The 72,089-nt window shown below is 33.9% G+C and overlaps 5 protein-coding genes and 1 long non-coding RNA gene across 6 annotated transcripts in view; 3 read left to right on the top strand and 3 right to left on the bottom strand.

Moving 5' to 3' along the window:
- LOC132638111 (sugar carrier protein C-like) overlaps window positions 1–1,534 on the top strand; it is a 3,673-nt gene extending 2,139 nt beyond the window's left edge. The window contains exons 3-4 of the mRNA XM_060355092.1: window positions 1–44; window positions 598–1,534. The exon at window positions 1–44 is cut by the window's left edge and continues 586 nt beyond it. Coding sequence (XP_060211075.1) covers window positions 1–44; window positions 598–1,119 — 566 coding nt within the window. The 3' untranslated portion in view covers window positions 1,120–1,534. The remainder of the gene's footprint in view (window positions 45–597) is intronic.
- Window positions 1,535–17,755: 16,221 nt separating this feature from the next.
- LOC132638110 (protein DETOXIFICATION 49-like) lies at window positions 17,756–20,194 on the top strand. Its single transcript, XM_060355091.1, has one exon. It carries the CDS (start codon window positions 18,206–18,208, stop codon window positions 19,736–19,738), a length of 1,533 nt encoding a protein of 510 aa, XP_060211074.1. The 5' UTR covers window positions 17,756–18,205; the 3' UTR covers window positions 19,739–20,194.
- Window positions 20,195–34,638: 14,444 nt separating this feature from the next.
- Window positions 34,639–37,169, bottom strand: LOC132634972 (BAG family molecular chaperone regulator 3-like). The gene is made up of 4 exons (XM_060351166.1): window positions 36,559–37,169; window positions 35,899–36,155; window positions 35,657–35,803; window positions 34,639–35,172 (listed from the first exon to the last, which is right to left on the bottom strand). Exons 1-4 carry the CDS (start codon window positions 36,770–36,772, stop codon window positions 34,945–34,947), a joined length of 846 nt encoding a protein of 281 aa, XP_060207149.1. The 5' UTR covers window positions 36,773–37,169; the 3' UTR covers window positions 34,639–34,944.
- A 10,080-nt stretch (window positions 37,170–47,249) lies between these two features.
- LOC132634971 (lysophospholipid acyltransferase 1-like) lies at window positions 47,250–54,412 on the bottom strand. The gene is made up of 8 exons (XM_060351165.1): window positions 53,967–54,412; window positions 52,595–52,650; window positions 51,227–51,447; window positions 50,711–51,116; window positions 50,264–50,349; window positions 47,901–47,964; window positions 47,709–47,821; window positions 47,250–47,619 (listed from the first exon to the last, which is right to left on the bottom strand). The coding sequence occupies exons 1-8, from the start codon at window positions 54,269–54,271 to the stop codon at window positions 47,479–47,481; spliced, it is 1,392 nt and encodes a 463-aa protein (XP_060207148.1). The 5' UTR covers window positions 54,272–54,412; the 3' UTR covers window positions 47,250–47,478.
- Window positions 54,413–62,701: 8,289 nt separating this feature from the next.
- On the top strand, window positions 62,702–65,486 carry LOC132638109 (uncharacterized). Its single transcript, XR_009581607.1, has 3 exons — window positions 62,702–63,162; window positions 64,106–64,156; window positions 65,233–65,486. It is a non-coding gene; the product is annotated as an uncharacterized LOC132638109 (long non-coding RNA).
- A 2,989-nt stretch (window positions 65,487–68,475) lies between these two features.
- On the bottom strand, window positions 68,476–71,632 carry LOC132634969 (F-box protein PP2-A12-like). The gene is made up of 3 exons (XM_060351164.1): window positions 71,167–71,632; window positions 70,148–70,266; window positions 68,476–69,158 (listed from the first exon to the last, which is right to left on the bottom strand). Exons 1-3 carry the CDS (start codon window positions 71,476–71,478, stop codon window positions 68,735–68,737), a joined length of 855 nt encoding a protein of 284 aa, XP_060207147.1. The 5' UTR covers window positions 71,479–71,632; the 3' UTR covers window positions 68,476–68,734.
- Window positions 71,633–72,089: the final 457 nt, after the last annotated feature.

Here is a 72,089-nt window from a genome sequence, read left to right as displayed (position 1 = left end):
GATTTCTATTTCTTTTGGGCGGCATTCAAATGTTGGCTTGTCAGGTACTTTTACTATGACTAATTTCTTCCAATTAATTTCGTGTCGGAAAAATTGTTTTCATTTAACTATGGAAAACCCCCTTTCCGCATACTTATATATCATAAGGAACTGGAATGACCTAATTTTTCACACCAGTCATTTAACCCTTTTTGTTACATGTTAAGCAAGAACCCGTTTCACTTGCATATCAGAAGGAACTCGAAAGACCTAATTTTTCACACTAGTCTTTCCTAGTTGACTCTATAATGTGATGGATTTTTGTAATGCTTTATCACATGATCATGAATTTTTGTAATTAAGTATGTTTTGAGACATTTTCTTGACAAAGAACTTTTATTTACCTTTATGTCGGAAGGTTGTTGACTTTGACATATATTATTCAAAATTCTGCATGGATTTTGATTCACTTTTGAGTGATGGAGTCATTTTAATTGCAAGACTACAACAATTGTAATTCCCCTGTTACTAGTGATTTCAATCCTATATATATTGTTTATGTTAGCTCTTATTATCTTTGTTCTTTTATAATTATTTTTATTTTTATTTTTTGTACAGATTATTATAGCGATTGCAGTTGCACTAAAGTTTGGAATAAGTGGCGATCCAGGGACATTGCCAAAATGGTACGCGGCAACTGTTGTGTTGTTCATCTGCATATACGTTGCTGGTTTTGCGTGGTCGTGGGGACCTCTAGGATGGTTAGTCCCTAGTGAAATCTTCCCTCTCGAGGTCCGACCTGCTGGTCAAGCTGTGAACGTATCGTTCAACATGATTTTCACCTTCTTCATTGCCGAAATCTTCACAGAAATGCTATGTGTTTTCAAGTTTGGACTCTTCATATTCTTCGCTTTTTTCGTCTTCGTCATGACACTATTCATCTACTCCTTCCTTCCCGAGACAAAAGGGATTCCAATTGATGACATGGGCAAAATTTGGAGTGAACATAGGTTTTGGAAAAGATATGTTAATGAAGAAGATGATGATTCTCCTCAAACGCTACCCGAAAAATTGCAATCACCTGTGAGAGAGTATATCCAGGCTAAAGAGCAGATTCAGATGGTTGATAAACAAGTTTAAAGCAAGTGAAGTAGATTAGTTAGATTATTTAATTTATTAGTTAGAGGCTATTAGTTTACAATGAAAATTAGAGATATTTTTAAGTTTTTATTTATGTCTATGTTTTTGTTTCTAGTTTTGTGGTTATTAAATGTGAATTTCAGAGTCTTGGTTATTGTTACCATTATAATTCTCCCTTGTGTTATTTTTTCTTCCATTTACTTTTTTTTTTTTTTTAATATTTTATCAAATCATTTAAAAATTTCTTTACTTAGCTTATCGCAATCTTCTTACAACTATTTTCAGCTATCTCTTATCCCTGCCACATTTTTTAAAGTAGGATTTAAGTTATATAACCTAATAATGTACGATAATTTATACATCATCAATACATAAAATTTAAACTCGAAGAATAAAAAGTTTTACACTCAACTGCAGTGGAATATTGTAAGATATAAAAAGACTATATATGCTAAGTCTGTTTATCTGTGATAAGTCTCTTATCTCTGCTAGGTTTAAATTTAGAAAATTCGTTTTCTAAATAGCTATTTGGCGTGGAAAAAAATCCTTTGGAAATTTAACGACTATTTAAAGAAGACTGTAGTAGACTAGTAGTGCCTAAAGCCGTCTATAACCTATAAACTTGTTTGTCCAAGGTACATGCGGCAAGTCAAAAAGTTCTATGTTAAGGGGAATGTATTCATCAAAAAAATCTAGTTTGTGAACTTAATCAAATCTTGGACTTGACTTTTCACATAGGTATCACATTTCTTGGGCAATCTTACTCGTTTATTGCCAGTAAAACACAGTTGTTCACATGTCCTTTCAACTATACTCACCAAATATATTTGTATTCATCTAGAAAAAACATCAAATTATCAGAATCTAGTTTTCTTACCTAGTTACCTTGTAATGATTTATTAAGGGGACTAATCTAGTTGTATATCCTAGTAAAATTCCGGAAAGGAATCTTTTTCAGTATAATTAATTTTTCCTTATCACATAATGAATTAGCTGCCGAAAGGAGGAGAAATATTGCTTTAGTACTTTAAAATGAATATCGCAGCCTTATTTGTCAGTAAAAATTTCATGGCCCCGCTTATTTGGACGCTGCCGTTTAAGCACTAGTCAATGTCTTGTATGTAAACTTTAGACTAAACTGCTTCTCCTCCTCGTTCTTCTTTAAAAGCTCTTGATGTTGGTTAATAAATATTTCATGTCGATGTTTGGGTTATTTGTTTTGTAAATGTCAGGTACCAGGAGTGAAATCAAATAGATGAAATATAGTGAAATGAAAGTACCACAGGTGATATGAATGAATGAGTTAACAAAGTTCATATTACGAGTTTAACTGTGTAAACTCTTTCTTTTGAAACTCTACCTAACCATGGCCTACCCGCTCGAGTAACACTATTTTTGTTGTTGTATTAAAGTGTTTGTCTATTTTGCTGTCTTTTCTTTAACCTATAATCCTAAGACAAGACTGTAAGAAAAGAATGGGGGGGGGGGGGGGGGGGGAGAACAACGAATTGTGTAGCTTAAAGCAGCGGAAGATTAGTCGCTGAACTTGCCACCAAAATTGTCCCAAATCGAACTTTGATTCTCTTGGAAACAAAGTTATAATCCAGAAACTAAATGTCTTTTTATGTGTTAATATGGAAGAAGGAATGAAGAGAACTTGCTTCTCTATTTTTCTGTCACTGTACGTTGTTGAAGACCAGAATCCCTTTATTAAAGGGAAGTGAACAACAGTTAACCAAAAAACTGCTCCCACTACACTTCAACGTACAACTTCTTCAGACAAGTTATTTCTTTTTCTTTTTAATCTGATCTCTTTTATAACGGGTCGGGTTTACCCACATGGAGCGACCCATGACCCATACCTAACTTCCAATATCTCTCACTTCGCTCATGGTGGGCTAGACCCAAGCTACTATCATGTTAATAACACACATAATTCATACAGACAAACCTGCGAGCATCATGAACTATATAAGAGCTCCACGTACATAGGAATTCAATCACATGCGAAAAGAATCCACTATCAAATAGAAGGATCATATTACTTGCAATACCCCAGACACCATTCGCTACTCCAATAGCTAGTTATTCGATCCCTCATCCTCGAAAGAGGCAAACTCGAGTTTAAGTTTAACTTTATATCCACAATTACACTTGACACCCTTATGGTAAGTGTAATGGTCGGCCTGTGAATACAAGTCAAATTACTAAATTTTTTTGTCTTTCCTTTCTACTCGAATCTATCTGTTCCAGATCAACTGTTTTCCTAGACATGTACTGCATCGCCGAATCACTCATGGCTATTAGTAACATGCTAAAGTAGCAACACTGATTGAAACTTCAAGAAACAGTCAAAGTTCAAAGGGTATTCCATAGAAAAGTTAATGTAACTTTTCGGGGTCTTACACAATAAAGAAGCAGGGATCCATTCTTCCATTAACCCATTGGTCGCTTAGCACACGTGGTATGAAACACATGCGACGGTGTTCTCACCTTATAGTGGCGCATATGTCTCATTCATTTACTCATTCAACCCCGTACAGATCTTGATCTAGACACCTCCAGATGTCTAACCTGAGCTTCTCTCTTCAAAAATCTTCAAATTCATCTTCTTAGAGAAACACATATCTGGCTTACAAAATAAGTCATAACATGGTGGTGGAACTCATCTCTTCATGTTACTCCATGTAAGAGGCGATTGCTCGTGTGAGAGATCCAATCTCGTGACCTATTCGACAAATTTTATCAATAAAATTACATCATCACATGCATATAAGATATGAACACAAATTCAAGAGTTAAATATTGATGAAATTATTATAACAACCAAATCATTTTACAATATAGAAATATAATCATATCCTATGCAAACCTAGAGCCATAACATGTTTCTCAAACAGGTCTCGAGATATTGCCTTTGTAAAAGGATCATCTATCCTTTCTCGCATAGGTATGTATTGTAAAGTTACTTCTCCACTTGCTACTGTGTCTCTTACAAAGTTATACTTGATGTCAATGTGTTTGATTTTGATGTGATACTTATGATCCTTTTTGTATGCAATAGCCGCTTGACTATCACAATATAAAATCATTGATCCATGAGAATTCTTTGCTACACCCAAATGCTCAAAGAATCTTTTTAACCAAAACCTTCTTGTACTGCAGATGCACAAGCCACGAACTCAGCTTCCATAGTTGAAAGAGACATGCAGGTTTGTTTCTTAATTTTCCATGAAATAGCACCACCATTAAGCAAGAAAGTATAGCTGGATGTCAATTTTCTATCGTTCCGGTCACCACCCCAATCAACATATGTATATCCATGGGTTTGCAACTATTCATTCGGAAGCGTTCCAAAATTTTCATTATATAAGTTTCTTGAGATAGACTCAAAACCTTCTTGGAATGATCTCTTTGGATCTTAACACCTAATATAGTCTGGTTCACCCATGTCTTGCATGTCAAATGACTTTGAAAGCCATGACTTGATAGTTTTGACATACTCCAAATTATTTTCGATTAATAAATATCATCCAGGTAAAGAGAGAATTACAAACATTCCATTGGACGTTTTCACATAGATGCAATGGTCTTTATCGATCATGGTGAAATCATATGAAATCACCTCCTTGTGAAATCTCAAATACCACTGCCTTGAAGACTGCTTCAGGCCATAGATAGATCTATTTAATTTGCAAACCTTCTTTTCTTGGCCTTTAACAACGAAACCTACAGGTTGTTCCATGTAAATTTCCTCGTTTAGTTCTCTATTGAGAAAAGCTATCTTCACGTCCATTTGGTGTAACTCCAGATCCAAACGTGCGACAATAGCCAAAAGTAAGCGAATTGAGGTAAACTTCACAACTAGTGAAAATATTTCCTCATAATCTATTCCAGCTTGTTGGGTAAAACCTTTAGCAACTAATCGTCCCCTTGTATCTTTCTATTGACTCGTATGCTTTGCGTTTAACTTTCAAAGCCCATATGTTCCCAATAGCTCTAGGCCCAGAAGGAAGGTCAACCAGGTCCCAGACTTTGTTGGTTCTCATGGACTCCAATCTTCTTTCGTTGCTTTCATCCATTCATCTTTTTTAGGGCTTGATAAAGCCTCAGTAATAGAATTAGGCTCATCCAATTATGTGGGAGATACCAAGAAAATTTAATCTTCAATCTTATAAGATCGTTTAGGTATACCTTTTTTAGTACTCTTACGTAATTGAACTTCAGATTCCTCAATAGGATTTTGAGATTCAAAACTCCCACTTGGATCAGGAATCAATCCTTGATCTATTTGACTATCAAGCATGTCTGAAGACATTGTCTGATTATATGAATTCAACATTCGTAAAGAGGCTCTCCTTGCTTAATTTCGCTCTTTCTTGGAAAATCATTTTCTAGAAATGTGACATCGCATGATTCAATTTCAGTAATACTTCCATCTTCTAATTCACTGATGAACACATACCATTTGGAGTGTTCTGAGTATCTTATAAGATACATTTCTTCCCTTTTGGACTCAAATTTTCAGACTTACCAAAACGATCTTTTACATATGCAGCACAACCCCAAAGTCGTAGATCATTCAGGTTTGGTTTATGACCAGTCTGTAGCTCATAAGGAGAGGAAGTAACTGACTTAGAAGGCACTTTATTCAATATGTATGCCGCAGTCAATAACGCATCTCCCAGAAGGAGACAGATAAATTTGCCTGTGCCATCATGGATCTTGTCATGTCTAATAATGTTCTATTCCTCCTTTCTGCTACTCCATTCTGTTGAGGTGTGTAAGGAGTAATTAACTATCTTGTAATGCATTTTTTATTACATAATTCTTCAAACTGTTTTGATGAATATTTACGGCCTCTATCGATTCTTAAAATCTTTATACTTTTATCTAATTGATTCTTAACTTCATTCATATACCTTTTAAAGCATTCAAATGGTTCAGATTTGTGAGAAATCAAATAGACAACCGAGGCGCATGAAATCCTTTATAAATGTAATAAAATACAAAGCACTAGACCTTGCCCTCACATTCATTGGACCACAGATATCATAATGGATTAATTGCAATTGGGAATCTGCTCTCTTAGCCTTCCCAATTGGTTTACATGTAATCTTTCCGGCAAGACAATTTTCACTAGTTGGCATTAGGGTTGTTCAAAACCGACCGCTACCGATAACCCAACCGCAAAACTGGCTTATTGGCTTATTAGTATTGGGTTATCGGATTAGCGGGTGGGGAATGGATTTAAATTTTATAATTAATGGCTTATCGGTGCGGGGGACGGATTACTCAATTTTTTTATTGGGTAAACCGTTAACCCGTTAAGAATCTATTATATTTTATTATATTTTTATCCCTAAACATATAAAATATGTATGGTAATTATAATTTCTAAACATATAAAATATGCATGATAATTATAATTTGTAAACTTAAAATAAGCCTCAGCAGGCCAAGCCCATTTAGTAAATAAGGTTGCAATAGTTGCAACAACCCATTTAGAAAATAACTCTCATTTTACTAAAGAGTAGGAATTGTTGTAGTACTGTCATTTTTCACTCAACTCATTTTCCACTCAGACGCTTAGTGCTGTCATTTTCCACTCAACTCATTTTCCACTCAGTTGAACTAATGGATTCCTAGGTTTTGTTTTTGCTTTTTACACGGCGTCAAGACTGAAGAGAAGATCGCAAAAGTGGGCTGCATTTGTTATTAAACCACAAGTCCACAACAACTCAGCAACTGCTAGTCTGCTACCACACATAAGGTAAATTTTGAGTTTTTTTTTTTCCACTTATGATCGTAAATTCATAATGGGTTTTCCCCTTCTGATCCATGGGGTTTCCTCTATTTTGCAACTTTTAGAATTCTCCCTAGTCAATACTCCATAAAGACACATATTTCCTAGTATTAGCAAGTAGCAACTTCAAGTTCACACCACTGTTCGATAAAATCAAAAACTACAAATCAATTTATTTGGCTCAATACATGAACTGCAAGGTCTTGTGTGATCAATTTATTTTTGCAAGAGTTTCATTTGGCTTGACTATCTGTTCATCTATTTCCAGCCCTGTGATGTAAAGTTGTTGCATTTTTTGTTCTGTTTCTATTTTCAATTTTGCTTCCACTACCATAATGTGTCTATGTTGTATTTGGATTAACAAATTCTCTATTTTTCTGCGCTATGTGTATTTTCCGTTACTATTTGTTGTGCCGATCATATTTTGCATGTTCTAATTTTGGTTGTTTATTGAATTGTTTTTTCTTATTACAGGGACTCAAAGTCTTAAACTTGTAGCATGGCTGAACAAAGTGATAAGGTGATAGGTGAAAGTGAGGCTTCAAATGCAGTAAGTCATGCTGAGATAACTCTGTCAACTAGTGCTAAAAAAAGGAGAAAAAGGTCTGTTGCTTGGGATCATTTTGCAGAAGTTGAAACTCCCGAAGGTACGAAAGCAAAATGTAGCCATTGCTATAAGTTGTACTATTTTAAGTCAAGAGATGGTACGTCGACTCTTCTTGGTCATTTGCTGACATGTCCTAAACTTCCTACTCCTCTTGTTGATAAAAAACAATCAACCATAGGCTTTAAATCTATTCCGGGGGGTAGTCAAGGTGATGTAGCTGTTGTCTCTTGGAAATTTGACCAAGAAGAGTGTAGGAAGGATTTATGTCGTATGGTAATAGTTGATGAGCTTCCTTTTAGCTTTGTCGAAAAAGAAGGTTTTAAAGAATTTATGAAAATGGCTCAACCTCATTTTTGGATCCCTTCCCGTAGTACTGTAACTAGGGACTGTTTTAATCTGTTTAATGAAGAAAAGCAAAAGTTGAGGAGGTATTTTATAGAAACAAAACAGAGAATTTGTATTACCACTGACACATGGACTTCTATACAAAGAATCAATTACATGTGTATCACTGCCCATTGGATCGATAGTGATTGGAACATGCGCAAGAAAATACTTAATTTTTGTCCTATTATTAGCCATAAAGGTGAAGATATGGCAAATGGTATTAGTAGGTGCTTACGTGAGTGGGGGATAAATAAGATCTTTATTGTCATAGTTGATAATGCAAGCTCAAATGATGTGACAGTAAAAGAATTGTCTAAGCAATTAACAAAAATGGGAACTAATTTGATGAACGGTAATCACCTTCACGTGAGGTGTATGGCTCATATCATGAATCTTGTTGTCCAGGATGGTTTAAAAGAATGCTCTTTGTCTATTAAATGTGTTAGACATGCAGTTAGATATGTTAGGCAGTCTCCTGCGAGGTTGAAAAGATTTCAAGAAAGTTGTGACGATGAACAACTCAGTTGCAAAAAATCTTTATGTTTAGACGTTCCAACTAGGTGGAATTCCACCTATCTGATGTTGAGTAGGGCTGTTGAATTTGAGAATGCATTTTCAAATTATGCTTCCTGTGAAATTGGCCTAAGACATTATCTTGAAAATTCTTATGTTGAAATTGGAATCACTGCCGGTGAACTTTTGAGTAGTGATTGGGTCCATGTGAAAAGAATTACGAGATTTCTTGAGATATTTTATCTTCTTACTTTGAAAATATTTGGATCACGTTATGTTACGTCAAATATTCATTTTCTTGAAATTTGTGCGGTTGCTGTTTATTTGAATCAATTGATGGCAAGCGAAGACACTGGTTTAAGCGATATGGCAAAAAAGATGCAAGAAAAATTTAATAAGTATTGGGGAGATCCAACAAAAATGAACAAGATAATTTTCATTTCGTGTATTTTAGATCCTCGTTACAAGCTTGAATCAGTTAGCTATGCACTTGTAAAGATGTTTGGGGAAAAAGGGTCATCTATACAAGCAGAAGTAAAGAAGTACATGACTTCATTATTTAGCGAGTATGTAAAATCCAACTCAAAAGGCAGCGTGCTTGCTGAATCTTCACCTTGCTCTTCACTGGACACTTCTACTTCCGGGCTTTCTAGCAGTCAAGTAAGTACCCAAAGTACAGAACTTTTAGAATCACTCATGGAAGATCTAAAGAACTATAAAACAGCGAGTGGAGGTGTGGATGCTATAACGGAGATAGATAAATATTTTGGTGAAGAAACTGAGGATGATAGTAAAGAATTTAACATCCTAGACTGGTGGAAAATGAACTCAGCTAGATTTTCTATTCTTGCTGAGATGGCTCGTGATGTATTAGCTGTACCAGTTTCAAGTGTGGCATCTGAATCTGCATTTAGTACGGGAGGACGTCTTCTTGATTCATTTAGGAGTTCATTGACTCCTAAATTAGTGCAAGCTCTAGTGTGTCTTCAAGATTGGCTTCGAAGTGAAAAATTAAAACAACCTGTTAGCGTTGAGGAAGATCTTGATAATCTCGAGCAGCTTGAACAAGGTAATAATACTTTTTATTATATTTGTTGTATATTATTGTTGTAAATGGTTTATACTTATTACATGACTCATTATGATAATTTTCTCTTCAAATTTAGCCAGCGCTGGGAAAGACCCTACTGTAGTTGACATATAGTACAAGGTGACTTTCATAATGTTCTGTTATCTTCTCGTTGTTTGTTCGAATGCACTTAAAATTTTACATATTAACAATTCTGCTTTTTATTGTAGGATACTTGCTGGTTGCTGCAATAGAAAAAGCACCAGCAGTTGTGCGAAAGAAGTTGTGCAAGGAAAAGCTCTTATGTACTGAAAGAAGTTGTGCAAGGAAAAGCTCTTATGTACTGAAAGAAGTTGTGCAAGGAAAAGCTCTTATGTACTGAAAGAAGTTGTGCAATTGTGTTTTGGTTCTTGTTAGTTATTCCGACAATGTGATGCTCTACTGAGTCTGGGGGGGCTCCTTTGCTTTTGTGATATTTTGTATTATGTACTAAGAAAAAGCACATGCAACTGCAAGGGACAAATTAACACGTGTTGGTAACTGGTAAGTGTATAAAATTTTGAAAGTGATGATTACTTTTGCCTTTTCATTAGTATTAGAACTGCAGATTGGACATAAATTTTGCCTGATGACTTGTGCTAGACTTATAAGAGCATTTTGGATGATAATCATTGGTGTATGGTAAAAGGACAAGGAGAACTGCTTAGGACAAGGAGAACTGCTTAGGTGAAGGAGAACTGCACTTAAGGAATATTTACCAAGTATTAGTCATTACCAAGTAAATCGGTGCCTAAGCAAGACTTTTTCACTGAAATAAGAAGGAAAACTAACGGATAAAATACAAGTCCTTTTGTCAGCAAAAAGGGACAAAATGTTCCTTGTTGCATGAAAAAATGCAGAAGCATTTCACAAGATCCAAGTTCATACAAAGCTAGCAGATTGGCATATTCAGTAGTCCAGTAGGAATATTTACATTGGCATATCCAGAAGAGTACTTGTACTAGTCCAGTAGTGGACTAATGGTAACCAAAATAAAAGATTGAATGTGGTAACCCATACTTAACCGATACACCGCCCGATAACCGTCCGATAATTGCTAATCCGATACCGAACCAACCGTTATCTTATAGGTTGGCTAGCGGATTAGTACTTTTAAAAGCCGATAACCGTTAAACCGAACCGTTAACATAATAATCCGTCTGATCCGCCCGATAAGCAGCCCTAGTTGGCATTTCAATTTTAGAGAAAAGACCTAAATGCCCTTTCTTTGCTAATCTATTCATACGGTCTTGCCCTGTGACCTAATCTTGCATGCCATGTAATAACATCAATATCACTGTTACTAGAATAACAAGTCATTACACAATGGTCAACATAATAGTCATAAGTTGAAGGATTACAATCTAAAACGATAAAACCATAATAACGAAGTCCAAAATCATAAAAAAAACATTGTCTTGAGTAATTCTAAAACCATTGCTACTAAACTTTAAATCGAAACCAAGATCTAGAAGAACAGACACAGATACTAAGTTAAGTCAGATCTCTGGAGCATATAGGACGTCATGCAACATCAAAGATCGGCCACCACACAAGTGCATGTCCCTTTGACTTCAAGCTTTGCATTATTTCCTACTATATCCACCTAGATCCAAGTAAGACTCGACGACATTTCATAAAGGCTTCTTGATTACGACAAACATGGTCGGTGGCCACTAAGTCTACAATCCACACAGAATAAGATTCAGTTAGTAAAACAGTGCTAGAAACATATGTAGCACTTAGAGATGCGTTTTGAAATGCTACCTTTTTTGACTCGGGACACTCGTGAGCAAAATGCCCCGGAACATGGCAGTTGTGGCATTTCATCTTACTCTTGTCTTTCTTCTTAAAAAACCATTTTCCTTTCTTGGGATTTGGCTTGTTCCTTTTCTTGGAGGGTCTTTCTCCGATCTCCTTACCCTTTCCGTCATTTTTTAATTCTTCCTACGCTTAAAGCCTGAAGATTTTGTGCCACTTGATTCTGTCACATAGGCATTAGATACAGTTTTAGCAGCACCAAGCCGCTCATCTTCAAGATCGACATGACGGACAACATCAAAAAAAGTTTTAATGTTATCATAATGGGTTAAGTTAACCTTCAAGTGTTCCCAACTATTGGGAAGAGAACGAATCCCTGCCTGAACCTGCTGCTCATCAGAGAGAACATGACCAGAACTTTTATGTTGAGAAATCATGCTAGACATCACCCTAAGGTGTTGTTTGACATTGTGATCATGACGCTTCTTGTAAGTGGAAAATTTGATAGTCAGCTATCTAAGGTCGGACATAGTAGTACCCCTATAAGTCTCTCGTAAGTGTGCCCACATAGCATGAACAACAGGGTATTCTTCACATTCATAATGAGATCATCAACAACTGAACTCACAATAATTCCACGAGCAGTAAAATATTTCTTTTTCCACGCATTGTAAGCTTCGAGATCTCCTCTGTGTTGAGCAGTGTTACCCTCTTCTGGGTGAACCAAAACATGGTTAATACCTCCAGAGCATCTTGCTCTTCCAGTACATACGACATCTTACGACTCCAGATGTCGTAATTCTCACCATTCAGTTTCTCACCCTTGTTTAGATCAGCAATGATACTCTTAGATGCCATATCTGTTAAATTTAGACATTTAAGCAAGTTTTTTTATTCATCAATACTTACCTTAACAAATTTATGCATGTGATATTCACACTCAAGCAAATTAATTCCCATAAATGACTTCACATTTAGTGTAAAATCAAAAGGTCACAAAGTTTCCAATCATCATCTACAGTCTAAATGTTAATAAAAAATGAAAAATAATAATCTTAGTGTGAATATTATTTTAATGACTTTCAATTAACTCTCAACCCATTTAAAATAAATAAATAAACGGGATTAATAGAAAGTTAAACAACATAATTCCATATATTGGAAAAAAAATCACAATACAAATTACAAGTCATAAGGACATGTCTCTCCCACTTGGCTTCAAGTATTCGAACATACAACTCAAAAGGTTGATTTGGCCAAACCTCGTGATAAATATCAATTAAAAAACTATCCCAAGGTTCTTGGAGGGAATCTACTAAAATTGGAAAAGCATCCCAATCCGTGATTTCAATAAAATTAGCAAGTTCATCTCGTTTCAACCGAAAAAGTTCAATATGTTCAAGCACTAAAGCATGAGGAGACATCTTAAAAGCCTTAAACTCTTCGAGTTTCTTCTCTCCCTCTCTTCGGGTAGCCCTTTGATCCCTTAGTATATTTTGCGTCACCCTCGGGATATATTTCCTTATGACTTCACGTCCTCGGGAAATATGTCCTACGACGACGTACTCTTCTACATCGTTCCTTGCTCGATTTTGGGAACTCCCGCTTGGAGTATTTTGAGCTTGTCCCTGTCTAGCCATGTCTGAAATAGGAACAATAAGAATGGACATACCATTCAATATGACAACATATGCCACATTACTCGTAGAATACAAAATTACGTTTAAGGATCATATACCAATGTAATGGTGTAGCTATTAGGAGGTTATATTTTTATTTTTTTTTACTTAACAGAACTTCAACACTTCATAACTCACTCCTTTTTTATCCGTTTTCAATGGGTAATATATCAACGGAAAGCTTGTAACGAGTGGATTCTGAAAATATAAGATTCATGCCAAAATTCCATATATGTGACACACTGAAATCAATTTTCAGTCCGTAAAAATAAAAAATATAGTTGAGATACAATAAGCTTATTATCAGTTGAATTAAAAGTGATAGATATGGATGAATCACTTCTCTATTTATAGAGAAGATAAGTAGTTGAAATAGACACATGTTGGTAATATTTCACTAATGGTACCTTTTCGAATATTTCACAAGTGGTACCCATTTCAGTGGTGGTACCCAAAATAAGTTTTCAAGGTACCTATTTCATCTATGGTACCCAAACTAGTTATTTCAACTGTAGTACCCAAGTAGTTTAAAAATTTATTATTCCAATATTACAAACTATATAACAACTCTCACAGTAAGACATCTAAATCTTAATTTTAATAAACTAAGATAAAACAAGAAGCGTGGCACAGTTGAAACAAAGGGCAATCAAGATTCCAGTTTCTTTTCAATGTGTTAGACTAGGAAGCAAATTAACCTAAGGCTTTGATGCCATTGTTAGAAAAGAGTAACGGGGAAGAGCGGAAGATTAGTCGTTGAACTTGCCACCAAAAATTGCCCCAAATTGAAGTTTGATTCTCTTGGAAACGACGTTATAATCCACAAACTAAATGTCTTTTTATATGTTAATATGGAAGAAGGAATGAAGAGAACTTGCTCTCTATTTTTCCGTCACTGTACGTTGTTCAAGACCAGAATCCCTTTATTAAAGGGAAGTGAACCAAAAAACTCTCCCACTATATTTCAACGTGTAGTAACTTCTTTATTTTTAATCTGATCTCTTTTATGACGGGTCGGATCTGCCCACATATAGAGCCCGTTTGGGTTGGCTTATAAGTTGCTTATAAACTGTTTTCAGCTTTTTTGAGTGTTTGGCTGGCCAGCTTAAAGTCATTTTGTGCTTAAAATAAGCTCAAAAAAATAATTTGGCCCATTTGACTTAGCTTATCTAACGCAGCTTATAAACTGAAAACAGCTTATAAGTCAAAAAAAAATAAGTTAGATTACCCCAACTTATTTTTTTTAGCTTATAAGCTGCTTGCAGCTTATAGGCATAAGCCCATCCAAACAAGCTCATATATTATTTTTCTGTTCAAAATTTTGCTACTAGTGGTTGAAGTATTAGACGTAGAAGTGGACAAGTGTATACTACTAACTAGACAAAAGAGCGGACAAAGATTGGCAGCTTAAATTTATTTAAATGGGTAAGTAATTGAATTCTAAGTTCATGTTAAATTGAAGGACTTCCAAATTAATAATTTAGAGCTACCTTTGTCTGATGAAATTAATTTTTCTTAATTTGGAACTAAACCTAAAGTCGAATAGTTATTTTTTAGGACAAGTGATTTTAAAGGTGGCACCAAGTGATTTTAAAGGTACCACCAAAGTAAACAGTAAAATTGATGGGATTTTTCTATACTTTATCAAAAGTCTCACATTCGAGCCCTCATAATTGAGAAGTTCTTTAATGCCTCTATGCGCAAATCTAAATTAGCTGGATAGTGGGTGTCAAATATCTGGTTAAAAAATAAATTATACATTATACAACAGCCCAACAAAGCCCGCAACAAAAAATAACATTACTCTTTATTTTTTCAGTTTTAGCACCGTGTAATCAATGTATAATTACGTTATAATTAATTTGTACATTGATTATACATTTGTTATACATTGATTATACACCTACCACGACTACACACTATTACAACCAGTGGCGGATGTACATGGTGGTAAGGGTGTTCACCTGAACACCCTCGGCAAAAAATTACAGTGTATATATAGGGTAAATTTTTCGTGTTTATGAACATATATTAAGTTTTGAACACCCTGAATAAATGCAAAAGGTTGTTCAAAATTATCTCTAATGTCCTAGGTTCGATCCCTAGGGACAACATAATTTTTATATTTAGCTTTTGTTATTTTTTTGGAACCCCCTGAGTGAAAAAATCCTGGATCTGCCACTGATTACAACTAGATGGATGAATTTTTTTAGCCAACTAACTGCAAGCTTCAAGATCCCCAAAAGAGTGTTTTTATAGATTTTTAAACTCTTCCAAGTCATATTTACTTTTCACCTTTCTACACCGAAAATAATATAAGTTTCTTTGCTTCCCCCCCCCCCCCCCCCCCCCTCCCTCTCGTAAGAGTCCTTTACTCAAATAGATTGGTTATATTCATCATTAAAAAAACGAAAAAGGGCACAAAATACCCTTAAACTATTGAAAATGGTGCCAAAATACCCTCCATCCACCTTTCAGCCCCCAAATATCCTTACCATCCACCTATTGGGTCTAAAATACCCTTATTGGTAACAGAATATTCTCATTAAACACGTGACATTTTTTTATTAGTTGGCTTATAACATTAATTAAACTAATTGACCAGATAACCCAAGTGCCCCCACCCCCCGACCCCCCCCCCCCCCCCCCCCCCCGTGAAAAAAATTATTTTTTTTGAAAAAAAGTTAACTTTTTTTTGCACCCTACCCCTCCCCCCGCACCCCTACCCCCCCCCCCCCCGACGCAAAAAAAAATTAATATTTTTGAAAAAAAAAGTTGACGTTTTTTTTTGGGTTTTTTTAGCTGGGAGGGGTGGTGGGCGTAGGGTGCGGGGTTTGGGGGGTGGGGGGAGGGGGAGGGTGCGGGGTGGAAAAAAAGTCAACTTTTTTTTTCAGCTGGGAGGGGAGGGGGGAGTAGGGTGCGGGGTTTGAAGGGGGGGGGGGGGGGGGGGGCGTGCAAAAAACCCAAAAAAAAACGTCAAAACTTTTTTTTCAAAAATATTAATTTTTTTTGTGTCGGGGGGAGGGGTGCGGGGGAGGTGTAGAGTGCGGGGTGGGGTGCAAAAAAAATATTGTTACGCTTCTCAACTTCCTAATAAAAAGGACAAGTACTGTGAAATGTCTTGATAAATTAAAATGTCTAATGTAATTGAGTTACCAAAAAAAAATATATATCTCAACCTAAAAAACATGGTATATTTTCAACCAAAAATCTAAAAGGCACAAGTGTAGACTACAATATGTTTTTTGCACCCCGCACCCTACACCTACCCCGCACCCCCCCCCCACCCCCCAAAAATCTAAAAGGCACAAGTTGACTTTTTTTCCACCCCGCACCCTCCCCCTACGCTCCCCTCCCCTCCCAGCTAAAAAAACCCAAAAAAAACGTCAAAACTTTTTTTTTTCAAAAATATTAATTTTTTTTTGCGTCGGTGGGGGGGGGGGGGGTAGGGGTGCAGGGTGGGGTGCAAAAAAAAAAGTCAACTTTTTTTTCAAAAAAAATAATTCTTTTCACGGGGGGGGGGGGGGGTGTCGGGGGGTGGGGGCACTTGGGTTATCTGGTCAATTAGTTTAATTAATTTTATAAGCCAACCAATAAAAAAATGTCACGTGTTTAATGAGAATATTCTGTTAGCAATAAGGGTATTTTAGACCCAATAGGTGGATGGTAAGGGTATTTGGGGGCTGAAAGGTGGATGGAGGGTATTTTGGCACCATTTTCAATAGTTCAAGGGTATTTTGTGCCCTTTTCCGTTAAAAAAAATACTGATAAAACTGATTTATTAACTATAGAGAGTTACTATTTGCAATATTCAAGGGATGTATTAATTCGTACACTGAAACGGCAGGCATGAATTGCCCCTACCTCTCTTCGTAGTCAAATCTATTTTTTTTATTAATTGCCCCTAGTAAATTAATGACCGTCCCACATTTTTAAATTTTTTTGTAAGTGAACTCAAAACATGATATTAATTAGGGGTGTACAAAGTAAACCGACAAACCGCATCAAACCGATAAATCGAGTCAAACAAAAAAAAAAAACCCGACTAGTGGTTTGGTGTTGAAAAAAAAAAACTCGATCATAATTAGTTTGATTTGGTTTTAGCTAAAAAAAGTCAAAGCGAACCAAACCAACCCGACATTACATGTATTCAATTTTAAAAATATTTATTTGTAATGTAATTTATAAATATTTCTTAAATTTTTTCGTAGTTTTTTTTATCTATTATCATATTATTCAAGCTTGAACTTAGAATTTTGAATGTGAATAAGTTTTATATCCTATGGATGTTAGTAACTCATATAAAGTCCAAACAAAAACCAACTCAACACTAATACTAACAAAAGAAATTCAATTTACCACTAGGAATGACAATAATGTTGGATATCTATTCTTTAGTTTTGCATAATTGGTTTAGAGAGCGAAAATACATAACTTAAGTTTTTTTTTTCTTGTCATGTAATTAATACTTATTAGCCGTACTTATTTTAGCATGACTTAGTATTTTTAGATTATGGTCATTTTCTTTATGGCTTATTAATTAGCAATATTTATTTTAACCGATTTTATTATCTTTTGTTGAATATTTTAATACAATGTCATCACTCTTCTCACATTTTGTGTTATTTTCTTATGAAACACCTTAATTACATAGTTATATCTTACTAGAACCAAAGAAATATTTGAAGTAAAAACTATATGTTTTGTATCAAGACTATTCCCAAAAAAAACCCGAATAACCCGAGAAAACCGAATAATCCGAGAAAATCCAAGGTTGAAAAACTCGAATTTTATTGGTTTGGTTTGGTGTATAAATTTATAAACCCGACACAGTTAATTTGGTTTGGTGTTTAAAAAATCCGAACCAACCCGGTCCATGTACACCCCTAATATTAACCATCATCATTTTTCGTTTTTTTTTTTTTTTTTGAAATTATTTGCTGTTAATTGCATGCAGGCCAAATAGTGACATAATTATAAATGGTCGGTTCTAAATACGACACTTCCTAGTAGAAACATTCAAAATCCTTAAATGTTTTGGTGGTATTTTTTGCAAACTTAGTCAACCAAAATATATTTTTTTCTTCAAAGCCGATCGTATTAGAAAGAGATAAAACAAAGAAAATTTCTAATTCTCCCCCCTATAAAAGCCAACACCAACACAAATTAACTCCTTAAACCCCTTCAATTTCTTCCTCAAAAACCCTTCAAATTCATACATAAAAATGTTGACTCCATTCATTTCTGAAAATCCAAAAATAGAAAACCAAAAGGAACAGAGCAATATTCAAAAAAATCATCTTACTCTTGCAATTTCAGAGGCTAAATGCATAGCCAATATTGCACTTCCAATGATATTTACAGGGCTAATTCTTTACTCACGTTCAATTATTTCCATGATTTTTCTTGGTCATCTAGGGGAACTTTCTTTAGCTGGTGGTTCACTTGCAATTGGATTTGCAAATATAACCGGTTATTCAATTCTTTCAGGCCTAGCCATGGGAATGGAACCAATTTGTGGACAAGCTTTTGGTGCAAAAAGATTCAAGATTTTAGGCCTTACATTACAGAGGACTATTCTTTTGCTACTTTTAACCTCAATTCCCATTTCATTCTTGTGGCTATACATGAAAAGACTCTTGGAATTTTGTGGCCAGGATCATGAAATTGCATCAGAAGCACAATATTACATTCTTTTTTCACTCCCTGATCTTCTTGCTCAGTCTTTTTTACACCCCCTGAGGATTTATCTTCGTTCACAATCCATCACATTGCCTCTAACTTATTGTGCTATTTTTGCAATTCTTCTTCATATCCCAATTAATTATTTCTTAATCAAAGTTCTTAATCTGGGGATTAAAGGTGTTGCCATAAGTGGGGTTTGGACAAATTTCAATCTTGTTGGCTCATTAATTCTTTACATTATTTTTTCTAAGATTTACAAGAAAACTTGGAGTGGAATTTCTTCGGAGTGTTTTAGGGGATGGAAATCACTTCTTAATTTAGCAATTCCAAGTTGTATTAGTGTTTGTTTAGAGTGGTGGTGGTATGAAATTATGATTTTATTATGTGGCCTTTTAATTAATCCTCAAGCAACAGTTGCATCTATGGGAATTTTAATTCAAACAACAGCTTTGATATACATTTTCCCATCATCCTTAAGCTTTGGTGTATCAACAAGAGTTGGAAATGAATTAGGGGCTAATCGTCCAAATCGCGCGAAATTAGCAGCTATAATTGGACTATGTACAAGTTTCATTTTGGGAATTTCAGCATTGTTTTTTGCTACTATGGTAAGGAATGCTTGGGCAAAAATGTTCACTCAAGACCAAGAAATTGTCAAATTAACTGCCATGGTTTTGCCAATTATAGGACTATGTGAACTTGGAAACTGTCCACAAACAACAGGTTGTGGTGTATTAAGAGGAACAGCGAGGCCTAAATTAGGTGCTAATGTTAATTTAGGATGTTTTTATCTTGTTGGAATGCCAGTTGCTGTTTGGTTAGGATTTTTTATGGGGTTTGATTTTAAAGGATTATGGCTTGGATTATTAGCTGCACAGGGTTCATGTGCTGTGACTATGATGCTGATTATATTGGTTAAGACTAATTGGGAAGATCAAGCAAGAAGAGCAAAAGAACTTACTGGAATTATCAATGGTGATTATGATAATCAAGATGAGAGGTTCATTGATGAAAAGACAGAAGATTATTTGGAATCATCGGATTATCAGAAGTTAGAGAATTCAGCTGTTTGATTTATTTATTTTCTTTTAATTCTTTGGGGATTATTGATTCTTTCCTCTCTCACTTTTTTTTTTTGCATTCTATTTTTTCTTGTTGTACACTAGTATAACTAGCTTCGACGTGCCTAAAATTAAATTAGTTTCTTTTTCTTTCTTCAAATGTAATTAAGCACGTAGAAAGTCCTTTTTATTTTTTTCATTGTTTTTTCCCTTAAATAGAGATTTTTGTACTTTTTGTGACATAATTAATTAGTGAAAGTCGGCATTGTTTATGACATTAATCTAGCAGTCTATAGATTCTACAAATTTTATCAGCATGCTTTGCGTTCTCTCCTTTCAAACAAAAATATTAGACTTCTAAAGTCAACTATTTTTTTATGGTAATAGTGTTCGGATCGACTTATACTTTTTCCCTTCTTTAAGCTCAGTCAAATTAATTAATGAAATCCGGCATTGTTTAATGTTTATGCCATTGTAGCTGTCTTTAGATTTTGCAAAATTTATCAGCATGCTTTGTGTTCTTCTCTCCCTTTCAGACACAAATATTTGACTTCTAAAGTCAACTTATTTTTAAAACTATTTCAAATTAGGTCTGTTGAGTTGTATGGTATCGTTTCAGGAAAAATTGTATTCCATATATATCGGTTTGAGTTATTTTATAACGCTTGATTAAGTCTAAATCCTCACCATCTGACCACAAGATTAAGATTTCTGCTTAAAGAAATTGTAGTAGTAATAATACGATGTTTTTGTTTTGGTGTTGACTTCTTCGCTGTTTTATTTGATAACAAAATTAAAAAAATAAAATCTCATATTATTTGACTTTTAAAAGTCAATCATCCTGTTTATGTTGGGACAAATAGTAGTAGACCAACTTGATTGCATAATTTAAGTTGATGACACCTTAAGCTCACAAGTTTCCTAAGTACGTACGAATAGGTTAATAAATATGAGACATGTGTCTTTTATATAAACCCTAATTATTTAATTGTAATTATATGACGTACATCTTTAATTATCCCGCAATTCTTAAGGTTAAATTGTTAAATTTTGTTAAAAATCCAGTGTGAATAAATATTTTTTTCTTATGTATATATCAACCCACCATGTAGGATGGGTTGTGAGAAGACCGTTCAATCTTTTCAACCGCCGGCTATATGTAACCAAGCAAACGTCCATAGTATGTGTTCATTGAATCTTTGAATATTTTACGCATGGCTTAGCAAATATCTAGAATAAATAAATTATCTATATTTGGAATTTGTTAGGGAGGCTTTATTTGAAAGAAAAAAAACAAAAGAAGAAGATATTCATCTCTGAACTCTGTGCATGCACTAAATCAATACGTGTATAATATGTTTTTTATATGGCGTTATTACTTGGTATCACAAACTTTTTTTCCCGGTATCGGAATTCATCGCTAATTTTTTGCGGGAAACATGACGGTTCATTCTAGTTATAGCACGACTCGTGCTTCTTGGAGAACGACATACTCAGGAACAAAAGTAAAGTGTAGATGTAGGTTTATTTGAACCCGTAATTTTTAACTAAACCTGAATCTATATATATGTGTGAAGCTCATTGAAATTATTGAAAATATCGAAGTATGCAATCCAGAACTCAAACACGATTACAGGTTCAGTGATTGAAATCTCAATCTTGAAATTATAGAATTAAAATTCTGAATTCCCCTCTAAATATAATGTAAAAAACTTTTAAAGCATTAGACTCCCGACGTAAATTTAGAATAGTACTAAAATTAGCTCATAGGAAATTTTTTAGGGAAAAGGGTCAAATATACCTCTCTACTTTAGTTTATTGGCTAACTTTATCCTCCGTTAGTCAAAGTAGTCAAATATACCCCTCCGTTAGCCAAAGTACACAGATATACCCTTGAATGAATGGAAAATCCCAAGTCAACCAAAACTACCCATGCCTCATCACTTAACCCCCCCCCCCCCCCCCCCCCCCCCCCCTCCTCCCCAATATACCTCTCTACGCGAATTGGAAATGCTAAATTGTGCAATAAAATGAAGCAACATCTTCTACTAAGCTGAATTGGAAATGCCTGAAGAAAGAGTACTCGAAATGGATGTGACTGGAGAATACAACTCGAACGAATGAGGTAAAGAAAAGAGCTTATCATTTTAGAAAAAATCTTTCTGGAATCATAAGGTTTGAGCAAATGTATTACGGACATTTGCTTGAACGAATGAGGTAAAATCTTTTTCTTCTTGTTATTATAACCACTAAAATAATCTTGTCATCGTCTGTGGACAGAATAAATTGTTGAACTTTTGATTAAACAAAACACGAATTACACACGTCTAATTTGACAGCAATGAGTTTTACTTTGTACAATGTTGCCGGCATCGAATTGGCAAAATGATGTGCAAGTGTCAAAATTAATAAGTATTGTAAGAACAAGAAAAACCTGCAGATGTCAAAATTATATTTGTCATTTTCTTGAACATTTAAGTATATATCCTATGTTCAAGAAAATTATATTTGGAAAACGTGCAGATGTCAAAATCATAAGAATTCACAAAGAATTTTGTGGTGGGGGGAAATAAATTTGTGGGTTGGGTCGGGTCTAAGCGATGGGGCATGAGTAATTTTAGGTAAATCGGTAATTTTAGCTGATTTGGGATTTTCCATCCATTCAAGGGTATATCTATGTACTTTGGCTAACGGAGAGGTATATTTGACTACTTTGACTAACGGATGATAAAGTTAACCAATAAACTAAAGTAGAGAGACATATTTGATCCTTTTCCCAATCTTTTATGAACGTTATGGTCCCTCACCAAACACACATGGTATTCATCTTTTCTTTCATTTGGTCATTCGTTCTTCAACACCTGTTGCTCCACTATTGAACCTTTTAGTCCATTTTTTCGTCCAAACATTTCACTTGTCCACTTTGTGTTCTTGTTCTATGCTTTTAATGTTTTGGGCATGACTAATAGTTTTCCCTGCACAAATTTAAATTTAATTGGAGTTCAATGCAGATATGAAATATAAAATATTGAGTGAGAAGAAAAAAAAAAAGACTAGTAGTTTCGATTTCCATTTACTAGAGGAAGTGTACTAATTATTTCTCTTCTTGAAAAAGATGTCATGTACAATAATCAATTTATACTATATTAAAAGCATGAAGGGTCTTAGAAATATTGATTGATTTTTTTGTCATTCATTAAATGGTATTAGAGTAGACAAAACCGTAATTTAATAATTGTCCTAATATTTATTTAGGAATAGACATCTAATTATTGTCTTAATTTTTAGTACTTCAAAAGCAACTGCAATTTAGCTATTAAATCCTAAAGTCATTAGCAAGTACAAATCTTATAGGATTCCTTTTTTCCTTTCAGAATTGGTGTCAAAACTTTCCATGTGACTTAATAAATTTCCTAAGATTTAGCCTTTCTTTTAGGCACATGCGACTTTAACATATTAATCACACCAAAATCCCTGTATGCAAATTCTTACAGCATCTTTTCCTAGGAAAGCATCAATTTACATTCTTTCGTTCCCTTTTTTTCCTTCCTTCATACACTTTTTTTTGGGTTTATAATCCTTCATAATATTTAGAATTTAAAAAAAAATTAATATTATTTATATAAAAAAAATTCCTACTTGAACTATATAAGAAGTTCTAAGATTTAGGACTTTAAATCAAGTAAGATTTATTTTCTATAAATCCTATATCTGTTATATTAATTTTGCACAGAATTCTGAAATTGAGTTTATTTCTTTTATTTTTGTTAGAGTTAACATATATAAATTAAATTCTTTAATTATTATAAGTGTTAACCGACCTTAAACCCAGTAGTTGGCCTATTAATAGCCTTGACCCCAATAGTTGGCTATGATATCTCATGATGCTCTCAGCCTTCCAATTTCTTTGGCTTTTATCTCTTAATCATGTTTGATGAGAAATATTTGCTAATCTATGCTTGCAAATAGTCTAACTTGTGATTTACAATTTTCACTTTATCTTTAAATTTTCGTTCTTATTTCTTATTTTGATTTGTTCCTTCTTTTTTTTTTTTTTGGGGGGGGGGGGGGGGGGAGGGGGGGGGGGTATTTTGCAGAGGAAATCTGGCATAGTTTGTCTTTCAATGGATATAGATATTGTTAATGTTAAATCGATTAATCAAGGCTAATTTATTGGGATTTTATCATCATGTTGCATGATTGACTCAACTGTAATATCTTTCAACTAGTTGTTGTATTTCATTGTTTATAGGTTTTTTTAATCAACCTTTGTTACATGCACGGAATATCAATCCCGTTTAAGATAATTTTCGTCTTAATCACATAGAACATCTCTTAAATCCAAAGATTACAATTTCTATCGTTGCTTATTGTGCTTTTTTATTTTAGTAAAGTCATGTCAAGGGTAGCCCTTGAGAAACTTTACTATTCACTTGACAAAATTTTAAATTAATAATTTTCTAATATTTAGAATTTAAGATTAACTAAATTTGAGTTGTTAAATATTTCCTTATTAGAAGTATGTAATATACCGTAATTGTAAAAGAAAAGTAAAATCACGTTAGTAAACCTTCTAGCACTTTGAACTGTTTTAGGTTTAGGATTCCTTTTTATTATTCTTATTAAGTTTTAACCAATTAATTGTTTATAGTAAGTATTTTAAGTAAAAATTCTTTTTATCACTTTTCAACTCTAAATTGCTACTTTAGGTTTGTTTATGCTTCAGCAACTAATCTACATTTTAGTTGGAGAAAAATAAAAATCACTGCACTTGACTCCTCGAGCCTATTGCTATTTGCTGAATAATTTTAATAGTTGCACCAGCAATCTCTGAAGTATGTTCGGATACCACTTCACGTTACGATAGGATTAGAATTTGCACCATTTGAATTTTCAGTCCTATAGGAGATGAACTACCTTGGTAGCTTCCCGTACTTCACATGAATATTAGTGGACTTGTATCTTTTTCCGATGAAAACTCTGCTCATGTTATGTCTATGAAGCTAAGCCAAGACTCATAATATTTTGCAGACAATAAAAACGAAATCAACCAGCTTACCCCATGTAACTCTTGGATCATATTCTCTTTGTGCATATATGAATTTCACTTACGAAGTTTTTTCTTTTTCCTTTTTTTCTTGACACCCACGTTTAATATCTACTGTAAGCTAAACGAATCATGGCAAAAGAGTTGTACCCAGACGAAGGCCTAAAGATGTATTGCTTGGAACAAAGTTCATCCACTACTCCAAAAACATACGGAAAATAATAAAAAACAATAAGAGAGAGAGAGAGAGAGCGCACGAGAGAGAGAAGTCAAAAGCACAAATAATTCTACAAACAAAAATACCCAAAAGTGAAATGTATTTTAAATGTATTTTGTTACTCTTTAAAAATTAAATATTTATGGGATAAAATTATAATTACAATTTAATATTTAAAATATGGGATGAGCTATAAAAGAGAGAGTTAGAGAGAGAAGTGGCTAACAAGTATGCAAAACGCTAAACACAAATATCAAAAAGTGAAATGTTAGATTGATCAACATACACTAATCTCATTAAATTAGAGTATTAAAAAAAACACGAAACCTCAAAACAAATTGCTAGGAGGTAGAAAAAACGTAAAAGTATTTAAAAGGGGACAAAATCAAAATCAAATTAAGAAAGTTTGTATAGAATTCTTATGGAATAAATTAAATACTTTAAAATTTGAGATGAATTAATATCAACAATTCGAGTTAATAAAAAATATATTATTTGCTTTGATGTTGCGAACAAATAATTAAACTTTGAATTAACTAATTAGCAATAGAATCCAATTTATTCTTTTTCCATTCCTCACACTAGTAAAAAACAAAATCAAATTGGTAAAACTCTTAGTATATAAATTTGTTAAATAAGAAAAATAGTAGCGGTGAAAGAAATTGGAAATAAATCAAAATTGAATATAGTGTAATGTTAAATGTCAAATTGGGAAAATGAAAATTTAAAGTCACAAGGATAAAATGGTAGAGAAAAAAATATTTTAAATGATGAATTGTCATAATTTTTTATTTTTTTTTGTTAAACTTATACTAACAAGTGAAAACCCTCATTATTCTTTTATATATTAATTTATTTTACTATTAAACAAACATGAGCTATCGACGGAAAGTTAAACAGTACCATTCATCGACCATCCTATTTAACGACGAATTAGTAACGAATTATCAAAAAGATTTCTTAGCTACTGGTAATTTAGTTGCTAAGTCTATTTTTTCCGTAGTGTTTGTTGTTAAATGAGATACGTCCTTTGATCAAGCACAAAGCGCGTACACTATGACTAGTAACTGTCAAAAATTACTAAGCTTAAATACTCTTATATCTTTTCCTTAATTTTTTTTTAAAAAACAAAAAGATAAAGGGAAAAAATGAAACAAGAGAAAACTTAATTACCATTTAATTGTTCGCTAATCCCCAATTAAGTGATATGCACAGCATTAGACTGGATAAGGGATCACAAATTTTTTGGGGGGAAATACAGTTTGACAAAAAGCAAGTTGTTTGTAAAATACAAACATGAAAGAATAAAAGTACAAAGGAATAAAGAGAGTTGTATTAATCAGCCATGACTATTGTCCATTCTGTAACTTAATTGACATTTACAAACTTAATTAATAAATTGACTAGCATTAAGTTTGTTTTATCTGTTTCTTATTGGGATTTCAAAGTGTTTAATAATGCCTGATCTATAGTACTCATTAATATATTTATTGATTTAATTACCAAATTTAAAAAATCCTTGATTTGTTTCAGTTACTAGTTTATATTAATTGTTAATACAAAGTTATCCTTAATGGGACAATCACACGATATATGACATGCAATATGGATTGTAATGTCAACCGTGTTGCAAGATGCATGTTTTATTAAAATCTTTTTGCTTGAAAATATGCCAATTTGCTTATTTTTATTTTGAAGATAATGCTGCTGCCGTAGCCAAATTTTCTTTAAGCAATATTCATGTACTGTTTTCGTACAAATAATTGCATTGATCAATTTCTTCAACCATAATATATCATTCACCACCTCTAGACATTTTTTTGTTTTTGTTTTTTTAGCTCTAGACCTACGGATAACCTCTATTGTTTGTTTTGTACGTGTACCAAGGAGCATTTTTATCCTAATCATGACATTATTGTTAATGACTTTTTATACAGTACTCCCTCCGTCCCAATTTATGTGATATAGTTTGATTGGGCACGGAGTTTAAGAAATAAAGGAAGACTTTTGAATCTTGTGGTCTAAAATAAGCCAAAGATATTTGTGTGGTTATAGATCATCTCGTTAAGCGTGAAAGGTAAAGTTTAAAGTTAAATTGTTGCCAAATAAAGAAATGTATCATTTTTTTGGGGACAGACTAAAAAGAAAAGTGTATCACATAAATTGAGACAGAGGAGTACTAACTATGTAAATAATTTTTCAATATCAGCTTATATTTTACCAATTAGGTTACCAACTTAATATTATAATGAATTGTTACATGTGTTTCCTAAGTTATTTTAACTAAATAGTATATAACAACAGTATACTTGCATTACACAAAAATTGAACTTTTTCCTTATTAAGAAGCTAACTTGGATTTTTTTTCCCTCCAACCTATATATTTGGTTTCTAGACCGTCAATCGACCCCTTCATATGTTCAAGTTGATAGAAGGTAGAAATGGAAATCTACATGAAAATAGTTTATTTGGTAGCTGAATTTTGAAGGTAACAGTTCAACGGTCAAGATGTCACAATTCGAATCATAATGTCACAAATTCCAAGTTTGATGGTTTTATAACCTCAATGGTCCATTTAAAGTATTTCATCTTCCTTGTTAACTATGTGGAAACACATTTTACATTAATAATCTTGGCAGTGTGTGCGGATTTGATTCTGAATAATTTAAAAAAAAAAAAATTAACCTGAAGATGAAACTTCCCCTAGAATTGGGGATCATTTAGGGCATGGAGTGATGGAGATCAAATGAAACCAACTAGTAAAATGGCTTAAGAACTTGTCAATTTGCTGTCAGCACAGAAGCTTCTACTTGGATAAAATTAGAATGAAAAAGAAATTACATGTATTGCAGAAATAGAAATTAGAGGCCATAAAACAAATAATTATGTGGCTGCCTCAGTAATGACTAATGAGCCCAGATATCTCGCAAGACTAGCCCATTTATGGGGAGGTCAAATAGCAAACCAGCCCATTTCACAGAGTTTAAGCAGTTATTGGGCCTTACTGGGGATTTCAGATCTACTACATTTCACTCATTTGACACTTTGACTTGCGTTTAGAAGTTGATCTTCCAAATTTGCGTATCTAAAAATAGGGCCGAAGGATTTCTTCTGAATCCTCTCCGTCAAAAAATTACAGTATATATAAAATGTTAATTTTTTTTTTTATGTATAAATATGCGGTAGTGTTAAACTTCTTTAGTGAAAAACTGGAAATTTTGTATCCGCCATTGTCTGCAAATTTACTTTTTTTTCTTTTCTAAACATTAAGGAAAATAAACAAGATCCACTTGGTAATAGTGATTCAAACTCTTAATAGTAGTATACTTCGAAATTGATTTATTAGCCACTAGATTGTCCCCTAAGTGGTCATTATCTACATAACTATTCCTGAAAGATTATGTACCAAAGAGCAAAGGAGATCAAAGCCATGTAATTCGGAGATCACAAAATACTTTCAGATTATAGAAGAAAAATATTCCACCTATATATAAGTCATTTTGTTATTTAACTCCACTATATTAGTAAACCCGAATTTTTGGAGGATTGGAAGCCAAAGATAGAAAAATCGAAAGGAAAGGATCTAGTGAGAATCGAACTTGACGCCATTATAACATGTAAGATAAGATTTAATTTCTATCACTAAATTAAAAGTTCAATTCTTCACAATAGAAGTCTAAATATGTTAATTAAATAAATTTGATTGAGGACACTATGACTCTGCTCCCATCGACAAATCCAAGTATATTGTCAGTAAAAGGGCACTTATTAATGTTGAGCTGCCTTTTTAAACTAAAGGACAAATGAAATAGTAAAAAGAGAAAAGAAAAGCATCTCTTTGGATTGATTATTGATTTAATACGAGAAAAATAGTAATTTATTTTATTAGTAGAAAGTCAGAGTCAGGCAAAACTGGTCGTGCAATAAAGATTAGGCAAATCTTACTTTATATATCAGAAAATGTTAAGGTAGAGGCGTGTTTCACTACAGTTTCCTTTTTTGTTTGATCAAATAAAAACAAATCTTATCATTAGTTGCACCAGTCAAATATAACCCCACTTACCTAAAACAAATTATACTTAAATTACTAACAGAGATTTTAAAAAGATTGTGTAGCATGGTTGGAGACGTTTAACTTTTTGAAACCAACATATTATATAGAAAACTGTATGGAGATTTAGATAGCTAATTAATCTCATTAAATAAATATTGATTGTCTATGATTATAGAAGCATGCATGAATCTTGGGGCTGACAATGGAGACCATTAAAAAGGCCTAACTTGCACAACGTATCATGAATTTTTATACACTGGTCCATTGTGAAACTACGAGGAACACCAATTTAGATTTCTTTTTTGTTTTGGTGAACTAATGTTGTTTATCTTTTGTCATATTGATTTTGTTTTTGGTGTAAGGGAAGGGGTCCAATTAATAACCAAACATTGCTTCTTCTTTTTTCCCTCCATATACAGTGGCGGGTTCAGGATTTTCATTCAGGGTGTTCGGAAAAAAGAAGAAGCTAAATATACACTGTAATTTTTGCTGAGGGTGTTCAAAATTTAATAAATGCACATAAATACAGAAAATTTACCCTATATATACACTGTAATTTTTTACCGAGGGTGTTCGGCTGAACACCCTCGGCTACACGTGCATCCGCCCCTGTCCATATACGAACCCAAGATTTTGCATAACAAATTCAACCTCTGCTGCTAGGCTCGGAAACTTCGCAATGGGAAAGTCTAGTTATGCCCCTTAATGAATCGAATTAATCGAATTGTCCTTCAATCTTCGTTTGATTCAGTTGGCCGTCATAGATTTTATGCGAGTCCGGAGCCAAAATGACATATTTTTGCAGCCATTAGCCCAAAATAGGCAGTCTTTTTTTTTTTATACCACAATGGGTATTTCGTTGGATAACCAACGAAATACCCACACAGCACTGTTCCGGTCAGTTGCATTTCGCTACAAGTGTAGCGAAATGCAATAAATATTTTATTTTTTTTGCATTGCGTGTTATAATTCACGAAATATAACTGATTTTTTTTTTTTTTTGTATTTCGTGAATTATTCATGAATATAACTGATTTTTTTTTTTTTTTGCATTTCGTGAATAAAAAAACGAAATATGGAAAATATAATTTTTTTTATTTCATCTAAAAACGAAATTGGAAAATATATATGAATTTTTTTTTTATTTCGTTCATCTAAAAACGAAATTGGAAAATATATATATATATATATATATATATATATATATATATATATATATATATATATGCATTTCGTTGGTAGATCAACGAAATAGGATAAAATATTTTTTTTATTTCGTTGATATACCAACGAAATAGGAAATTATAATTTATTTATTTTTGCATTTCGTGTATTAGAAAACGAAATAGGATAAAAAATATTTTTTGTATTTTTGTATTTCGTTTATATAAAAAAATAGGAAAATAATTTTATTTTCATTTCGTTTATATAAAAACGAAATAGGAATACATACATATATATATATACATACATATATATATATGTATGTATTCCTATTTCATTTTTATATAAACGAAACGAAATGAAAATAAAATTATTTTCCTATTTTTTTATATAAACGAAATACAAAAATACAAAAAAAAAATTATCCTATTTCGTTTTCTAATACACGAAATGCAAAAAATAATAATTATAATTTCCTATTTCGTTGGTATATCAACGAAATAAAAAAAAAATATCCTATTTCGTTGATCTACCAACGAAATGCAAAATATATATATATATATATATATATATATATATATATATATATATATATATATATTCCAATTTCGTTTTTAGATGAACGAAATAAAAAAAAATTCATATATATTTTCCAATTTCGTTTTTAGATGAAATAAAAAAAAATATATTTTCCACATTTCGTTTTTTTATTCACGAAATGCAAAAAAAAAAATCAGTTATATTTCGTGAATTATAACACGAAATGCAAAAAAAAAAAAAAAAATTGTTGCATTTCGCTACACTTGTAGCGAAATGCAACTGACCGGAACAGTGCTATGTGGGTATTTAGTTGGTTATCCAACGAAATACCCATTGTGGTATAAAAAAAAAAAACAGCCTATTTTGGGCTAATGGCTGCAAAAATATGTCATTTTGGCTCCGGACTCGATTTTATGCACACATGTGAATAGTTTGATTGAGTCTTGCGGCCCCAAGTAATGCATATTTTAGTGTAAAATCATGTAAGTTATTTGCTTTTTGCGAGTGGGAGCTAGGTTGTGGGAAGGGGATGTTTAAATTGAATCACCTTCTTCGTAAAATTATACTAAACAAACAAGATAAGTATAATGTTGTTACTACATATAACTCATTGGATCCCCTTGACATAAGCGATATTTTAATATAGTGACAAAAGAGGTTCAAAAATTACTTGTAGGTTCAAATTTTAGTTAGGTGCAACAGTTTAGTATTCATTCTAATCCTCTTATATAAATTCATGGCTCGACTTTGTTCTGAGTCTCTGATTTGTTACCTTTAGACAGGTGGATCAGATATTCGGGGATAACTTGATTGAAGCTGAGCATAGTAGGCAATCATCTAAAAATGACCTTTTATCCCACTTTGAATAGAAGAAAAAAACCTAACAAATATCTATTCTATTTTATTTACTGAGTTCATGCGAAAACGGCTATATAATTAAAGTGACATTTTGCAATGGATTTTAAAACCAAATCTCTTGCTGTAAAAACGACCATGGATATGACGAGAATACTCTACCCGCTCTTATTAAAAAAAAATAATAAAAAATAATAACAACGCCGGTCAACGTTCACCAACAAAATAATGCCCTGTGCCATTGAAAAAATTGTGTACCAGAAAAAACAATTGAAAAATTGTAGTTTCACCTTGGTCACATAGAAAAAATAACAAATAGGATCAGTACATGTTCTTGCCAATGATAAAGTTTTGGTATGGCAATAATTCCACACATCTGCATTTGCTGTTATAATAATTGTAAGATGTACAAAAGAATGTTCTCTTTATTCGATGTGCGTCAGGTCCCATCTAGTGTAAGATGTCTCTTCTTCTACTACTAATTATAAGCAGCATATATTCTCCCCTTTTTTTCTTTCTTTTATTTTTGAAGAGAATATAATGCCTATAGCTTTGTGGGGAATGCTATGAGCCTCCACTCAACTTGTATGGCCTCCATTGTGTTGGTTTTCTAAAAAAAAATTTCCACCCGATATCCGGTATTTATATGGGACCGGCTCCATTATATTCTAATTCGCATCGAGAAGTCCCACATTGGGGTAAAAAGCTCCCCAACGACTCCATATCAAGGCTCGAACCTGAGACCACTGGTTAAGCAAGAAGGAATACTTACGACTTCACCACAACCCTTGTTGGTTGTTGATTTTCTAAAACAAAATGATAGTTGATTTTTTGTTAAATGGCTATTGGCAAAGCTTTCATGCCGAAGTGGATCCAAAATTTGAAGTTTATGAGTTTTTATATCAATCTCAAGTTAATATAGAATAATAATTCGGTTCATGATGAAATATGTATAGATATTTAATTAATTTTTAAAACAAATATATAGGTCTGAGCAAAAATTAATGAGTTCACGTTATTCCATAACCTTTAAGCTAAAGGTCCGACCTTGTTTCCATGCCGCCAAAAAATCTTCGATTTCTTTGTATATTATTCTTCTTTTTTAGGCAGCGAAAAATTCATGAAAGCTTTCTTCTTTGACCTCTTATGTTCAGGACCAACTTTCGCTTCACTTATTTCATGTCAAATTTTCACTTCACTTTCATACCAAGAATGTAGACTTGCAATTGTAATATCAAATTTGTCTCTATTTTCTTGAGATTCAAAAATATCTTAGGAGGTTTGGGGGGATGACTTGTGTCACTTCTCCTTTTGTTAGTTGGAAGCTAATTTAGAAGAATCATTTTTGGATATGCCAAAGATATGAGTTTTCCTCAACTTTATAATGATAAATAAGAATCCTTTATTAATTCTAAATGCTAAATAAAACCAAGAATTAATACCATTGTAGTTCATCATCCATGGTTCCCCGTTTGTTGGGCCAAAGCATTTCAATAATTATATGAATGCAAAATATTATTTCTGCTTATTATATATGCAATGATTCTTGTCTGCATTCACGTTGGCATTCTTCCTGATTATTAGCACATTGTTTTTCCTTGATTTTCATAATTAGTAATATTACCCAACTATTAGATGCCATTTTTTCGGAATTTTAGAAGTTTGATTCCTTTAAACAAAGAACTCATTTGTTATTTTATGATTATAAGTATCAATAATCATATAACCTTATACCTTACATGATCAAGATTAATTATCACCAGGTATTAATAAATTGATCCCTCTAGGTTTAATTAACTTTATGATAAAGTGTTCAAAGGAAACTTTCGCTTGAAAACAATTATCAATGATGACGGAGTTGAAATTCACCTAAATAATAGTACTATGATAATACTGCTTATGATAAAGGAAAAAAATCATATTGACATGGGCCGGCTAACTTAGCTCTTTTATTTTATTTTCTTAGTTTATTTACTAGTATTTCTGTTTTGTTTGTTCAAGCTCGGAGACTAATAAACAAAAAATATAGTTGAAAAAAATAAAATAATTAACAGGTGGAATCCAACCTATTAATCGATATATGATGATCATTACCATGTCCTCTAAAGTCAACCCTATACTTTTTATCATTTTGGAGTGATTAGTTTGCTATAATAATTGAATATTACCAAAAGGTTATTCTTTCGGCCCAACGTTAATTTTAATTCATCACCTTTTGCAACCTCACAACCAACATTTTAGATCTTTATGCCTCCAACTAACTTATAATCATATCTTATAATCATATCTTCATTAAGTGACATCTAATTACAAAAAAGGTTCCACATACACCAAAAAGCAAAGTTGTTTGTTGGCAAAATGGTCCCAAATCACATTGAATATGCAAGGCAAAAAAGAAAAGGAATGGAAACGAAAGTAGCAGGAAATAGTCAATAATTGCACCAGTTAGACCCTTTAATCCATTTTAATATTTTGTATATGAAATTTACTGATTTGACTTGCTTAAATTTGTATGGAATAAATTTGCCAAAATGGTAATACACACGTGTTAGCTGATAATTAGTTTGATCAAACTTCCAAAATCAACTTATCTTAAGAATACTTATGAAAAGTGGTATATTTTGTATATGAAATGCTTTAGTTAGTGGTTTGTTTTGACCAATATATTCAAAAAGAGCTTTTATGTGTTAAATTATTACAAAAGGAAGTTACTATTAATTTTAATTTGATAAATATGAATTGTTGATATAAGCTACTTTTTCAGCGTATGCCTAAAAGTTGAAAAATAGTTTATGCTACTACTAGGAAACATTTATTCTTCATCAAAAACATAACCAAACACCTAAAGAAGTATATATTTTTTTTTAAATAAGCCCTCTTAATATTTCATAAACTGACCATACTGGCTACAATAAGAAATGAATTTCTCATAGCTTTTTCACTTGAATACCACATGCACATAGAATTTACAGAACATAAAAAGAAAAAATTATTTTATAAGTGCTAAATTGGTACTCCATTTATGAAACAAGAAATTCAAGTAGAACCATAATTTTATCTATTCACCAGGTGCTGGCATTATATATACATTTATACAACTTGGAATTCAAAGGCCACATAATACATCACCACATTATCTTTTAACCCAAGAACAACTGGGGTCAAAATCTAAATAGAGAAAAAATGAAGGCAAATGAATTCACAAACCAAAATTTATTTCTGTACCCCCTAACATTATACCCTTCCCACCAAAGCCACTCTGAAAATATGCAATCTGAATATATTTTTTTTCAAAGCACACACTAATATTCCTTTGGCCTTTTTTTTTTTTTAATCCATTCTTAGAAAGTTTCCCATTTTGTTGTCACCACAACTGGCCCTGGGTTTCTCTGATCAGCAAAATTTCCCATCTTCCTTTGTTCTTGTTGATAGTAAACTGATTTTGGCATCTGCCCTGTGAATATTCTATTTTTGTGGTGCATTGGCACTTTGGCATTGTGATTTCCAAGTGCTGAATTTCTTATTTTCAACATGTCTAGAGTCTCAATGTATTTTTGCACCCTTTTCACCTGTAATTTATTTAAAAAAACAATTAGCAATTCCCAAGACAGTAAGAATTCATATAAATCAGTGGCGGAGCCAGAATTTTCACTAATAAAAGTCAAATATAAATAAATAAACACATGAAAAAACGAAAGGAGTTCAACTATTAAATTTGTCTTCACCCAATAATATACAATATATATGTGTATATATATATACTACATAAAAAGTCACCCCTTGAACAAAGGTGGCCCCTCCCTGCTTACAGGTGATCCCAAATTGTTTACAATAAAGGTGTTGTTGTTGTTGTAGAGAAAGATTAAGGAAGAACTAACAACAACTAGCTAATTCTGCATACCTCACAAATACATAGCTAACTAAAGACACTTCTTTGTAAACTACACAATAAATCTCAAATACTAAACTTTGGGAAAATTCATCCAACAGAGAAATCTTTAATTACATTTAAAAGTAAGAGAGAGACACAAAAGAAGTTGAATGGATGTATACCTGCATTCTTCTCTGCGATTTGAGATCACCATCAGCAGTAATTCCATCCAATTTAATCAATTGTGTCATCAACAATTCAATCAAACTTAATAGCAAACTCTCTGTTACTTTCTTGCCACCATAAATGTCCATTTCAACATTAGCAACCTACACCATAAACATAAAAACCAATGATCAAATCCCTTTAGATGAAAAACTAAGGAAAAAAATTGTAATTTAGAAGATAGTAGAATTATTGTTACCTGTTTAGCTAGCTTATCAATTTCAAATCTAATAGCTGTGATTTCCTTTGATGCATTTTCCATTTTTGCATTTCTTCTTGATTCAAGATACCTTTTTTCTCTGCTTATCTCATCCTCAATTAGTACAAGTTTTGATCCATCTTTTAAACCAGCTACATCAAGAAACCCTCTTGAATCTCTTTCTTTCTCCTTGTAAAATATTTTTTGATCTTCAGAATGTAATCCAGTTGGTCCTGCCAACATTTTCTTCAATTCCCCTGTAAAATTCAAGACTCCTCATTTTATGACAACCCTTTTGAGAGATCAATGGAATAAAATGCAAACAAAAGTATGTATGTGCAATTCCATTCCAAGTGTCCTCATTTTTTGACAACCCTTTTAAGAGATGAATGAAAAAAATGCAACAAAAAAAAAATAGTATGAATATGCAATTTCTTTTTAAGATTCCTCATTTTATCACAACCCTTTTGAGAGATGATGAATGGTAAAAAATGCAACAACAAAGAAGTATGATTCCTCATTATTTGACAACCCTTTGATAGATAAATGGAATGCATATCAAAGTATGAATGCAATTCCATTTCAAAATTACTCATTTAAAGACAACCGTTTGAGATATGAATGGAAAAATGCATAACAAAACTATGAAATTATAATTACCAAAAGTTGCTTGTGAACTCATTTTGACTTCATGATAAGATGAACCATATTTGACTTTGAGTCTAATTGTGGGAACTGTAACTGAACTTTGATTGGAATCAGAATTTCTCTTTTGTACTAACATTCCTCCTGGCCTCATCTCCCATGCTGAAGATGAAAGTCCATTCCCATTTGGCTTCTTATTAGTCTTCATTCTCAACAAGTCTTTGCTCATATTGACAAGTTTTTGTTGTGATAATTGAAGGGAATTTATGAAATGTCAAAAGTTGATGAAAATGGTTTTTTTTTTTCCTTCAAGTGCTTGTCTGCTAAGCTAAGAACAACCCCATGAATGAAGAAAAGAAAGAACCACAAAGATTCTGACCCACAATGTCAGAAGCACAACAATAACAATGTTATGTTCTTATGAAATACCAAAGTGGTTTTTGTTGCTTGTGACTTTACTAGGCTATTTATCTTTGTGCTTGAGTCTAAAGGTAAAAAAAAAAAAAAACTTCAGGGACGTTTCTAGTGAAGTTTCAGAAATAATATCATAAATTATACTCTAATGATTTTTTGCAAACTTAAAATGTGGAGTGATAAGAAGGGATAGAAAGAAGAATGAATGGCTATTGGGGTGGGTGAGGAGAAGGGAATATATGGATGTTAGGATATAAAATAAAATAAAATAAAAAGACTCCAATATTAATTTATTGTCTAAAAATAAGAAAAGATAATAGCACTTTTAGTCCCTCAACTATTTGTACATTTTAATTCTAGTCCTTGTGATATATGACTAAGACATTTAACTTTCAATTTATTAAAATGTATATTTTTGGTCTCTATAGGTAAGAAATATGTTATATTTTGATGATTTTTAGAACTTTTTACCCTCAAATATGGAGTAATAAGATAAGTTTAATATAACACAACGGTAATTAAATGGTGTAATAGTTAATAATTCTGGTAAATTTGTGAAATTCACAAGCAAAAGGATCAAAAGTTTACATTTCAATTAATTGAACGTTAAAATGTTTAGTCAGATATTACAAAAACTAAAATCAAAATTTATTAATAATTGAGGGACCAAAAGTGCTATTAACCCAAATAAGGATTGAAAGTCCCCTTTTTTCAAAGGAATTATAGGTTTGGTGGTGTAAGGTTAACTTTATTTTCTATGGGCAAAATGATAGGAAGGTGGATTTTGATTTACAAAGAAAGAGATTGATATCTTAGTGTCCATATTGAATATTATGTGTTAATTAATTATAATAAGGGGTCAAAATGCCAACTGTTGTCTTTTTATTTGTATGTATTTCTTTTTCCTAGAAAGGGACTTGAGAAGAATAGCTTTGGCTTTTGACAGGGACTGATTCTTTGCCTGTACACATTTTCGTTATCCGTGTAATTCTTGTCCATTCATATGCCCTAACTAATAAGACTACACTATTCATGCCATGTTTTGTAGGCAATAATTCTAATTTAATACTAGTCAGGGCGCCTTAATAAAATTGGTGGCCTCCCTAACTAATAAGACTACACTATTCTTGCCATGTTTTGTAGGCAATAATTCTAATTTAATACTACAATCAGCAAGGGCAGCTTAATAAAATTGGTGGCCTAAAATCAAAACTTAACAAGAGGTCTCAAGTATATTCAATAAAATTAGCTCATGCACGTGTATCTCGTGTGCCGCACATGCATCGCATGCATCACACGTGCATCCCATGAAATAAACTTAGTTGCATATGGTCAGTATGATTTCTCATGCATGAAATATGCGCATCGTTGTTTTTATCAACCGATTTCTAGATAGCACTAGTTATAATTTTTCATATGCTTCGAACTATTGTTGTTGTTCGAATTGTTCAAATCTATTTTAAAGTTTTCTTTTATTTTTGAATTAAAAATTATACTTTTTACTTTAAAATACTCATTTTTTTCAAAAACAAAATTATAAACCTATAATAGTGAAAAATGAGGCCTCATTTTGGTGTCTGAGTCTTTGCTTTATCAGCTTCACCCTAAGCCGGCACCATTACTCAGTCCAACTTGTGATCATTGCCTAAGCCAACTTCCTTGTATTGGAAAATTGTACAGACACATTCAAATATTTTTTGACATTACCTTAAAGAGTTAGTAAATATTGTTACCCATGTACATAATTTCAGCAAAACTTTGCTATCAGCTACATGGTATTAGTCACACTTTTCTCTACAATTTGAGTTTGAAAAACTCTTGGGCAGAGAACGTTTAAGAGATCTCACAGCGATCTCAAGTTAATACTATAATGATAAATTAGTTCACACTAAAATATTCACGTGAATTCATAACTGACCTTCTGAATCCATTCCTGTTCTCGGGACTTCAGAGGAAAACGCAACTAAATTCAACATAGTAAAGTAATAATTTTTTTTTAAACAACCGTCATCTTTTTTTTTTATGATTTACAGTACTGAAGGGTTAATTTCTAGAACATACAAATGGTTTTTTCTTTCATAGATTAAATATAAATTTGACCCACTTGGTGGATTTGTTGGAAAAGGTAAAAGAGTAGACCAATGGTAAGGAAAGCAATCCCTTGAAGCAATAGTAAATAGTCAAAAAGATTTTTAGTTTCAAGCCCTTTTTCTCCTACAAGCATGCAAGAGATGTTGGAATTATCTCTTCTAGGTGAGGCAACTGAATGAAGAATGTTCACTTTCATGAGATAGAAAATTATTAATCTTTTTGCAGAACTAGCGAGTTTTAGAAGATAAAAAAGAGATGAATCAATAGAGATGATTAAGCAAAACTAGAAAATTGGCGATGCTAAAATTGGTGATGCTTTCTCTTAGATTCAATTATTCCCTTCTTGCTTTTATTTCATGACACTTTTATATCTTTTACTATCTCTAACAAAATTTCTTTTGCTTTGTAAGAAACAAACATTTAAACTAAATGATCTTATTATATGAGTCAATGAGAAAAAATGTTTAAAAAAGGTGAGCACTAGGCGGAGGTCTTATTTGGGGACAGAAACTTTTGCAAACGAATTGGTCTTCAAGCATCAATATTGTTAAAAAAAAGTAAGGCGATTTTTTTTATTTATTTATCTAAATTTTAGTGGGCATATTATCCGATATTATACCGGAAAAAACAGCAAGTACCCGATAGCATAGTCAAGACGAGCACCATTATGAAAAAAAAAGAGGAGAAGTCTTGAAGTGCTTTCTTAAGAGATCTTTCTCGTGTAATAAAACAGTATTTCCTAAAAATAAACATTTATCCAAACACGTTGTTCGTTCAAGAAATTAAAAGGAAAAATTGTAGACATTTATCTAACAAGGAAACGTTCATATGATCCAAAAGAGGTTGAAAGAAATAATTGAGGACCCAAAATTTAAGCACAAGAAAAACTAACTAATGGGGTATCAAACCAGGGGTCCATGAAGTGGCTGCATTGGCAGATGTTGTTAGGATTTGAATCCCAAATCCGACCTTTGTAAGCAGGTTCCCAGGAAAGATTGGAGGGTCACAGCTGGACCACTTAAATACCAACCTCCTTAGACAGAACCTACTTACGCCGTGATGTAAGCGAAGAATAAATAGCACACACAGATTTATAGTGGTTCACCCTCAATGTGAGAGCTACGTCCACGTTGCTGCTGCAGATCTTATTAAAGAAGAAATATTACAAGTGTTTACAACACTCAACCTCACAACCCCAATTCCAATTACACTCAAGAATTTTACCACAGAAAATTCTCTCAAAGACCTTCTCTTACTTAGGCCTTTCACTAAGAGTATTTCTCTTAGATTTTTTCTCTCTTGGGATGTGTATAGCAAATGATCTTGATGATATCTTACAAATGAACCATAAGCTACCTATTTATAGGAATGAATTTCCTATGATGAGGTAAGCGCTTACATCACGACTATTATGAGGTAAGCGCTTACATCACGACTATGTGAACAAAAAAATTGATTTGTTTGGCCAATTCCACACCTAACAATGTGGTGCTAGCCAGAATGTCCCCTTCTATTGACAAAAGGCCAAATGAAAAAAGGAAAACCAAAATGGCCAGCTTTCTTGGGTCATTTAGTCCTTTGAAAAATCTTCATCCAATCAGCTGGGAGGACGTAGTTTCTTGGTTACGGGTTCATCTGCACTTATAGTTTTCGGTACAAAGTATAAATATATGTTGTATAAACATACTAAAATCTCAAAAATAATAGATTTGAACCCAAAATTTTAATATCACTACGAGTTCAATACTAAAAAAAATAAAAAATTAATCTCATTAAATTTAAATTCAGAATTCGGCTATCCAAACAGCATATTTTACTCCTCCAGAGAGTTTGTTATTAGTCAGTTCAGAAGGGGGCACATCACTTTGTTTGAGCAAAAAACATAGCAAGTGAACTACTTGGTCAAGTACCTATCTTGCCTGGTGCCTTGTTTCTTCCCCAGATGGCATGCAGCTTTTGGCTCATTGGTCACAATAATAAGTTAAAAACAACTAAATTATGACATGTCTTTTGTCGACAATAACTGTATTTTTGTAACAGTCTGAATTAGCGTGTGATAATCTATATGTATGTTAGTCGTGTTATTTCTCTTGTTTCATCGAATGCACTGAACGAGGACCGTAGGGGTGTACAAGCAAATCGGCAAATCGCACCAAATTGATAAATCGAATCAAATCCCGAAGTTGAAAAACTTGAATTTTATTGGTTTGGTTTTGTTTATAAATTTAAAAACCCGATGCATTTGGTTTGGTTTGATATTTGACAAATCCGAACCAACCCGATCCATGTACACCCCTAGAGGACTGTATGTATCGTGTGACGTGAGTCCGGAACCAAAATGCCCCCAAAAAAATTACTTTGAACTAAAATACCCCAACAAAAAAAAAAAGTTACCAAAGCACCTTTAGCGCAGTAAAATACTGCGCTATAGCACTTTACGGAGACGGAGCCGTTAAGTGCTATAGCCCAGTATTTTACTGCGTTATAGGAAAAAAAAATCTATAACGCAGTAAAATACAGCGTTATAGAAACAATACCAAAAAAAATCTATAACGCAGTAAAATACTGCGTTATAGAAAAGAGTACCAAAAAAAAATATTCTACAACGCAGTATTTTACTGCGTTATAGAAACAGTACCAAAAAAAAAAGTTGACCAACTTTATTTTTTGCAACAATTAATGTTTTTTTTCATACTTTGACCAATAATTAGTCGTGTGTCAAGACTCCGAAACGTCAATATTTTATATAGAACCTAATATTTTTTTCTGCGTACAATAATGTAGGCCCAATACATCAAGGATACGTAGACGTTCGGATAGTCATTTTAGGGGTTGAAAAGGTGCCTCAAGTAAGTTTTGTTTGAAAAAAACTTAGTGTTTTTTTCATACTTTGACCAACGAATAGTCGTGTGTCAAGACTCCGAAACATCAATATTTTATATAGACCTGATATTTTTTTCTGCGTACAATAATGTAGGCCTAATACATCAAGGATACGTAAACGTTCGGATTGTCATTTTAGGGGTTGAAAAGGTGTCCAAAGTAAGTTTTGTTTGAAAAAACCTAATGTTTTTTCCATACTTTGACCAACGATTAGTCATGTGTCAAGACTCCAAAACGTCAATATTTTATATAAAACATGATATTTTTTTCTGCGTATAATAATGTAGGCCCAATACATCAAGGATACGTAGACGTTCGGATAGTCATTTTAGGGGTTGAAAAGGTGTCCGAAGTAAGTTTTGTTTGGAAACTTTAGGGTGTTTTATTTTTTAAGATTTTGATTTAAGCGTGTTATTTTTTAATCAAGACATAACTTTATTTTGAATATAAATATAATTCTAAAAAATATAGGGAGAAAAACTAGTTGTAAAGTCGTCAAACTTTAGATGGTCATAACTTTGCGCTCGGACGTCCGTTTTACACGTTTTTTTTTTTAACTTGCGTATTTTTTCGAGATCTACGTGGACAAACTGCTTGACCGAGCCGATTTTTAAAAAAATACCTTTTATCCCATTCAATTTCAACTTTCCCCCAAATTGGCCTGAAATTTTCAGTTTTATTTACTTATAAGATGATGATACGCAATAGATTTCAACTTAAAAATCCTGGGGTAATGTAGCTGTGAATGTCAATTTCACTTCTGCGGTTTCAATTTTTGAAAATAATGCTGACTAATTTTCTCGACATATAAAGTTGACTAAAATAACCTTACAGTCAAACACTAAGTTTTTTCAAACAAAACTTACTTCGGACACCTTTTCAACCCCTAAAATGACGATTCGAATGTATACGTATCCTTGATGTATTGAGCTTATATTATTGTACGCAGAAAAAAACATCAGGTTCTTTATAAAATATTGACGTTTCGGAGTCTTGACATACGACTAATTGTTGGTCAAAGTATGCAAAAACACACTAAGTGTTGCAAAAAAAAAAAAAGTTGGCCAATTTTTTTTTTTTGGGTATTGTTTTACTGGGCTATACAAAAAAAAAAAATCTTGCAGTTAAAAACCTTTTGGCAACGACTTTATTTTCAATAAATTTAAACCCTAAAAATAAAAAAACTTAAGCTAATGATAACAAGTCTTCAAACAAAAATGGACGTCTACGTATATAGAACACTTAAACCTAAAGTTTACAAACAAAACTTACTTCGGGCACCTTTTCAGCCCCTAAAATGACGATCCGAACGTCTACGTATCCTTGATGTATTGGGCCTACATTATTGTACGCAGAAAAAAATACCAGGTTCTATATAAAATATTGACGTTTCGGAGTCTTGACACACGACTAATCATTGGTCAAAGTATGAAAAATAACACTAAGTGTTGCAAAAAATAAAGTTAGCCAATTTTATTTTTTTTGGTACTTTTCTATAACACAGTATTTTACTGCGTTATAGAAAAAAAAAATTGGTACTGTTTCTATAACGCAGTATTTTACTGCGTTATAGAAAAAAAATCCTATAACGTAGTAAAATACTGCGTTATTGCACTTAACGGCTCCGTCTCCGTGAAGTGCTATAGCGCAATATTTTATTGCGCTAAAGATACTTTGGTAACTTTTTTTTGTTGAAGTATTTTGGTTCAAAATGATTTTTTTGGGGCATTTTGGTTCCGGACTCGTGTGACGTTTCATGTCATAAAAATTCATAATAAGTGAAAACAAACAATTGTGACATGTTTTTTGGTGGACAATAGTTGTAGTTTTGTGAAAGCCAGATATAGTGTGTAATAATACAATAGTATGTTAATCATGTCATTTCTCTTGCCCCACTGAATGAGAAAAGTAATTCGACAGAATAAAGAATGCACTGTGTGACGTTCAATATCATAATAAGTTAAAACAAACCATCATGACATGATTTTAGTGAACAACAATTGTAATTTTGTGAAAGCTTGAGCTAATGTATATTAATAATTTAGTAGTGTGTTAGTCATGTCATTCCGCTTACTTCATCAAATTCACTGAGAAAAGTAACTCGCCAGAAAAAGTGTGCATTGTGTGACATTCGATCATAATAAGTGAAAACAAATCATTATAACATATTTTTGGTCAATAATAATTGTATGCTTGTGAAAGCTTGAATTAGTGTATACTAATCTAATAGTATGTTAGTCATGTAATTCCTCCTGCTTCATCAAATGAATTGAGCAAAGTAACTCGACAGAATAAAGAGTGTATCGCATGACATTTGATATCATAAGTGAAAACAAACCGTTATACCATATTTTTATTGTATTTTTGTGAAAGTTTGAATTGGTATGAAATACCATAATACGTACTATGTTAGTCATATCATTCCTCTTGCTTTACCGAATGCACTAAAAAAAGTGACTCGATATAACTAAGAGAGTATTGTGTAATATTTGATGTCACAATAAGTGAAAACAAACCATTATGATATATTTTTGTCAACAACAACTGTATTTCTTTTTTTCTTTTTTTGTAAAAACTGGAGTTAGTGTGTATCTACATGTATGTTTGGCACATCTATAGAGTGTAACATCTCAATTTTCACAACCCATTTCTTCTAATAACTCAGAAGTATGATTGGCACATATATAGTGTAACTACTCTCATTTTGAATTTCCGGCTGCATGTTATTCCTACCGTTTCATCGAATACACTGAAAGAAATTTGGCATAGATTTAAGCATGTCCAGTATATGCGTGTAACATTCGATGTCATTCTTGCTACCAATTCATTGGACAAATTCCCAAACCAAAGAATGAATATGCGTGCATGTTATTACCAACATGTCACAATTTCGTGCAATTAAATGTTTGTTCAGAATTAACGTCACAACTAACGCATAGAAGGCCAAGGCTCTTATCAAACAAGGCACGAGACCAAATTTACAATCTTGATTATTTTTTCCTTAATCAGAGGTATGCAATACACCGTAGTTATCAATTGGAGATGAGGTAAAACTTATAAAGCTGAAGACAGCTCTCAAAAACTTTTTTATTTTCCAATTTAACCATCCACTATACGAAACCCACTAGACCGATTAATTCGAATATTGCGTCGGATTCACTCACTAGTGTAAAATGCTCCCTGATGAAAGGTTCTTCATTTTCAAGGCTTGAATTTAAATATTTGGGCTGATTTTACGCAAATCTCTTTTTATACCACTATTTAAATTTATTTTCTCTACTTTTAAAAGTCGTGCAAATATAATCCTTAAAGATTACCTTTTTGGACAACATTCGTCTCGGATCTAATGTTGCTCACATATTGCTCAAATCTTCAGATAAAATATTAGACTGTCGTCTAACGTTTGCAATAACTTACAAAGTCTTATACTGTGGTCTAACACTTTCTCATAAAATATTCAGTTACTCAAACAGAATCTTTATACCATAGTCTAAAAGGTTTACAAGTTGCACCTTGCAAGAGAAATAAAAAGAGGTTCATTTTTTGTTAAGGATGAAGGGACCTATTGGAAACAACATCTTTCCCCCACAAAGCTAGGGTAAAGTCTGTATACATCCTACCATTCCTACACCCTTCGAGATCAAAAACAAATTACTTTTTCTAAAAAACAATATATAAGAAATACTATCTTCGAGGGTGTGATCAAAATCTACAGTATGATAGGGCCTGCAGGCATAAACATAATGAAGTGGGGGCTACAAAGTGGTGGCATAAGAGTGACATGCCCAAATCCAAGAGGAAAATAATTCCAGGAGTTTCACATTAAAAAAAAAAAAAACTGTTTAGGCCTTTTCAAGCCTTATCCTTGAAGAAGCAGTCCATGTTTCCAAAACGGATTATCAAAGAGAAGTGGGGCTAAAGCCAGTTCATTTCTCTACAGTTTCAGATAACAAATAGAGGAGAAATAATGCATGATATTCAAGGAACTCTAGTCTGAATCTTTATGGTTTCACTCACACAAGTGGTCCAGGACTAACATGCCTTCTGGCATTTCTATCAGAAGAGAAATGGTCACAAAGTCAAGAATCCAGCTGCATTGAGACATTATTTAATAACCAAAACTCTAAGTAACTTACTGGAGATTAGGTCCTACAATGTTCCACTCATCAATGGTATTGAAAGAGATGATGTAGTATATGAAATATGTCAAAAATGATGAATCACTAGAATTTTGAACAGCAACTAGAGAATTGAAGTCAACAGAAGAATAAGTTTACTAGAGTACTAGCTTCTATGTCATAGGCGTAATAATTGCTATTTCACGTCACCATACAAAAATGTAAAATGACTAAGCAGATTGCAAGACAAGCAATGTAGAAACCGAAGGGATGCAGCATTTTGGATTGGAGCATAATGCATCAGCTCCTCATCTCCTTTGTTAAGCTAAAATGTTAATTTTCATAGATTCTATCTAAAACTTGATCTTGCCTGATGATCTATCAGACGATTATCAAAGGTTCAATACCAAAAACCCTACAGGCTGCAAGCAGGACTTGAATCTAAGGTCCGAAAAGATAGCAAAAGTGTGAATAATATTGACATGAAATTTCGAAATGATGACTGCACAATTCTGTCCCACCGTTTTGGTTGCTGGTCAGGAAGTGAATTATTCATATATTAGAACCAGCATAACTGGTACCATGTTTGGTAACACTTTAGTCGTTATGTATAAAATTCAACACACCAAGTACGGTGTTTGGTTACCAGTTTATAATCTCACATAACTAATACATATATAAGTTATGAGAGAATCTATGTATTGTTTTTTTTTTTGCAGCGTAGAAGATGGAATAACTAATACATGAATAAATAATACTACATGAATAACTAGACCATGCATAACTAAACCCCGCCTAACTATCTCCTGCATAACTTCAACCAGCAACCTAATGACCCCTAAATTCACACCTTCGATATCTTACACTAACCGCAAGAGATAAGCTTTAACCTGTTTTTTCCAGTGAACATATGTTTTAGGTTACAGTGAATCAGTGAATCATATCCAGTCACCTAGCTAGGAGATGTCACATTTTGAAGGGAACATCACAGGAAAAAAGAGGTAACATAGCAGCCCATTTCTGTCTATTTCCTCACTGCTTCAACCCCACACCTCCTGCTGCAAGAAAGGGTAACAGGGGCAAAGAGTATGCTGCTTCTTTTTCCTTTTCTTTATGAATAAATAGTGTAGCATTGTTGTTTCTTGTGAAGCCTTTTCCGGAAAATGTATACAACCAACAAACTAAAAGTGATTATAAACATTGAATGCAAGAACAGGACTTGATTAGATCGTAGCATAAACAATCATTTATCAACTCTTGTGGCCAAGAATTTGCCAATAATTATACAGTTGGATACATGACTATCAGTGACCAGTTAATTGAAGGAAAAATGCTACTTTCTCCTATCCTTCTCAAACTAAGTGCTCTCCAGCCATCGAAACAGAATACATAAGAATCTAGGCAACAATCTGAAGAAACTGGCTTGGACTCACTCTACTTTCCTAGCTTTAGATGTCGCAGGTCTTGGAGGCTTAATTACTTTACTCAGCAAGATGAGTACAATTGGTATAATTGTTCCAACATAGTATACACTTCCGTAGGCAGTAATAGTTTCATGCAGGCTTAATACCTGTAAAACATGAGAAAAGACTATGATTAGTGTTTGTCGAAGACAATTGGCTTTAGAGTAAACATCGTTCCAACATATATGTGACTCACCATGAATCCAACAGCAGAGTAGTTTAGAACCAGCAGTGTGTATGCAAAATTCATCAATACCAGTATCTTCTCAAAGATAGTACCTTTTGTAGCTTGCTGCCACCTGTAAATGACTGCTCATATACAAAACAAGATTAGGAAAAGAAAATCAAAGTTAAATGTGTCTGATCGAGTAGGTAGCCAGTTAAATACCTCTTGATCCAGCAATCATCAAAGCGGATTGTACAAAGAATATGATGTACCCAGGATATAATCCCTGTAATGTAACAGAGCGAAGTACACCATTAGTTTGACAGCCAGACAAACTAATGGATGATAAGTGGAGGGTGCAATGTCAGAGAAACATTTCAGAAGAGCATACATTTCTTTTTATTGTTCAGAAGAGCATAAATTATGACCATAATTAAATATGTAGATAAACATGAGAATTCAAAATGTCAATCAATTAACGTGGTGTATAAGAAAAAGTGGTAGCAGGTACACGGTGAATTAATAGAGGTACTTAAGTTGGTCAATACACCACCGCTATTAAAGATAAAAGGAAAATACTTATTCCACAGCTACTTCTTGAAATTACTAAGTTTGGGAACTGAGAAACTAGTTCTGAGAAGCATAAAAGTAGGTCAATTCTTTTTCCTTAAAATGGACAACTGGCATGTTTGCTTGCTATTGTGGAGTTTCAGAATAAAAAGAAGTTTGCTTAGAAAGACAATGTCGGATGAGCATAATCTGGTCAAGATCAATAGGTTTTATGTAAATTAAATGAATAGCAGCAAAGATAAGAATGCAAGGGCATGTATCTTATCTTGGAAATATAACAAATGTCCTTTTGGAAAGGCGAATAACTATTTTGAGACACTGAAAAATGGCAAACGAATACTTAATTAGAGGGGAAAAGCCTACAAAACATAAAAAGAAAACGGTTAACTCACAAGGAAGATACTGTTTTTTAAAACGGTGGTATTTCGGCTATCTTGTGCGTGTCTCAACTATCCTACCGGGTACCTGCTATCTCCTTTCAGCACAGGTATCAGGTAACTCCGTCCACTAACGTTTATGTGAATGGGCATAAACCACTTAGTATTTTTTGCTTATGCTAGGATTTGAACCTGAATTGTTCATTGACCACTAGGTCACACCCTTGGGTGCCACAAGGAATAACTTAAATAGAAATTCAATATAGGCCATCAGAATGCTCAACCCCTTTGACCAGAAGTTGTGAATGATACACTACAGAACCAACTCTGGTTGGTTTTACAAAGGACCTAAACCAAGGCTGAAAACTGTAGGAAATTTCTCATTACCGTCAAATTGATGTAGGGAAAAATTCTCAACAGACACAAAATCTTACTCCCCTAGCCCAATCTAATGCTTGACAGCAAAACAGTTTCCCTTGTTGGCACTTTGCACACCCATATTCCCAGCTGGAATTTTGCCATGCCCAAAAAAAAGGTGTCTTGTAAGTAAGGGTAGCAAACTTTGAAATAATGTGCCTTGCCGTATATTAGATATGTTAAAGTGTGCGACCATCTCATCTAAAAGCTTAAGCTGTTAGAGAGAGAATACGTTTATTTACGTAATTTTGTTTCCAACACACACTCGCACGTGCGGACCTAATTATTTTTATGGACCAAACACATGGAAGTTCTTTTATTGTTATTTTTTATAATTAGTGGCGGTGACACTCGAACTCAGGACCTCTGCCTATTCAACTCAATAGTTGGTTCATGAGGTAAGGATTGCCTAAGATCGTAAAAGGAGAGAAGCAATTCATCCCTCAACCAATGTGGACGCAGTCGACATCTGGAGAGTGGATAATATAAGATGGGGGTCCAACATTTGGCAAACCAAGAACTGGGATGGGTCTGGTATTCATGGTAAAGTTTGTGACCATCTAATTTAAAAGCATATATTGTTAGAGAGAACACAATTTTTATTCTTAATTTTGTTCTCAACAAGTTAAAGTATAGGTATGCACTGATATATAAGGAACTCCTAAGTCCACAAGATCAAAGTCATTCATGTTATTGCTTTGGGATAAACATAGTTAGACTTGCTGACAATCCCCAATGGGTTCAGCTGTAGCTGATGGAACTTAACCAAAGGCATTGGTTTTTCCTCATTGTTACTCGAGGCAGGACACTGAAAGAAGTGGAAAGATGTCTAGCTTCTACGAGGTAGATTAGACCAACCCAAAATTTCTCACATTAAATTCCTGCTGGGGTAGCAACACTTTGCCAGAAAACAAGAGGATAGATCACAACGCTGGAAATAAAGAGGGAAAAGGAGGTTCAGCCAACACCAGGTAATCAATCTAGTTAAATTAGATCACAGTGGATTCTGATAAAGTTCAAACGCATCACAATCGCAATGAAATGTCGAAGGATATCCTCTTATTCTTAAGAGCGTTGTACAAAGGACAGTGTGTAACATCTAAAATTTCAAGCCCAAAGAATGGAAAAGAATATAATAAAAAAGTTGAGATTGCTCATGATAATAGAAAAGAATCTAAATTTTCAGTTTGCATGCTGTATGGTGCTAAAGTATCCACTTACATGCCATACGGCGCTGACAGTTTGGGTAGCCAGCAGCTGGAAGAAACCAGGCTTCCTCCCCTTTTGTATGAGCCTCTCATATACATCTGCAGAGCAAAAATGTAAATTGAATAGAGATCTGATTGTATTCACATTGACGTGAATAGTGAACCAAACTAATTGTAAGCGTTGATGCCTAAAACCCTATTATACTACCAATAGTTTAAAATTAGTATCTCATGATAAACTACTAAATTCAATGTTTGCCTTGTCGAGCAAATAATCTGTCCTCAAAATAATGCTTCAGCATCGAAACGAAATACACACAAAACAACAAAAACCTCCCTTCTATGTAATGTAAAGTTTGCTCATATTACTCATTAGCCAAAATGGTTCTACTAGTCTATTAGCTTAACAACATTGAAGCTTGAGACACCTCACAAATGAATAGAAGAGAGGTTCTCTTACAGTGCCGCAGCCACGTGCTGACTTGAATGTTCCATACAAGTGGTAACTGAACTGAGCTCTTTGCTAACTCAACACCCAATACGTCAACATTTTTTGCACGGTCCCAGCGTGGTTTTGGCGGAGAAGAGTCTGTCCAACCACTGAAACCCAGTCCAGATATGATTAAAGCAGATTCAGAGATTGACCAGATAAAATAATATTTCCACCGGGCAGTAAAGCCAGCCATATATTGGTAGCCCAATCGTTTGAAGAAACCCCATTCGTAGTATACTGGATCAGTGAACCTGGTAAGTGGGAAATGAGGCACCAGATAGAGATACAACCCCATACATATAGCAGCTTGAAGAAGAGCCCTTAAAGTTGACCCAAAAGGTGAAGGGTTTCCTTTCTCTGAAGGTTTCCATATCTGAAAGGAGGAAGAAATTGAGTTTATTAGTTGTATGAAACTATTTCTGATGAAGTAGTTGCAACGGAATTCAAAGTGAATGAAACAATACAATGATGATATTAGCTTACTCCTTTTCTTTCTGTCCATTCAAGGTAATCTTTCATTTCATACACTGGACCTGCAAAATGACTTCCACAACAGAGACAATAACCAATGTACTCAAGTAATGATGGCAACTCGAGCAAACGATTTTTCTTCTGAGCCTCACGCAAATCTTCCTCCTTCAACAATCCGTCTTGGTAATTAATCACACATGAAATTATTTTCAGTGTTATCACCATTAAAGCTCCTACAAAATCGGAGGAGAATATAAGATTAGATTTGGATTAGCTAGAAATCTAGAAACAAGAGAAGTGAACTTTGTAATTGTGAGTAGTCTAGCAATAAGAATAAACATGAACAACATAACAAGATACCATTCTGAAATGAAATCATATAACAAAATTGCCATTGCTCCTAGGATGATCTAAATTTTTTCACCAATCTTGCAACAAATCAGCTCACTGCCACTATTAATTTGTGTCTACATCTTGCCGCTAAATGACGGTCATCAACTGTTTGAACCTTAGAATCAGTAGATCTTAATGACGGAAACCAGCCAAAGTCCTGAACTCATCACAGTAGAGGGTCTAGTTTCGTGAAACTAAGTGGACCTCCGCTATTTTCTTTTTTTTTTTTTTTTAAATCGACCTCCACTCTAGCTTAACATGTCATTACCAAACCTCATCCTCCAAAAACCTTTCGAGGGACAATGATGTCCAAAAAAATTTCATAGATTTATTTCCACTTTAACCGTCTACATTATATATTTCCTAAACACAGTAGCAAGAGAATTAAAACGAAAAGAAACGAGAGAGATAGAAAAGTTATTTCCCAACTAGAGACACCTAAACTGAAGTCATCGTCAACCTAGATACCGGTAAATCTAACCCATCAGAAGGTTTGGAAAAGCCTGACAAAGTTAATTAGTGATAAATAGGCCTAAGTTTTGTCCAATTATGGCTGTAGCAGTTCCACCTCAATCAATGTATGGCTGAGCCTACTTTCTTCTCTGTGATTTGTTTAGTTTTTTAGTACATGTAATTCTGTTTCCAATTAGTTTCCCTCTTACTGAATCAATAGCATTTTCATCAAAGTTGCAAATTTTGACATCGTTCAAATCAAACATTGATATGAGAGGTATTCAGATGTTTCATAAAAGGTCGACTTTGTTGCTAAAACTGGAGGGCAGGTGTAGCGATGGACCCTTAAATCTACATTAGTTCTCTTAATAAGTAAATTTCCAACTGATTCAGAATGCATTTGTCGGTTCATATCAAAATATAGGGATTGAATACATCAATGAAATAGGGCCAAGAGCATGATTCTTATAAATGTATTACATTCAATAGAAAGAAAAAAAAAAAAAAAAGGCCAAAGATCGAGCCAGTGCTTACCTGTAGCATCGATTCCTCCTTCCTTCCATGCATCCCCACTCATGTAGTATACATGGCTGCAAGTTGTACCAAAAACTATCAAATATCTTAACGGAAAATGAGAGTTTTCCATCAGATAGTGACTAATAAAATGCAAAGCTTTCGGGTGGGGCGAGTTGGACTGGGTGGTCAGGTATTAAGAGTCTTCCTACACTGGAATAACAAAACTATAGAGGAACCATCAAAAGCATCTAACCCAATGAGGCCACCTATGACAAAGTTCTACTTTTTTCAGTAGTTTTGCATATTAGTGTACCTGCATTTTATATGACAAAGCTTCCTCGAAATTTGTATTATTTGAATCAATTTACAAAGCGCCATCCCTCACATTTACATGAACTTGCAATAACATCCCAATGTCATGAATATACAAATCCTAGATGAGTACTAAAACAACTAGTTAAAACATAACCAGGGTACAGAACCTGCCATCTTAACTTAGATTAACCGTCCAACTTTGGACACACGAATCAAAAAAAATCACGCTTTCCAGATTTTGAATCCTATTATTTCAAGTTTACCAACCAATGAAACCAACCCCGACGAGAACACCCATGGAAGAATCAAGAACTTTTTTTCCTATTAATAAAATGGTCTTGTGTGCACCTAGACTAATTCGTTGACCATCCTATTACAACCCATTAACGCAATTGCTGGGTAAACCTGCCAATTGTCTCCACTGTCTCTGCCTAGTTAAGGGAAGATGGACTCACGCTAAAGGGTCGTCCGGAGCACCCACGGGTGTGTCCTAGTGGTAAATGAAGTGGGTTGGAAACCAAGACGTCTTAGGTTTAAATCCCAGCACAGACAAAAACACTACGTGATCTCTCCTCATCTATCCTAGCCTTGGTGGACAGAGTTACCTGGTACTTGTTGCTGGTGGGAGGTGGCATGTATCCTGTGGAATTAATCGAGGTGCGCGCAAGCTGGCCCGAATGCCACAATTATGAATAAGAAAAAACTAAAGGGTCGTTCGATTGGAATTATTAAGAAAAATTGTCTCAGTACACAACAACAACATACCCTGTGTAATCCCACAAGTGGGGTCTGGGGAGCGTAGGATGTACGCAGACCTTACCCCTGGGACCTTTGTGTTGTAGAGAGGCAGTTTCCGAAATACCCCAGTACACAACCTGTAATATTTATCCTGTATTTGGTTCGCATTTTGTAGTATAACATGTAACTTAATCTAAGTATTATACTGAATACAACATAATATTTGCATTAACAATCTATATATACATTAGCATAACTAGTGGGTAATCCAGGTGAGATCTACTGAATAAAACGAGCTTTATGATTTACTAATTCCAACAAAGAAAACGTAACGTACCATCCAATAAGATATCCAAACGCAGCAACATAAGCAATGATCCCACAATAACGTCGACAAATAACCATAGAAACATAACCCAAAAGCATAGGTCCAAAGAAGTGAAGATTCGACGAAAACCCAAACGACAAATACGATAAAACAGCACCAGTAACGGCGGCGTATAGGTGTTTACCAACGGCGGTTGGGACGAACCGGTGAAGGAAACTCACCGGAATAGTTGCAACGAAACAGAGCAGGAAACGGAGTACTGGAACCGATACTCCGATCGCTGATGCCATTGAGTCCATTTCCGGTAGACCCATATTGGATCGGGTCGGGTCGGGTTGACTTGGGTGAAGTAAGTATAGTTGTGCAAGTTATTATTCTGAATCTTGGCTTCAGAGCCAATAAACAGAAGAAATTGAACAAACTAAAATAAGACAAGTAAACAAATAGGACCCTTTGTTGTGACATGTGGGATTACGTGGAAGGGGACATTTATCTGCAACTACCTACTATAAATGTACACATGAGGAATCTTATTCCTTTTTTCTTTTTAATCGTGATTAATTCGATTTCGCATGAAATAATTTTATTGAGTACTCCCTCCGTTCATTTTTATTTATCCATTATAAATTTTGTAGACTCAAAAAATAATAAATGAAGTGCATAATATACCATGACGTTCATATTATTTAGTGCATAGTCTAAATGGTTTTGAAAAATAATTTGAAATTATTAATTAATGCTAAGGGTAAAACAAAAAAAATAGATTATTTTTTTCTTGATATGTGAAAATGGACAAGTAAAAGAAAAAAGTTATTTTTTGAATAGTGGACAAGTAAAAACGAACGAAGTGAGTAAGTATGCTTGGGAGTATATGTAAAAGCTTTTTTTAAATTTAAATCACGAGTATTTAATAGAAACATTTGCATAATTTATGTGCTCAATCAAAATAAGTCAAAGTTTGAACCTCTAGATTAAATTAATTGCAACTTAAATAGGTTGTGGGTTTATTCAGCCTATTAATTTCAACGTACTAACATCAACCTACCTAATAAGCTTCCCAACTACATTTTTATTAATGTGATCAATTTGAATTCGTGTCGAAATTGTTTAACTTAAGGAGTAAAATGCTTTCCATCAAAGCAAATTCATTTCAAAAACACAAACTTGAACCTCTGAACAAGTATATAGGAGTATATATCGCCGTCCCACCATAACCTTTAGTAATAGATGCATCTTTCAATATTATCATCATTTTAAAAAAATCCTCATGTTAATAGTATAAAGAATTTTACATGACCGACTCAATACATTTAAATGTTATTTATTTTTATTATATTAAGATTAAGCAGTCTTAATTTGAATACATAAATAGATATTAAGAATGAAATACTAAATAATTAAGATAGCGTTTTAATAATATTAAAATTTTGTTATAAATATTAATCTTTCATATCTATTCAGAATCATTAAGTGACTATGAAAGAAAAAAATGTACTTAATGATTAAGATTTGCAACAAACGTATTTTGTTCTTACCAATCATTTTGAAGAGTCACACATCGGTAATGAGAAGGGTATTTGGTCTTCTTATATGGTTTTGGGTAATTCTCACCTCTTAAGCTAGTGAGTTAGGCTCAAGATTTTTTTTTTTTTTACAGTTACTGCTATTATCACAACGGAGGTAGAGTATGATTTACAATTTCATCCAAACTCAATAATTTTAGTTTGAATCCTATTTATGGGTTAAAAAGATTCCCTAAATAATATATTTTGAACTCACTAAATCAAAGTCAATTCTAATATTTCGAACTCAAACTCATAATATTCAAATCTTAAACTATTTCTCCCATATCTCCCTGCCTAATAAGCTTCCCAACCATTAGCCAAACTTGATCGTTGGTAATGAAATACTACCATGGAACAATTGTTTCCGAGCTTATTAAATTTAATTACTCTAGTACTCAAATGTATCTTCGCATAGTTACAACTTACAAGTCACGCAGATTTGATTGGTAAACGAGACTGCTGATAATTAGATTGAGTTGTTGAACTGCTAAAATTTTCAATTCTAGAAAGCAGCAAATATTTGAGGCTCATAACTTAAATCATGTAAAGAGCATGTAGGATGAACGCTAAAGTCGTAGCTCGTCTTTATTTATTAAATCACTTATGAATGATGATTAACTCACTTTATTACCTTAGAAGTTAGAATTACTCCTATCAACCTATGAGCGTATGGGGTGAGGCCTTAGTACAAATATGTTCTTTGTACCTAACTTTATAGAGGGGGCAAAATCCCTCCACCATTTTTATTCTCCGACCCTCCAAATATATTTCCATTAAAAAGTGAAAATTTCTCTAACAAGATTAAAAATATTTGATCCTTTAGTTCTGGGGTGGAGCTAGAACACTCCCTATTGGTTCAGGGGAACTCAATAGGTTTAATTCCGGACCTTAAAAAATTTAGTATCAGATATCTATAAATATTCGGTTATAAATTCCACATTATATATTAATTTGATATCATTGTTGAAAGTCATAAAATTCAAATCGTAAATTAGCATATACTTCCTCCATTTCAAAATAAGTTATGTTTTTACGTTTTTATTTTGTTTTAAAATAAGTGGCGTTTCACAAAATCAAGAAAACATTAATTGTTTTCTTTCAATTTCACTCTAAATTTAATAAGTACTAGAGTTTTGCATAATCAAGAAACCATTGAAAAGTTATTTCTTTTTTTAAGGTATTTGATTAAGGATAAATTAATAAAAACACTTATTATTTTTTAAAAGTGAATAATTTTCCTAAGGAGGTATGTACAAGCTAAAAACATCACTTGTTATAAAACCGATGTTTTTGTACAATTACCACTATTCTCTTTTAGTGGTACCTCGAAATCATCGAATGGATACCTAGAAATCATCGAATGGGTCTTGAAGTTAGGAAACAATAGCGCATTTAATAGTCTATCCTATGTACTGTCATACAAATTCATATGCTGTATCTTTCATTTATTGACGGATTTTTCACCAGCCGGTCTCTTTGATGTTAATGGCCAAATTAATACTATCGTCTAGAAGCCTCTAATAACAACAAACCATTTATATGGCTGCAATTTATGATGTGACTTTTTCTTAGAAATACTCAATATTACTAGCATCGCTCTAATCTCATACTCAATTTTTTCCTTGTGAGACCCCAAACTAGAAGATCGTCTGTGTAGTGTCATTTTTACAGACTTCGGTTCCGAAAAATCACATTGATTAGCTTCGTGTTTTACTTTTTCATATCTCTTGATTTATCTTTGTAAAATTTTTGACTCAGTCACTCACTAAAACAATCACTATGCTTTTCCAACTTTTAGAGTAGAAGTACCCTTCACACCTGTTTGGATGAGCTTATGATTTTTGACTTATAAGCCAAAAGTCATAAGTTAGGAATTACTCTCTCTGTCCCATAATAAGTATCACTTTAGCTAAAAATATTTGTCCCATAATAAGTGTCATCTTAGAAAATCAATGTACAAATTGACTAATTTTTTCCAACTTTGCCTTTAGATAAAAAATGGGAGTTTCTTTATTCAAGAAACATTTACTCCTACTAAAGTGAACATTTTGGAACTATCACTGTTGTACTCCTTTTCAGTTTTTGAAACCCAACAATTGTTCACATTATGTGAAATTTCTTTTTTCATTATTGTATTATATTTATTTCAACATATAAATACTAGTCTCTTCTACTCTAATAAAATCTTGAATGAAATTTACTCAAATTTTGTTGGAATGGAAAACACCATTGATGTTGCGAGAAAATCATTTCAGACAACAAAACTAAGAATGAATAAAGTATTATCCCACATGGGTTCAATTATTGTGGGCTGTTGAATCACTTTGTGCACAGCTAGCACAGTTGAAAATTTGTTACACTTTTCACATGTGGGATACATGAGAGAATATTTAGAATGATGAGGTTTTGATATTGTTAGGAAATGCACAATTAAAATAGAACAAGTATGCAGCCTAGATTAAGAGTTATTTTTATTTTCTTTTATTCTTTGTACAAATCCAATTGTATAAATACCTGAACAGGGCAAAGAGAAAATGAACAGAAAACTTTCCACATCAGTTTTCATCAAATCTTTCATGGTATCAGAGCATTGGAACTGATCCAAATCTCTTCTCATCTTGTTCATCTGCTGCAGCTTACTCATAAAAAAAAATGCCTGAAACTGTTGTAACTGCAGCACCCAGTGATGGAAAAGCAATCATCATTGATCATACTCATCCCTATTACTTGGGATCCTCTGATTCACCCGGAATGACCCTTGTTAACACAGTGTTTGATGGAAAAGGGTATCTGGGTTGGAGGAGGTCTATTTTACTATCACTTCAGCAGATTTTGAACAATGGAATTGCTGCAATGATATGGTGATTAGCTGGATTCTGAATGCATTATCAAAGGAAATAGCTGATAGTGTCATGTCCTCCACAACAGCTAAGGGCTTATGGGACAGTTTGGAGCAAAGGTTTGGCAAATCTAATGGAGCCAAACTTTATCACCTGCAAAAGGAATTATCTGTCTTAGTACAGGGAAATAGTGACATAGCTGGATATTTCACTAAGATAAAGAGAATCTGGGATGAACTGGACTCTCTAAGTATCATTGTGTGTTGCTCATGTGTGTGCACTTGTGAAGGCAAAGAGAAACTCACAAAATCTTTGGAAGATCAGAGATTAATTCAATTCCTGATGGGTTTAAATGATGTGTACACACAGGCAAGGGGAAACATTCTTATGATGAATCCCTTGCCTAGCATCAATGTTGCTTATTCCTTATTATTACAAGATGAGAATCAGAGAGAAGTATATGCAAATGCACAGTTCTCTGCTGATTCTGCATCTTTCATGGCAATGGGTCAAGGAAAGTTTGCAAACAATCAGTTAATGGCTGAGTTTGCAGCATTTATGGCAGCTGGGCAAGCTAGAAATGCTCAGAAGTTCAAATTTCAGCCACAAAGGGGAAGAGATATGAATCAGAAATTTAACAATTCAACACAAAGGTTGGTAAAACCACAACAAAAGTTCAAAGGAAAGAAGAAGTATAATCCTAATGCCACATGTACTTATTGTGGGAAAACAGGACATGTTATGGATGACTGTTACAGACTCATAGGATTTCCTCAAGATTTTGAGTTCACAAAAGGGCAAGACCAGCCTAGGGCAAATGGTATAATATCAACAGAAGGAGAGGGAGATAAGGGCATACAATATGTTGAGAGCAAAGAGACTGACATCACTCAGCAGTATACCAAAGAGGAGGTGGCGAAAATGATGCACATGTATAAACATGCAAAGCAGGCACAGAAAGGGATTAATGCAAACGCAATTCCGGGTACTGTTTTAAAATATTCAGGATCATGTTTTGCTAGTCTAACATCAAGCACCTGGATCATAGATTCAGGTGCTTCAGAACACATGTGCTACAATCCTAATTCTTTCCTGTTTCTAATCCCTCTTCCTGTACCTTTAAACATTAGTTTACCTAATTCTTTCAAAGTTAGTGTTACCCATACAGGAAGCATATCCATTCTGCCAGGTCTTGTCTTAACTAATGTCCTCCATGTCCCAGATTTTAAATATAATCTTTTGTCTGTGCATAAGTTCTGTGTACAATTCACATGTGACATCTTATTTACATCTAGTAATTGCATATTGCAGGGACTTTCAAAGATGAGTCCACAAGCTTTTGGTGAAGTAAGAGAAGGACTTTATTTATTAGAGCCTTCTAGTCCTAAGTCTAGATGTTTATTTACATCTGATGTTGTTTCAATTCCAAAAGGAAGCAATTCCATTCAAGAGTCTGTTTCAGTTCCTAGTTCAGTACATGTCAACTCTATCCCTAATGTAAGACTTTGGCATGTAAGATTAGGACATCTCCCATTTTCAGCAATGAAACATTTACATTTCCTCCATTGTGTTTCAAACTCTAATTTTATATGTGATGTGTGTCCTAAGGCAAAGCAAACTAGGCTCCCTTTTCCAGTTAGTACTATCAAGTCTAAGGGAATTTTTGATCTTATTCATGTGGACACTTGGGGCCCTTATAAACCAAATACATACAATGGTCATAAATATTTCCTCACTATAGTAGATGACTATAGTAGAGGAACATGGACTTTTCTTTTAACCACTAAAAGCAATGCTTTTCCTATACTTAAGAGTTTCTTTTCTATGGTTGAGAGACAGTTTAAGGTTAAAGTGAAAATGATCAGATTTGATAATGCTTTGGAGCTAGGTAAAGGAACACAAGAAGCTGCCTATTTAGCATCAGAAGGTATTCTACATCAGGTATCTTGTGTTGCTACCCCTCAACAAAATGGGATTGTTGAGAGGAAGCACAGACACCTTTTGGAAATTGCTAGAGGTTTAATGTTTCAGTCACATCTGCCTATTTCTTATTGGGGAGAAGCCATTTTAACTGCTACACATATCATAAATAGGTTGCCATCTCGTGTTCTCCAAGGGAAAACACCATATGAGAAGCTGTTTCATCAACAACCTAGTTATGACCATTTAAGGAATTTTGGATGCTTATGCTATGCATCCACTTTGGCACAAAGCAGATCTAAATTTGATGCAAGGGCCAAGACATGTGTCTTTCTGGGATATCCTATACAACAAAAAGGATACAAATTGCTGGAATTGGAGACAAAGAAGGTTATTGTTTCAAGGGATGTGGTCTTTCATGAGGATCACTATCCCTTTGCAAAGACAGAACCTACACATGTGCACATGTTTCCAAATTTCACTTCATCATCAGATAACGCCTTTTCATTCCTTGATGACATGCCTGCAACATCAGACATCTCACATGTTCAACCTTCATCACCTAGCCATTCTCCAGATCACTCTCTTTCTCAGCCTATAAATACACCCAACCCTTTTGACTCTTCTAATTCACTCCCTACCAGCACTACAAATCTTCCTTCTTCCAACACTACACCAAATAATCCAAATCAATCTACACCATCTAAAGTTGTTCCTATTTTGCCTAGCAGACGAACAACTAGAATTTCAAACCAACCAAGCTATCTCAAGGATTACATATGCAATAGCATTAGGTTTGCAGATTTAAACAATGTCTGCATAGGGGAAACAGACAAACCAAGTGCTTTCTCTTTCAATGCCCTAACTACTGACAACCAACATGTTTTGCATTCTATTTCCAGTCTTAGTGAACCCAACAGTTTTTCTCAAGCCATTCAATATCCAGGTTGGGTTACAGCTATGGAAACAGAAATCCACGCCCTACAGGACAATCAGACTTGGGAGGTGGTGGAGTTTCCACATGGAAGGAAAGCACTTCCTTGTAAATGGGTTTACAAGGTAAAACATCTTTCAGATGGCAGTATTGAAAGACTCAAAGCAAGGCTTGTGGTAAGGGGGGATATACAAAGGGAAGGCATTGACTATGGGGAGACTTTTTCACCAGTGGTCAAAATGACCACCATTAGATGTTTACTTACAATTGCTGCAAAGAAAGGGTGGTGTGTCTCACAACTTGATGTCAATAATGCATTTTTGCATGGTGACCTTCAAGAGGAGGTATATATGAAGTTTCCCCCAGGTCTAGAGCCTCCTAGTCCTACACATGTTTGCCTTCTAAGGAAGTCCCTATATGGTTTGAAACAGGCTTCTCGCCAATGGTATGCTAAACTAGCCGGTGCTCTAAGTTTCAAAGGTTATTCATCATCTTTAAATGATTACTCTTTATTTTTTAAACAATCAGGGGACCTCATTTCTATACTAGCAGTGTATGTCGATGACATACTCATCACTGGGAACAATTTATCAGAAATCGAAGACATTAAGTATTTTCTCAATTCTGAGTTCAAAGTCAAGAACTTGGGAAATATTCATTACTTTCTTGGCATGGAAATTTTACGGGAAAGACAAGGATTCATAGTAAGTCAAAGGAAGTTTACATTGGATTTATTGAAGGAGTTTGACATTTCCCATCTACCTCTGCTTACTTCGCCTTTGGATCCATATTCCAAACTTTGTGCAAATGATGGTCCTTTAATGGAAAACCCGACTCTTTACCGACATTTGGTCAGAAAACTGAACTATTTGACACACACCAGACCAGATCTCAACTTTGTTGTACTTGCATTAAGCCAATATATGCAGAATCCTTGTGTGACACACTTTTCTGCTGCTTTAAGGGTTCTGCGGTACCTCAGTGTCGATCCAGCACAAGGAATATTATTGAATTCTGATCTATCCTTCACCTTGTTGGCATTCTGTGATGCAGATTGGGCCGCGTGTAAGGATTCTCGCCGATCTGTAAGCGGATTTTTTATTACTCTCGGTGGAGCTCCGATTTCTTGGAAATCAAAGAAGCAGATTTCGATCTCCCTTTCCTCTGCTGAAGCAGAGTACAGATCTGTTACATCCCGTATTTTTGAACGTCGGATTATTTGTAAGCTGAGGTGGGGCCCACACGTCAAGATTTTTTTTTGGGACATGTGACAAATTATATGAATCACATATGTGAAGTTAAACACAACTCAAGAAGGACCCTTGGGCCAAATCAAAGTGGAAGTCCTCCAAACGAATATTTTTAAGAAAACGTTTTCGGGTGACCTGACTTTGGGGGGGCAAAAACGGTATTATATGTTTGGAATTTGGAAAAATACCAAGAATTAAAAGTTGTAGATAATTGAATTATCTTTCCAACCATAGGTCGTGGGTTCCCAGATGACGTCGGTACAAGGAGATATGGACGTTTTAAGGTCGAAAGGTCAGTGGGCTAGGCCCAACTCGTGACCAACCGGGTTGGCCCAAAAAAAAAAAAGATAAAAGGGGAGAAAATTTAGGCCCAAAAGAGGGGTGGCCGGCCATATGGCCCAAGCCCATGGTAATTCATTAATCCATGTATTAAATGAGACATTAGACCACAATTCTTTCATTTTCAAGAATCTTCAAGAACAAAATTGAGAGAAAAAGAAGAGCAAAAACTTGAAGGACCACACGGCCAAGTCCTTGGAAAATTAGGTCCTCAAAATCTTCCTCCAAAAATTATTAGCTTGTGGTTTTCCTACTCAATTAAGGGTCCTTTACAACTTGGTGTAGTTGTTTTGGAAGAAGGAGCACTTATTTCTTCAAGTTGACAACTTGTTCAAGTGAAGAAATTTGTAGAAAAAGGTAAGAATCAATTCCTTTTTCTTATGTTATGAAGGTTTGTTTATGTTGTAGTATGTAGAAATGAGTGGAAATTATGGAAATATGGAAGTTTGCAAAGTGGGTATGTATGTGTGTAGAAGGATGAACCAATTTTATTTGTTATGTTAATTGTGTTGTTGAAGCCTTGTAATGGAAATGGAAGGAAATGGTTCAAGTTGGTATGGAAAATTGTTGAAAATGGTTATAGGAAATTATGTGATTTTAATGTAGTTTTTATGAAATTATGGAAGTTGAATGAAAATTGGATGAAATTGGAAAGAAGCCATGTTGGCCGTGTGGTATATGTTGTTGAGATAATGTTGGATTTATTTTGTTTAACATGTTAGTTGTGTTATTGTGATCTTCACAATGCAAAGGAAGATTATATGAGTGAAGTTGACATGAAAATGGAATGTAGAGAATTATGACACATTAATGTGATTTTATGATATTAAGATAATGAAGTTGTTAAAGTGTATATTGTTGTTGGAGATGAATTAGTAAGTAGAAAATGTGTTGGAATGGTTTTGTTGCATATATAAGAATTTTGGATTGAATATGGAAGTTGATGGAATTGTTGAATATTGAATATATAGCTTGGAATACTTTTGGTTTATGTTTGAATGGTCTTATATTAGTATGTGAATATGAAAATATTGATATCGGGTTGTAAGTGCAAAGTTGGATTTGGAATTGTCGCATTATTTGGAAAATAAGACTATTTACGCTAGAATGCGTTCCTAGACGATTATTGATGTTGTATATATTGTTGTTGGTATGGTTGTTGTTGTTTTAGCCGAGTTTTAACCTCGGGGATGATATATATATAGGGGAGATGCTGCTCAAATTTTTATAGACAAGAATTGGTTAAGGTTGAAACTTTAAGTCTTATGAATAGTAAATTGGTAAATGTGACCATTTGTAGGTTTTGGACGAAACGGGATTTGAGTTTTGGCAAGCGTAAAGGGCAAGAAAGGTATGTAAAGCTATCCCGATTCTTCTCTTGGCATGTCCTAGATGTACTAGGCTTGGATTTACGCCTCGGGGAATATTCTGTCCATCGGAATCCGCGTTTGAAATCGTCGCTTTTTCATTCAATAGAATTGAATTCCTTAAGTATGATTTGATGAAAAATTATGAAATTTTTTTCCAAATTGCTTACGAAGTTATGGAATGTCCTAGAACCTTTGTAGGTGACCCCATAAGCTTAAAAATACGTAATTTGAGCCCACCGCTTCATTGGTTCCGAGGTGGGCCCACTATTTCCAATTTTACCCTTTATGTGTCTATGACTTGTCTTCGAGCGTTTTCGTTAGAGATACTCTAACTACTCCTTTATCTACTAAATAAAAATTATTTTAAATATTTCATTAAGTCTTATAAATTGTTTTGAATCTTGAAAACGATCTCGGATAGATTATGCCTCCGTAACCCGTTATGACATCTAAATTTACTTACTATGTTTCCGTCCGATTTCATTGATTTGATTTGACATTCGATATGCCTCATTGAGTCTCTGGAAATATATATATGGTATTTTTAGTGCATTTAGTTTCTCACTACTCCGTTCGTGGATGCCTCAATGTTTCCCCCACTGAGCCCGGGCCAGGATATGTTGTCAAGCGTGATCCTTTGCATTGTTCGCCGTGCCTCGATGTGAGGGGGCAGGTATACGCGTACATGGGTTTGTGGAGTATGTTGTGCCATGTACACTTGTTCTGATATGATTTGCTATGGCCATCTGATATGACATATTATGTTACGGGGTTATGCCCCTGTTCTGATTCTTCTGTGTTGTGGCACCAGCGTCGGGAGGGTGGCCACGTTCTGTCTGCCGAGTCCCTTGGCAGGGGCCGGATTTGATGTGACATATGTTTCTGTACACACTCTGCATGTTTTGAAAATATATATCTGATACTTTGGGTTTTCTATTTACTTTCTGTACGTTCTGTACCAGTTATGATTTTGTTTCTGTAATTCAGGCTTTGCATATTCAGTACATATTTCGTACTGACCCCCTTTCTTCGGGGGCTGCGTTTTCATGCCGCGCAGGTACCGACGACAGGTTTGCTGATCCGTCCGCTTAGGATCTTATTCTCCTATTTTGGAGCGCTCTCTTATCCAGAGCCCATCTTTTGGTATAGTCTGTCACTACTGTATATATATATTCTCGTTCATGGGTACGGCGGGGCCCTGTCCCGTCATATGATTCTGTCGGTCTGTTTAGAGGTCTGTGGACATGTTTGTGGGTTGGGGTCTTTCTGTACAGTTGCGTGTGTATGTTGTGTTTGGGCGATCTCATTCGCCGCGGCGGCCGGTCCGAATATGTTTAAATGTTGCTTCGTTGGCCCGGTGTGGTCTTTTGTTGGTATTTTCTGTGCGCAGGGTTATTTTGGATAGCCTGTAAAACAAAGGAAACTCTGCCGAAATTTTTCTGGAAATTATCTAACTTTGAAATATAGCCTTGTCGGCTTCCGCTATATACTTGAATGCGTTTGATAAAATTTGAGATAGCATTTGATAGATGTGTTCGGGTGCTCAGATCGGGCACTAGTCACGGCCTATGGGGGTTGGGTCGTGACAAGATCCATGTGACGGGTCACTTCCGAGCTTACATGGTTGATTTGTCTCCTTGAGGATTTATCTGCACCAATTTCACTTCCTATTTCTCTGCATTCCGACAGTCAAGCGGCTATACATATAGCACGCAATCTGGTCTTCCATGAGCGCACAAAACATGTCGAATTAGATTGTCATTTTGTGCGTCAACAATTTCTAGCCGGGATGATTACATTGTCATTTCTTCCGTCTTCTCACCAACTTGCAGATCTATTTACGAAACCCTTATCTGGGGCTTCCCACAAACACATTCTCAGCAAGATGGGAGTCATGACACTCCCCTCCATCTTGAGAGGGGATGTTGGAATGGAAAACACCATTGATGTTGCTGCTGTTAGCAACAAACAGAAGAAGTAGATGAAACAAGAAAGAGAAAATCATTTCAGACAACAAAACTAAGAATGAATAAAGTATTATCCCACATGGGTTCAATTATTGTGGGATGTTGAATCACTTTGTGCACAGCTAGCACAGCTGGAAATTTGTTACACTTTTCACATGTGGGATACATGAGAGAATATTTAGAATGATGAGGTTTTGATATTGTTAGGAAATTTACAATTAAAATAGAACAAGTATGCAACCTAGATTAAGAGTTATTTTTATTTTCTTTTATTCTTTGTACAAATCCAATTGTATAAATACCTGAACAGGGCAAAGAGAAAATGAACAGAAAATTTTCCACATCAGTTTTCTTCAAATCTTTCAAATTGTAACATGGAGAGAGAGTTTAAAAGTCAAGGTAAAGTTGAAGACATTTTTGGTGGGAAGCTAAATGAACACAAAATTCAAATTTTGTAAAACCAGAATGGAACTTTGGCTCCAATATTTTAAGTTGAAATTTGGCATGTTAAAGTTCTTATATCAGCCGTAATTCCATAGGCCAAAAGTTCGATTCACAATATCAAATTTTGGGTTTCACGTGAAAATGAAAGTTTTGGCCTATGGAAGATAGGATTAGTAAGAGGCAAAAGAAGTGGTAGTACTCTAAATGATGATTGTTGAATTCCCAATGTCAAAAGATGGACTACTTGTGCATGCTCTAATTATCAAGAGGAAAATGGTAATTTGATAAACTTCACACTTCATTATTGGTTTCTTAATATGCTTGTTTTTGGCTAAGGTGACATTTATTATGGGACGGAGGGAGTATAACTTGTGATTTTTGGCTTATTTTTACTATTTTGAAATAAGTGCTTAAAAGCACTTTTTATTTTACCCGAACACTACAAAAGTGCTTAAAGGTCATTTTGTCTTAAAAGCACCTAAAATAAGCCAATCCAAACAGGGGCTTATTATCTTCCTCACAAAGCCAGGCAAACAAAAAACGAAGAGAAGTGAATATAGGGTTATCCCCGCTAATATGTGAATAAGAGTTGCTTGCATTACTACATTTATTCTTTTCCTTACAAAGCCAAGCAAACAAAAAAATGAATATTGGAATAAATTGTTTTCTTGTTTAACTATTTGATATTTGAAACTTCACTCACAGGACCAAGTCGAATTCGCATCGAATAGGCCACAGGATAAATTGCTCCTTACAAGAAGTTCTCAATTTTTAAAATTTGAACTTGAGACTTATGATTAAGGATGACAGGATCTCAATCATTTGACCATGTCTCGCAGTGGTATTTACTCGTGGGCTGTGTACTCCACAACAAATTCTAAAAGGTTTATATATAAAGAGAAAGACCTAAATTTCAATTTTAATGTCCTTTCTCCAATTAGCTATGCATGAACTAACAAATCTCCAAAATGGTATTTTAGTGTTTACACATCAATCGGTGATAAAACGACAACCATCGGTATTGCGGCTTTGAATAGCCTTCGGAAACTACTTCATGCCCATAGATCCTTAATCCTATATGTTGAAAAGTCATGACTACTTAAGCAATTGCTATGAGGAAGACTCTTAAACGTGCTATTAGTATGAATGATAGAAGGTAAAGATTTTATCTAACACTAAGAATATTATTGAGATGATCAAGAAACAATGTGACTCCTCCTTCGGAGACAAAACTGGTGTGTGAAGATATTCGAAAGCTATCAAGCATGCTTGATCATGTGAATTTTGTATCTATGTTTAGAAGTTTGAATAAAATAACTCATAGTTTAGCTAAATTTTATATTTTCATCGAAGATCTCTGGGGAGACACAAGGTTTTTTCCCAGTTCGGTAGTACAGGATACTAAAAATACATTTGAACTTTGTAATTTGTTGATGCAGTAGTATAACATTACTAGTTTCGGAGAAAGAGAAGTTCTTTCTCCAAGTGCAAATCGAATTTCCAAATCAGAATTTACTATCAGAGAATATTTAAATTCAATAAATTCAACATTGATTAAAAAAAAAAAAAGCAAAAAATTCACTTTTCCAGTTATCCGTGTAACCATACGGCCTCTCGTTTCTTTCTTTCTGCTTTAGGCACATTCTCTAACATGTTGTCAACTTTCTCTTATACAAGATAACCGATCAAGGTATAGTATCAAACAAAAATTATCCTCATGTACATAATCACGTAGTCTTATTTAGTATCAACATCAAGTGCAAATAAATATTTCTTCTTTATTATCACCGTTCCAGAAGGACCAGAACCACTTTTAACCTATTGAGCTACTGGATACTGACCTGCAAAATTATAAGTCCAGGAAGTATCAACACAAAAACGCAGCACTCTTCTTCAGTAAAGCTGATCCAATGTTGTTTCTTTGACACTTATAAAGATGAGAAATACACAAAAGTAAGTGTCTAATGTTAACAGAAGCTAACAGCTCATTACAATGAACGGATAAAATGTCCGTTGTTCACATTTTTACACAATTACCTCAGTCTAATATATGATTATCCCTTAATACTAACCACTCAAAAAACTATGGATAGCACTAGAACTATAACTCTTAAAACACTTTCTCTGGAGAGACAGGTAATCAGCAAATCAAAAATTCTGCTTCAACCTCTGTTTAAAATCTACTGGACATATCAGTACAGAATCTACACATAGTCCACCCTTAGTATGTGTACAATCGATCTGAGTCATCGAATATTTAACTTTCATTTGTTTTGCCAAACCCGTGACAACAAAGTCACCTACATGGTGGTACTTCCATATTCCAGGTTCGTTTAAGTAACATTGGGTTGTAGCTTGTTGACCGTCTGATGTCGACAGCTGAAACCGCACTGGTTTTTTATCCCACCCATGGACATGCTCAGAGTTGCAGACTCGGCGTCCGAATCTCCGAGAGGCACGCCCTACTTGCAGTCTGAAGAATATGCTATAGGACCCGATGGGGAATGGGAAATCGACCTCTCCATCAACTTCGAACCACCAGATTTGTTGGAGATATGCAACGGACTTGAATCTGTGTCGAAGGAGAGCAAAAGAAATTATTGTGTGTTCACGTACAAGCTTACCATAAGAGATTATAGCAATGAAGTAAGAACATACATTGCGCAATTTATGTTGCCAGTGTCTAGCCACCATTAGACCAAGAAAATGTACAAGAAACACAGATATATCTAGATGTTCTTTCTCCTTTACTTCTACTTTCAAGAATGAGCAACAAAGATTTCCTCGGAGCAGTCATCAAGGCAGTAAGACATCTCAAGGAAGGTAAACTCTATGCTATGCTACCATTACCAAAAAAGAAAAGGCATGGACTCTACTTCCCCTATATAGAACCAGCTTACGTGGACCTCTGCTATTAGACCAGATACCTGCTACTTGTCATCAGCACAAGTACTGAGTAACTCTGCCCACCAAAGCTTAAACAGAAAATGAATCTCACGATTATTCCATAAAGCTCACTGATTTAGGGTGAATTAAGAGGCAATATGAGGAACCTTACATCATATCTAGCGGGAACAATATGAAGGCTTCATAAGGTTTTATGAGGCAACGGTATAATTCGGTCTATGCTGTTAAAGAATCTTCCTGATTGGAATTGCTAGGTAAATCATGTGGACTAATGTTTAGTCTGTTCAACTACTGTTGGTCATTTTCCGGAATGAGGAACTCCTGGAACAATCGGAGTGTAAAATACTAAATTGACATCTAAAAAGGCTAGTTAATCATTAGCAATTTCTATCTGAAATATAAGATTACATTAAACAACTTCAGTTTTCACACTTGAACCCAAGCATGTTAAATAAGAGTTCACAGCTAGGCAAGATATATCGTAAACCAAAAGAGCCTTTTCTTGAGAGGATTTCACCGAAAAAAATTGCCTCGATCAGGCAAACAGTTGGATTTGATCACCAATCTAAAAACATATACACCAAAAATAACACAACTACAAACAACCAATTTACCATCACCAAAAGCATAAGCAAAACAATCTCAAATCCTCACCTTGATTCATCTGTCTCAATCCGACTCCAATATCTCCTATCATCAATGCCCGTTATCGTCAAGCCACTTGAAGATATAGACATACAAACTCTTCCAGTTCTCTTATCTAACCATACTCTCTGCACCATAAAGCAATAAAACCATCAAACTCATTTTCCACCCTCAAACAAATCAGCCTTTACATTACTTCTTAAATTTTAATACTACAACCTTAAATTACTACTCAAATTTAATGCTAGCACTTTAACAACTACTCCTCAATACCAAACTAGTACGGATTCCCTAGTAACCGGTACAGTAACTTTTATTTTCAGGAAAAAGATTAACTATGTTTTGCAAAATTGGGTACACAAATTGTTTCCACCCTAAAATTATGAGCCTTTAGATTACTTCTCAAATGTTAATACTACTACTACTACTACAGCCTTTAAATTACTACAATCTCTCTTGATATTTCTTGTTATCTCTTGTTATGAAAATAAGAGAGCAGCACCCGTATTTATAATAGTATAAAACCTACTTTAACTCAAAACAAAACTCTTATTCCTATATTAATTTGACTATAAATTCTAACTAGACATGAATTAAAATATCAAATCCTAACCAATTATTTACTACACCTTTGAATTATTATTTCCAACAAATACAAACCACTTTAACAACAACACTTCAGTACACAACTATTACAGATTTTACTACTTAATGGTACTAATTTGTATTTTCATGAAAAGATCCAGAGGACACAAACAATTAATGATTTTTCTGATAAATTAAGTACACAAATTATGACCCTTTAAATTACCTATCAAATTTTCATACAACTACTAATATAATAACACCTCAAAACCAAACTAGTACAGCTAATTTCCTATTTAATGTAATTTTTTACTTTCAAGAAAGAAAGAAAAATCCAAAGAGAATCAAAAAAGGGGAAAAAGATTGAAACTTTAGAATAAATTTGGGCACACAATTAATATCTTAAAATGAAGATTTTAGCATAAGTGGGGTAAAAATTGTACCTTTGCACCACCATCAAAAGAATTGGGTCGACAAAGCCTAGCATAAATATCTCTTTTACACAAATTGTTAGGAAAATTTTGGACCCTTTGAATAATAGAATTATAATTCATTGGCAACTTAGATTCCCACACAAAATCAGCAAAAGAAGCACCTCTAAAAGCCTTATTAAGCATAGATAATTTACAGATCTGAGGTGGGTCCATATATACAAGAACTGATGCTACACAACTCTCTGGTAAATCACCAAGACCAATATTATTTTGCTGATTAACAGTTGTGGATGAAAACAATAAGGATAAAGAAGAACCCATGTTGGGTTTTTGTTAAAATTAGAGAAAGAAAAAAAAAAGTTCAATTCTTGAAAATTGGTTCAATGGAAAAAAGATGAAATCAAGAATTGGGATTTTTATGGGTTTTAAAGAGAGAAACAGAAAGTGTTGGGAAAAACAAAATAAAATACAGCTGGATGTGGAGAGTGGGTGATATATATATATAGAAAAATAGATGGTGACTACTTTTTTTTTTTTTTTTTTGTGTGTTTAATTTTTTTATTCTTTTTCATATGTTTTGTGTCTGCTGGATTCTGTAGGAAAGAAAGAAAAAAGGGGAAGACAGCTTCAATCAAGGTGGGGGTGGTGGGGAGTGCGGGGTGGGGTGGTGGGGTAGGAGTGGTGGGGTGGGGTATGTAAAGGATGATGAAATTAGATTAAGGGAGAATCTAAGAGTTGTAGTATAGTTGGATTAGATTGAATAAGTTGGAAATTTGAAAAATGAAATGGATAATTAGTACACTTGTAAAGGTTGATTGGATAATCATGATAAAATTTGACTAAGTAAGAAAATTAAATTGGTAAGTATTAATATCTGTTTAAAAATTTTGGATTATTCTTAGAAAACAGATTTTTGTCTTAATTGTAAAGAG

Source organism: Lycium barbarum, chromosome 4 (assembly GCF_019175385.1).
Source record: "Lycium barbarum isolate Lr01 chromosome 4, ASM1917538v2, whole genome shotgun sequence".
NCBI lineage: Eukaryota > Viridiplantae > Streptophyta > Magnoliopsida > Solanales > Solanaceae > Lycium > Lycium barbarum.
This window is presented reverse-complemented; position numbering and strand designations above follow the sequence as displayed.

Coding starts and splice junctions, on each gene's coding strand:
- LOC132634972 (XM_060351166.1), bottom strand. CDS start 36,772: ATGAGCAAAGACTTGTTGAGAATGAAGACTAATAAGAAGCCAAATGGG. Junction 36,156..36,558: donor GAGTTCACAAGCAACTTTTG/GTAATTATAATT, acceptor TGAATTTTACAG/GGGAATTGAAGAAAATGTTG. Junction 35,173..35,656: donor AATCGCAGAGAAGAATGCAG/GTATACATCCAT, acceptor AATAAATTACAG/GTGAAAAGGGTGCAAAAATA.
- LOC132638110 (XM_060355091.1), top strand. CDS start 18,206: ATGTTGACTCCATTCATTTCTGAAAATCCAAAAATAGAAAACCAAAAG.
- LOC132634969 (XM_060351164.1), bottom strand. CDS start 71,478: ATGGGTTCTTCTTTATCCTTATTGTTTTCATCCACAACTGTTAATCAG. Junction 70,267..71,166: donor CTTTTGATGGTGGTGCAAAG/GTACAATTTTTA, acceptor TTTATGGTGCAG/AGAGTATGGTTAGATAAGAG. Junction 69,159..70,147: donor ATTGAGACAGATGAATCAAG/GTGAGGATTTGA, acceptor CCTTCGACACAG/ATTCAAGTCCGTTGCATATC.
- LOC132634971 (XM_060351165.1), bottom strand. CDS start 54,271: ATGGGTCTACCGGAAATGGACTCAATGGCATCAGCGATCGGAGTATCG. Junction 51,448..52,594: donor AGGAGGAATCGATGCTACAG/GTAAGCACTGGC, acceptor CCGATTTTGTAG/GAGCTTTAATGGTGATAACA. Junction 51,117..51,226: donor AATGGACAGAAAGAAAAGGA/GTAAGCTAATAT, acceptor TCCTCCTTTCAG/ATATGGAAACCTTCAGAGAA.